The sequence below is a fragment of the Spinacia oleracea genome, chromosome 5, assembly GCF_020520425.1.
Source record: "Spinacia oleracea cultivar Varoflay chromosome 5, BTI_SOV_V1, whole genome shotgun sequence".
In the NCBI taxonomy this organism is placed as follows: domain Eukaryota; kingdom Viridiplantae; phylum Streptophyta; class Magnoliopsida; order Caryophyllales; family Amaranthaceae; genus Spinacia; species Spinacia oleracea.
Window position 1 is genome coordinate 84,898,554 of NC_079491.1, and position 72,089 is coordinate 84,970,642.

General features: G+C 39.4%; 3 protein-coding genes, 1 non-coding gene and 1 pseudogene across 5 annotated transcripts in view; 2 read left to right on the forward strand and 3 right to left on the reverse strand.

Annotated features, from left to right (window-relative positions):
* The first annotated feature begins 25,305 nt into the window (after positions 1-25,305).
* Positions 25,306-27,887, forward strand: LOC110798663 (pumilio homolog 12). Its single transcript, XM_022003854.2, has 6 exons — positions 25,306-25,611; positions 26,007-26,487; positions 26,565-26,727; positions 26,821-27,023; positions 27,095-27,344; positions 27,423-27,887. The coding sequence occupies exons 1-6, from the start codon at positions 25,482-25,484 to the stop codon at positions 27,648-27,650; spliced, it is 1,455 nt and encodes a 484-aa protein (XP_021859546.2). The 5' UTR covers positions 25,306-25,481; the 3' UTR covers positions 27,651-27,887.
* A 170-nt stretch (positions 27,888-28,057) lies between these two features.
* On the forward strand, positions 28,058-28,131 carry TRNAT-AGU (transfer RNA threonine (anticodon AGU)). Its single transcript has one exon. It is a non-coding gene; the product is annotated as a tRNA-Thr (tRNA).
* Positions 28,132-29,459: 1,328 nt separating this feature from the next.
* Positions 29,460-38,491, reverse strand: LOC110798660 (eukaryotic translation initiation factor 4G). Of its 2 annotated transcripts, none has more exons than XM_056828145.1 (10): positions 38,391-38,491; positions 37,793-38,024; positions 37,322-37,455; positions 36,903-37,046; positions 36,712-36,779; positions 36,526-36,582; positions 34,515-35,864; positions 31,435-34,424; positions 30,037-30,231; positions 29,460-29,936 (listed from the first exon to the last, which is right to left on the reverse strand). In XM_056828145.1, exons 2-10 carry the CDS (start codon positions 37,966-37,968, stop codon positions 29,606-29,608), a joined length of 5,445 nt encoding a protein of 1,814 aa, XP_056684123.1. In that variant the 5' UTR covers positions 37,969-38,024; positions 38,391-38,491; the 3' UTR covers positions 29,460-29,605. The 2 variants fall into 2 exon arrangements, with proteins under 2 accessions (XP_056684123.1, XP_056684122.1); XM_056828144.1 differs by having other exon boundaries at positions 36,903-37,049.
* Positions 38,492-54,985: 16,494 nt separating this feature from the next.
* On the reverse strand, positions 54,986-59,731 carry LOC110798672 (pentatricopeptide repeat-containing protein At5g64320, mitochondrial-like; annotated as a pseudogene).
* Positions 59,732-69,706: 9,975 nt separating this feature from the next.
* The window catches only part of LOC130461272 (uncharacterized), a 2,454-nt gene continuing 71 nt past the window's right edge, over positions 69,707-72,089 (reverse strand). Inside the window, exons 1-2 of the mRNA XM_056829278.1 lie at positions 69,988-72,089; positions 69,707-69,903 (exon numbers count right to left, since the gene is read on the reverse strand). The exon at positions 69,988-72,089 is cut by the window's right edge and continues 71 nt beyond it. Coding sequence (XP_056685256.1) covers positions 69,887-69,903; positions 69,988-70,375 — 405 coding nt within the window. The 5' untranslated portion in view covers positions 70,376-72,089 and the 3' untranslated portion in view covers positions 69,707-69,886. The remainder of the gene's footprint in view (positions 69,904-69,987) is intronic.

Consider the following 72,089-nt stretch of genomic DNA (forward strand, 5'->3'; position numbering starts at 1 on the left):
GTTGTAACGTGAATTATATTTTTATTGCTTTCCCCGCCATATAAATCTGCTAACTTTAATATGTTATATTATTAACGCCTAAATCAGATAATACTTGGACAAACCGGTTTAAGGTTAAGCCCCTTTAATCAATCTAAATCATCCTTTGACATCTGTTTAGTAAATATTTGTGCATTAAAATCAATCAAGAGTAGTAATGTAGCATAACGCATGTCCCATCATCGTCACCATTGAACTAGTAAGGACCGCACCGCGTGGGCTAATGTTGGGCACTCCCCGTATTAGTAAACGTCCCCCGAACTTTCAATCTTTGCTCCGCTAGATGTTACGTTGAGGGATCTCCACACCAGGGATCACAAGGGAATCTATGGCCATCGTGAATCACACATGTTTGCACTCCAGGCATGTCACGATAACCAGGTTTTGTCAGTTTTTTTAAACTGAATGGCTACTCCTAAAGACTAGTAAAAGAGGCTAACGCCCACATTTAGTTCCTATTTACTTAATATGCTTGCCACATCCAGAAGAGGGAAAATCGATACCCTCACAGACGTTCTTGGACGTTATTTTGACAATTGAGCATGCTTACACCCATTTTGTGAAGTATTCAATTGCGACAAAGACATATTCGTGCCCTCTAATGCCGGATGGCGTGACTTTAAAGAAAATAATTCCCTTGGTCCAGGTATGCATTTAATGTTAAGTCTAATAAATGCGGTTCAGTATTAATTAACAAGTTAATAATTCAGTGAGATCAAGTGATCTGAATGCCTAGCTAGAGGTCGCTTCAGTTCAAGTGGAATTAATGATATTAATCCACAGCTTACTCTTGACTGAACCCGTAGGGTCACACAAATAGTACGTAAACGGATCAAGTATTTAATGGCATTAAATACTCCATCTATGGATATTCGGAATCGACGGATCTTGGTTTCAGTGGGAGCTGAGATCGCCAAAAGCAAGAAATGAATACTCCGGAAACGATGATATTGCCGGAAACGGAAATATGGATCGTATCGGAAATATAAATATTATCCAAGTCGTAGATGTTGCCGGAAACGGAAACATGGTACGTATCGGAAAATATTATCGGAAATGGAAATATTGCCGGAATCGGAAATATTCCCGGAAACGGAAATATTGTCAGAATCGGAAATATTATCGAAATCGGAAAATCATTCCGGAAACGGAAATATTAAATATTTGTTCGAAACGGAAATTAATTCCGGAATCGGAAATATTAAATATTTTTCGTATCGGAAATGAATTCCGGAATCGGGAATTTAATCAGAAGCGTATCGTACTAATTAGCATCGGACGAGGCTTGCTAGACGAAGGCCCAGCACGAAGTCAGGCCGTCGCCCAGCAAGCCAAGCGCAACAAACCACACGCCAAGCCTCGACCAGGCCCAGCGCAAGGCCAGGCCCAGCCAAGGCTTGGGCGCACGCACGGATCAGGCAGGATGCGAGCAGTGGGCCTCAGCGCTGTGCGCTCGTTGTGGGCCGCAAGGCTTGCGCGCGGGCGTGCGGTGCTTGTGCGCTGCTCGTGTGCGTGTTACACGAATCCTAAAGCTATCGGGATTCGTCATATGATTAAATCCTAATCCTAATAGATAAAGTTTATTTAATAGAGTCCTAGCAGGATTCTAATTAAACTAAATTATTATTCTAATAGAATTATAAGTCCTTTTCCATAACTCTATAAATAGGTGCCTAGGGTCACAAATTTATACACAATATTGAAGTATTCAAAGGTAAGATTTTGAAGCAAAAATCAGCCAAACACTTGCAACCATTTTATCCTAAAATTCCTAGAAACCTTAAGGGCGATTCTAGTTGGTCAAGCTTAAGGCGGATCCGGACGTGCTGTGGACTATCTACGGAGGGACGACACTTGGAGTCCTAAACACTTGTTCTTGTTCGGTTCGGGGGCAGCTAGGGAAGGCACTCTACAAAGTGTATGCATCTAAATCATGCTATATGATTATGTGTAAATAATATTTTTCCTGGCATTAAGGTTTTCCGCATGATTTATGTTTTGTCATATGTATCATAACCTAACATTGGTATCACGAGCCTCTTATTATTTACATAATCTAAATTTCATGACATGGTCAAATTTTACAAATTTGCAAAGAATTAAAAGGGGTGATTAATTTTCGTAATTGTTAACTAATTGCAAATTGCGTTTATTTAATTATATGTACGCAGTTTTTCGGCAGTTTCTTCGTTACTCAACCAAATGGAGTGATTTTTGTGTCAATTCCGCATGTAAAAGGCATTCTAAAATTTTGACAAAAACACTATTTTTCGGCCAAATCCAGAATTCCCAAATTCGAAGCCTAACTATGACTTTTCGGAGGTTTTAGTTTTTCGAACGCAAAAGTTTGTAAATTTAAGATGTTAAATTGAATATTTGCGATTCTTGTTGATAAATCTTGAATTTTTGATTGACCTACTGTATATGTTTAACAACTTTTGAATGCCTAGACTTGTTAATTATACAACCTAATTTGTAATTATGATTAATTTGTTGAAATTCAAATAATTTAGAATTGATTTGATTTTCATAATTAATTAATAATTTAATTAGGTATCCATGATTAAAAACCACCATAAAAATTATTAATTTATGATAAATTTTAAATTTTTATGACCTAGATTTGAATCCATGTTAACCGGAAATTAATTGATTAATAAATTTTGGATTTTTCGCCCTAAAATTATGAACTTAATATGTTTTATTAATTTGTCATTAATTTTGAATTAAAAAAAAAATTAATTTTTTTTTTGAAAAACGCCCATAAATGTTGCACGCACAAAGCAATGGAAGCTACGTGTTACCCTTAAGGGGTGTTGTATAGTGCGGGCACGCGACGACGAGCAAGGGAGCTCGTCGCCCGTGCAGTACGAATGCAGCGAGCAACCAAGTCCTGGTGCGCGCGCGCGAGGCAAGGAGCCTGGGCGTGTGTGTGCTGTGTTGATGGGCGGTGGGCGAAGGGGCGTGGCACAAGGACGAGGCGCACGCGCGGGAGAGCGCAAGCTGGGTCGCCCAGCGAGCACTGCTTCGCGCACCAACGAGCGTTGCCTCGCCACGAGAGTTGTTGTGATGAATGCGGGTGAGCAGGCTGCGCGCAAGCGTGGGGCTTGCTGCGTTTGCGCATAGCTGCTGCCGCATTGTGCCATGGCCGTTCGATCAGTCGTGCACTAGATGGGGCTTGGGCGCAAGCCCAAGTGCCTCGTCATGTTACGATTGAGTCGTTTTGAATTTTAATTTGAATTTTCAGTTCGGAAATAATTTTAATTAATTTTAAAATTAATAATTTAAATTGTTTTCTCGGATTTTAATTTTGAATATTATAATTATTATAAATTTTAATTTATACTAATTATTTTACTAAAATCAAACCTTGAATTAATTTAAATTCGTTTAAATCAACTGAAAAATAAATTAAACTAGATGGATTCGATTATAATTTTATATGAGCTTTAAATTTTAATTAAACTTGTATGTTTCCGGTTAGACAAGAAATACATTTTTATGTTTAAAATTAGTAAAGCATGTAAAGTTATTGGTTTAAGTGGGAGCCTTTAGTTATAAACTCTTGATTAGAATTAATAAGGACTGAATAATTGGTAGATTATTGGTGCCCTTGATTAATTGCTGCAAATATTTATGTGATGCATAACGTGTTTTACTAACCAGCTATGTGGGCCATTCATGATAATGAATGGGTGAATGGTATATATTGTATATGTACTGTTTTGCAGGTTATGAAGTGACTAGTATGGTCCAAATAGGATAGAAAATATGGTCTGCGTACCATTAATTTGAATGTAATTGGTCTAATGCACCAAAGTTTGTTTTTCAATTCAAATATGGTCTGCGTACCATCAAATAGTTGTAATTAGAAAAAATGGCGCCTCCCATGGTGAAATTCAAGATGGAGTTTCCAATTCATTTTCAAGACGGACTTTGAAGTTGAAGCTTCAAGATGAAGTCGGGCCATACTAGATAACATTTATCTTATGCATGCTTTAAGTTATTTATTGCTTTAAATATGTCTTAATTATGCATGAGATTATGGCTTGATTATGTTGCATGATTAAGGATTTTAGTTCACTTAAAATCTAACCAACATAGTAAGACCCTTAAGTTCCAACGTTTAAAAATTGAGTTAAAAGGTGCCATGCCAAAATAACACTTACTTGGATAACCTTTACATCAATCTAGTAATAGTTTTACGCTTAGCGAGGTGTTACTTATTGATCCTAAAGGGGTAAGGTACACAAATAATTGTGAGTACATGTTAGTTTTGGTGAAACTCAATGATATAAGTAAGGAGTCATTTTATGTCGTGGCAAAATTGATAGGTTTACCTAATAAGTTCTTAGACGTACCTATCAACCAAGAGTAGTTTCTAGACTATTAGCAAAAGGCTTTTGCTTACCTAAAATATTTTAGAATTGAGTCAAAATACATAATGTGCTTAATTCTTCCATGATTTTAGGGTCCTGGAATCATTTTATTCACACCTTCCGGAACAATAAATTTGAATAAAATGCCAATGACTTGTTTAAATTGCATGATTGCTTTAATTTTCAAGTTATTACTCATGATAAATGTTTAGACTTTGCATGCTTCAATTCATGTTTTAATTATTGTTTATAATTAAAAATCTTGCACTGCAGTAAATCCTTTTAGAAAGGTAACAGTAAATTTCCTCGATTGGTAGTGAATCTAAGAACGATTCATGGAAATGAGAGAAAATGAGCAATTTAAAATGTACGTTTCTTTTAGCGACTTTTATGGTTGTTTGCGAGTATCAAAGTCGAATGGCGAACCGATTGGATCTTGTGAATTCAAAATACAATGTAGTTTTGAGATCATAAAGCATTGAGTTTAAACGCTCAGCTTTACCAATGGTTAACAACCTAAAATATTTTTTCCATTTAATTCTCGAATGAGTCTAGTCCCTAGACATTCGAATAGATCGATGCTTAGAGAACTTTAGAAGCTTCTGGTAAGATCATCTAGTTGAAACAAAATATTCAACATAAATTAAAATGGTAAAAAACCTTGTTGGTGACATTGGACATTTCTAACAAAGTATAAAAGTCAACACTAAAGAATTCAATTCTTAAGACTATAAGAAAGGGTACAAGAAATAGGAAAACAAGGAACAAATGAAAGGAATTTACGATTCCATTTCTACCTATAAGTTTATGTTTAAAGAGAAGTGACCTAGCAATCAAACTTCCTTGGTATCATATACCGCTTGAGGTTCTTACTTCGGTAATAACTCAAACAATGGAAGCTAGGCTACACTAATGGCCTACAAGTAGGAAATGAAGCATGGAAATGCTACATTAGTTGTAGGGTCATCTAGTTTGTTTTAAGTCCTTTCAAAGGCTGGAACTTAATGGATATTTGTTCCATAATCAGCATACCTAAATTTCTGTCTTCAAACACAAAAAGACTCACATTTAAGAAAAACAATGTTTGTTTGTTTATTTGAATGAAATGGTCATTTACGGGTTGAGTCAATATGCTTGATCAAAACAAACAACTCTTTAACAATAAGAACTTTACTTGGTTCAAATAAATCTCTTGATTTGAGTTCCACTAATCTTTGGCATTGTTTCTTAGACCATGTCAACAAGTTAACATTCATAAGCTCTATTTTGATGGACTTTTGAAAGTTGATTGATTTCTAGATCAATTCAAGACAAGCTAGTCTTACTTGTTGAAAGTAACAAAAAAATATGAACTATTGTTAGAACGCCTTGACAATAGAGTTCAAAGCTAAAGAAAGATTTTATGACTTTATTATTTCACCTAGATTTGAGTGATATAAATTTGAATGTGTTTGGCTAGTTCAAAGATTCAGAAGTATAAAATCCACTTGGCAAGAAATCATAAAGATCTAGGTTAGATCATGACGATGATTACTTTAAGACCAAATATGATCATCAATGATTGTGCGTTGTAATTTCACGATCGAGCTCCATAAAATATGAAATATCTACGTTGGAATGATCGAAGTCAATTAGTACTTGATTCGATCAATAATGAATCATAAAGACTTTTCCTATAATTTCTAAAACAAAATGCTCAATTACCACCAAACTAAACCAAATTCGTCAAATCTATTGAAAAGTAATTTCAGAATATCTTTTCATAATTATATATCTAAAGAGTTGCTAAACTCAGTGGGAGCTCAGTATTTGTTATTCAACAAACTAAGGCCCAAGTATAGATATATGTTTCATTATGATTTATTCAAATGAGACACAAGGGTATTGTTTCTACCACAAAATTTTGAGAACATAATGTTTGTTTGCTCGAAATGATGTCCTTTTGGAGATTCGTTTCCAAAATGACAAGTGGGAGAAAATAGACCTCGAAAGTATTCGAGGCGAACAACAAACATAAACGGACATTCCGGAGGCTTTTCGAAGTTCTTTAGAAAATCCGAACACGTATTATTTAAGGAATTTAGAAGTGGCTTTAAAGAATAGACATCTCTTAGAAGACTTTACAAGTGCTTCAAGGAGAACGGAATATTCAAAGGACTTTCAAGTGGCTATTGATATTCTATTGTTTGATGTTCTATACCCAAGTAGGCATAGAGTTCAAGTCACTGAAATTATGAGATTCTTCTATTAGATATGAAGAAACATGGAGTTCAGATCACTCAAACTATGCGATTCTTCTATTAGATAGCGAAGAAACCTACAACTTGCAGTCAAACTATTATCATGTAGATTAATGAGTTTGTGACTCGTAAGAAAGCTATGACGAAACCTAGATTCCCTAAAATGGTTAGAGGCTATATATAGACTCAAATGTTTTAGATGGTTAAAAGCCATAAAACATTGAAGTTCTGTTGATTTGCAAGAATAGATTAAACACCTATTGGTTGCAAATTGGTTTTAAGGATAAAAACCATCAAACATGGAATTGTGTTCACACACAAAGCTAGATTAGTTGCTAAAGGTTACAAGCAAATTCACGGCGTGGATTGTGTTGAAGCCTCATGCAAAATCGTAATGCTCAAGTCTATAAATCAAGCAATAATTGCATATTGGTACATATGGCAATTGGATGACAAAACTTCTTCCTCAATCAAATGTTGGAAGAAACTATGTACATGGCATGTCATAGGATCCAAATAAATGCTTGAAAAGAAAGCTAGCTTATGAAATCTAAGTACAAATTTAAGCAAGCAATTGGGAATTAGAACTGTATTTTAGTGAATCTAATAAGTATTTTAGCTTCATAAAATGTACATGATTCTTATAGACATATAAGAAGTTTAGTGGGAGTACGTAAAACTTAATTGGTCCTATGTGTATCACACACATATCTCTCTATTGTGAAATAACATTCAAATGCTGATGACTTAGATTTGAAATTATTCTTCAATGATGGACCATGGGGAAACTTAGTACATACTGGGTATTAAGATCTATTTACAAAGATCTTATGATATTGTTTTAGATTAAGTAATGGCATTTACTAAATCAAACACGAAAGACTCCATTGGAGATATTCGACCCATGTGAATAAATCTAAGTAACGAATGTTTGAACTATGTATAAGCATGTACTAAGTTAAACATCAAAGGATCTAAGTGAGATTCTTAACCTATATTATATGTCAAAGAATTTAGCTGGATATAGTATCTACTGAAACTAGAATGAGCTAAAGTTATATGAATAGAATTCAATTGGGAATTATTCTGCAAAAGAATTTATCATGTATGATATAATATGAGGATCGTCAAAAACATATCGTATGACTTTAGGCATGACGAACATATACCAATCTCTATTGATCTAAGTGAAGATCAACTAGATTGAGATCAAGAATACTTATGGTACTTGAAAAGGTACATAGGAATAGTTCTTGATTCAAGGAAATAAATATATGCTAAATATTGATGCTACACGCATAAACACTGGTAAAGGATCAAGCAAGATTCCTTTGGAGTTAACCATTGGCAAGGACGAGCTATAGAGCATCGTGTTTTGAAATGGCAACATGGATCGGAGACCATGAGTTGTTGCGTGGGAAATTAAATATTATTTTCTATGTTCTAAGATACAGCTGGAAAGTCTTCCACATATTTGTGAACTGCTTGGATAAGTAAATCCAAACAAAGCATCACTAGCAACCTAAACAGTTGAAGTAAAAGTAATTATTGCCTAAGAAGCAATAAAATAGGGTTGTTTACATTAAAGAGTTCTTCACTGAACCTGGGTGGATCACATGTCTGCTGACTTGATGGTTCTTCGTTGCAAAATGCGTAGAACCACTATCGAAGTAAGAAAGACTAGATCACATAATAAACAAACTCAAAAGATCTTATCATCCTATCTCGAAGAACATTTGATGAAAAGGATATTAAGATTGGCAAAGCATGATAACTAAACCTATGCAACAAGTGAGAAGCAACACTCACATTGTAGCACTGGAAATCAAGCATAGCTTCGAATTCCATGAATTGTTTAAAAGATAGGTTTGAGGCCCATGGTTGTAAAACATTGGGGTTGAACATTTATCATATATGAAATGTATTTTCATATTCCATTTAATCTTGGTTTAGTATTAAATGATGAGTCCCTTCAATTTGACGATATATTCAAGATAGACTGTCAGGACCAGTCCTGTGACTAAGAAATGTCTATCAAGTGAACTTGAATGTCAAAAGTTGAAAATGGTCCCTGGTCGGAGTTTTCTATAAAGATGGACGCATAGAAAACGTCAGACGACTAGAATGCAAGATGACTAGTAGTTCTGTTTCTTGAACTATGTGGACATGGCAATGTCATAATCATTTGCATAGATACTTACTTTGGGAAGACTAGTATCGGACAGACCTATGAAACTTTACTGTAAGAGATGAAAATCTGTCATAAGCAAATTTCATTAAAATTTTTAGACACTAATCCTCAATACCTGAGTGATTTGAGATTACTTGTTTGAGAACTGCTTACTTTGACGTTGTCAACCGTCGCACCGTAAAAGGAGGCTATAAAGGCAACGCTCAGGTAATCACCTATCAAACGAAATCTAATCTCAAGATCGCAAGATTGGGATTGTCCTCCCATAAATCGGGATGAGATGCTGAAAGTTGTACAAGGCCACTCGGAGAGCTAGAAACTGTAAAATGCATGGCCATGCTCAGATGAATCATAGGCTATGATTATCTGTTTATTTGATCAGTTGAACTCTGAAACCGAGAAACACCTCTGGACATAATAAGGATGAGAACTCTTACCTTATGTTCAAGAGAAAGCATCAAGTGACAAAGGAATTAGGAAATGCACATTTGTCCCTAAGGACAAGTGGGAGACTGAAGGAAATAATGTCCTTGGTCCAAGTATGCATTTAATGTTAAGTCTAATAAATGCGGTTCAGTATTAACTAACATGTTAATAATTCAGTGAGATCAAGTGATTTGAATGCCTAGCTAGAGGCCGCTTCAGTTCAAGTGGAATTAATGATATTAATCCACGACTTAGTCTTGACTGAACCCGTAGGGTCACACAAATAGTATGTAAACGGATCAAATATTTAATGGCATTAAATACTCCATCTATGGATATTCGGAATCGACGGATCTTGGTTTCAGTGGGAGCTGAGATCGTCAAAAGCAAGAAATGAATACTCCGTAAACGATGATATTGCTGGAAACGGAAATATGGATCGTATCGGAAATATAAATATTATCCAAGTCGTAGATGTTGCCGGAAACGGAAACATGGTACGTATCGGAAAATATTATCGGAAATGGAAATATTGCCGAAATAGGAAATATTCCCGAAAACGGAAATATTGTCAGAATCGGAAATATTATCGAAATCGGAAAATCATTCCGGAAACGGAAATATCAAATATTTGTTCAAAACGGAAATTATTTCCGGAATCGGAAATATTAAATATTGTTCGTATCGGAAATGAATTCCGGAATCGGGAATTTAATCAGAAGTGTATCGTACGAATTAGCATCGGACGAGGCTTGCTAGACGAAGGCCCAGCACGAAGCCAGGCCGTCGCCCAGCAAGCCAAGCGCAACAAACCACACGCCAAGCCTCGACCAGGCCCAGCGCAAGGCCAGGCCCAGCCAAGGCTTGGGCGCACGCACGGATCAGGCAGGCTGCGAGCAGTGGGCCTCAGCGTTGTGCGCTCGGCGTGGGCCGCAAGGCTTGTGCGTGGGCTTGCGGTGCTTGTGCGCTGCTCGTGTGCGTGTTACAAGAATCTTAAAGCTATCGGGATTCGTCATATGATTAAATCCTAATCCTAATAGATAAAGTTTATTTAATAGAGAGTCCTAGCAGGATTCTAATTAAACTAAATTAGTATTCTAATAGGATTATAAGTCCTTTTCCATAACTCTATAAATAGGTGCCTAGGGTCACAAATTTATACACAATATTGAAGTATTCAAAGGTAAGATTTTGAAGCAAAAATCAGCCAAACACTTGCAACCATTTTAGCCGAAAATTCCTAGAAACCTTAAGGGCGATTCTAGTTGGTCAAGCTTAAGGCGGATCCGGACGTGCTGTGGACTATCTACGGAGGGACGACACTTGGAGTCCTAAAGACTTGTTCTTGTTCGGTTCGGGCGCAGCTAGGGAAGGCACGCTACAAAGTGTATGCATCTAAATTATGTTATATGATTATGTGTAAATAATATGTTTCCTGGCATTAAGGTTTTCCGCATGATTTATGTTTTGTCATATGTATCATACCTAACAGACTTTACCGATTATATCTATACCCCAAGTACAGAATGGCCAGGGAGAGATAAAGGTGTATAATTCTGAGGGAGGCAGGTCGTTGAGGTTACTGAATATTTGACATTTAGGACAAGTTTTGACAAAGTGGTAACAATCGATCTCCAATGTTGTCCAATAGTACCCCTGAGCGTAATATTTTTCTGGCTAGCATTTTGTCGTTCATATGGGGCCCCCACACACCATTATGGGTTTCTTCCTTTAATCATTTAGCTCGGTTTTTGTGAACACATAGCATTTTAACTTTATTAGGTGCGTATTTGTATAACTCTCCATGGTATAGATCATACCTAGAGGCCAGGAGTTGCAGAAAACGTTTGGCTCGGGGTGATGTGTCAGGTGGAAATTCACTACTTATTTTATAACTAAGTATATCTGTGTACCATGGTTCTTCTTTTGTTGGTCCAGGGTTATCACTATTGGCGTGACTGTAGGATGGCTCCTCCCTCCGTTCAACTCGGAGACTCATTCGGTCTAGTTCATTCGGGATGTTAAGCATGGAAGCCAGCTTGGCTAGTGCATCCGCAAACTGATTATCGTCCCTTCGTAAGTATGTATATTCAAATTTTTCGAATTGCTCAGCTATTTGGTCTAAGTGAGACCGATACATTGAAAGACTAGTGCTTCTAACTTTCCACCTCTTCGATATATGATTTATGATTAAAGATGAATCGGCGAAAAATCGTAGGTATTTAAGTCTGAGGCTTGTTGCAGCTTCTAACCCGACTATGCAGGCTTCGTATTCCTGTGAGGGGGTCGAAAAAGCACGAGGCTAATGCGTGACCTCGTCCCTCGTGGGTGTGACGCTTCTTTTTGTCAAATCTGAAGGAAATAATGCCCTTGGTCCAAGTATGCATTCTATGTTAAGTCTAATAAATGCGGTTCAGTATTAATTAACAAGTTAATAATTCAGTGAGATCAAGTGAACTGAATGCCTAGCTAGAGGCCGCTTCAGTTCAAGTGGAATTAATGATATTAATCCACAGCTTACTCTTGACTGAACCCGTAGGGTCACACAAATAGTACGTAAACGGATCAAGTATTTAATGGCATTAGATACTCCATCTATGGATATTCGGAATCGACGGATCTTGGTTTCAGTGGGAGCTGAGATCGTCACAGGCAAGAAATGAATACTCCGGAAACGATGATATTGCCGGAAACGGAAATATGGATCGTATCGGAAATATAAATATTATCCAAGTCGTAGATGTTGCCGGAAACGGAAACATGGTACGTATCGGAAAATATTATCGGAAATGGAAATATTGCCAGAATCGGAAATATTGCCGGAAACGGAAATATTGTCAGAATCGGAAATATTATCGGAATCGGAAAATAATTCCGGAAACGGAAATATTAAATATTTGTTCGAAACGGAAATTGATTCCGGAATCGGAAATATTAAATATTGTTCGTATCGGAAATGAATTCCGGAACCAGGAATTTAATCGGAAGCGTATCGTACGAATTAGCATCGGACGAGGCCTGCCGGACGAAGGCCCAGCACGAAGTCGGGCCATCGCCCAGCAAGCCAAACGCGCGCCCAGCCAAGGCAGCGCCCAGGCCCACCGCAAGGCAGGCCCAGCGCGCGCCAAGGCCATGGCCTCGCTGCGTGGGCTGCTGCTCGCACGCACACGCATGGGAGGCCCTCGTGGCTGCCGTGTGTGTGTGAGTTTGTGTTCATGCATGATTCCTAAAACTATTAAAATTAGTATATGATTAAATTCCTATTCCTAAAAGGATAAATTAATTAATTAGAGTTCTTGTAGGATTCTAAGTTTAATTAATTCGTATCCTACTAGGATTCCAATTCCCTTTCCATAACTCTATAAATACGTGCCTAGGGTCACATATTTTCAGAGATTAATTCAAGTATTCAAAGTGAGTTTTGAGAGAAAAATTCAGTCATATTTCTTACCTAAGAGTGCCGAAAATTCTAGTACCTTAAGGGCGATTCTAGTTGGTCAATCTTAAGGCGGATCCGGACGTGCTGTGGACTATCTACGGAGGGACGACACTTGGAGTCCTAAAGACTTGTTCTTGTTCGGTTCGGGCGCAGCTAGGGAAGGCACGCAACAAAGAGTATGCATCTAAATTATGCTATATGATTATGTGTAAATAATATGTATTCCTGGCTTAATGGTTGTTTCCGCATGATTTATGTATTGTCATATGTATCATAACCTAACAAAATCAAGTGTAATTGGATTTCCTATGAGTTTACACCCAATTGACTAGTAATATAGGAGTCGCCATTCAGTTTTTAACGACAATGAGAAAAACTGACAAAACCCGGTTATCGTGACATAAAGGGAGTGCAATTATGTTTGACCACGACGGCCGTAGGTTCCCTTGTGATCCCTGGTGGTGGGGATCTCTCAACGTACACCCGCAGGGTAGAGATTGAGGGTTCGGGGGACTGTAACTACCGAGAGGAGTACTCGCTCTTCGATAACTCCAGAGGCAGGATATCCTTATTAGCTCAGCATAAATAATTGAAGGGACATGCGTTAACTATTAAACTAATCTGAGTCGATTTTAACAATATGCAACATATAGTACTAGATCGAACGCGATTATCTGATTTAGATTGTTTTAAGGGACCTAGCATGATAATCCAATTTCCCAAAAATATCATATTTATTAGGCGTGATCGAACAATCAGATTTAGTTAGTTTAACAGTTCATAAAAGGGCGAGGAAAGCAATTAAATCATAGAAAAGGGACACATTACGACGCACCCTTGAAAGGTGCGTCACGGTTCTCAGAAAACTAGCCACTTTGACTTTGCTATTTCTCCTTTTATTTAACGAATATCAAATTATGGGACAGGATACGTTCTGTTCGATTTATGGATCGATTGCGACAGAACGCGTGATCAGTTTTGCAGCGTGAGGCTTAGGCTTAGGGGTTTAGAGTCAATACTCAGAATAATAATTATGTGTTGTGTGTTTTCACGTCGAGCTTAGGGCCCTATTTATAGAAAAGAGTTCGTGGAAAGATAGAATTGTAGAACTCTAATCCACGGGGAATTAGGAAAAAACACGTACCAGGTATTTTCAGCACCCAGGCCTGGGCGCCGAAGATTTCGGCGCCCAGAACCAGGCGTTGAAAATAGGATCTGGGCTGTTTTCTTAGTCAGATTCGGATTCCTAGACTCCGGAGTATTTGAGATTTAATTGAGTCTTTTAGTGCGTATTAATTTTATGATGGAATGCATCTAGGCCTGTTCCGAACTCTAGGCTCGTTAGGATTTTAATTAATACGTAACTCTTACTTTCGAATCATATTAGGAATAGGATTCTCTCGCAATTTCTATCTCATTTAGGATTTATGTTGGAGTGCGACACCTAATTCTGACAGGTTTCTATCTTTATGACTTGCCACTTTTAACAACTACCCATTACGGTAGTTACTATTTTTAGCAGGTTTACATAAATAGCAGGTTTTTATAAATAGCAGGTTTCGGGTGAAATGAAAAGGGGAATTGAGATTCGTTATTTTATAGGAGATGCGTTGTCAAGTGGAGATTTATGTTCTCATCATCGAACCTTCCCTTTCGGGAATGGGGACAAAAGTAGGTGTCTAGAGTTAGCCCCCACTTTGACTGAGTCTTGGAGTAAGACGATGGTCAAAGTATTAGACGGAGTGCGTCACACAAGCCATGGTGACCTGTTTTTGCGAGGGTCTCACGAGCCCCCGAGTGATAACATTTGACTTAAGGGTCATCACTTGAAGTGTCGACATATCCCTCACGTGTCATCGGGATTTGTCAACGGATAGTATAGAAACTTCCTCACTTTGTCATTGGAAGTATCTAAAGAGGCGTAGGAACTCCCTCACTTTGTCATTGGGAGTAGCTACAGATGTTTTCGAAATCAAAGCTATAAAGTGTAATTGGGCCTGGCCAAGCCCAATCACGAGGTAAAAAATGCTTTTAAAGATTCTCATTTTCAGGGTTAGCTAAACGAGAAAACCCCCTTGTTTTTATGGGACGTAAAACAAAGGAAAATCCAGCACATCGTTCTTTTTTGGAAAAAAACGGAGAACCAATCTTTGGAAAAAGGGAAAGCTACTCACATCGTTCTTTTTTGGAAAAACGGAAAACCAGAAAAAGTTATCGTTGCAGCAATTAAGGACCTGCGCGGTTAGTGACGCAGACCCCGCCGGCTAAAGATGGCGAGCCTGTCCGCTAAGGGTGGACACCCCGTCCGATAGAAGTGGACGAATCTATTTTTGAAATTTGAAAATAAGGACCTACGCGGCTTGTGACGTAGACCCCGCCGGCTAAAGATGGCGAGCCTGTCCGCTAAGGGTGGACACCCCGTCCGATAGAAGTGGACGAATCTATTTTTGAAATTTGAAAATAAGGACCTACGCGGCTTGTGACGTAGACCTCGCCGGCTAAAGATGGCGAACCTGTCCGCTAAGGGTGGACACCCCGTCCGATAGAAGTGGACGAATATATTTTGAAATTTGTTTTGTGTTCATTTTTTGAAAATGAGGACCTACGTGGTTTGCTCCGTAGCCCCCGCCGGCTGAAGATGGCGAGCCTGTTTTGAATTTGAAGACTTTATTTTTCGAAAACTAAGGACTTGCGCGGCTAGTGACGCAGACCCCGCCCGCTGAGGGTGGGCGAGCCCTGTCCGCTGAGGGTGGACGTCCCTGAATTCGTTTTTTCGATTTGGGAACTCGCGTGGTTCGTGACGCGATCTTGCCAACTGAAGATGGGCAAGTTCCTATTTCTTTTGTTCTTTGTGATTTCTTTTGAGAATTTCTTTTTATTCATTCTTGTAGGAGCTAATTCTTTCGAGGGATGCTCGGATTTAGTTGTAACCTGAAAGTGGGTTGGCAACGTGCTTAGACGGACCATTGTCTTGTGGTCATCTTCCTTCATGGTTTTGAGCTAGTCCTTACGGCTCAATTTTGCCACTACCTGGGTCCTTGATTGGGGGACCATGTATAAGTATCAACGGCGACCTTTGTCTTGAGGTCGTAAACCGGTTCTTTTTCTTTTGAGATTATCCAAACACGGGACTTTGTACAGCGTAGTCTGGGAATATTGTTTTAACTTTGCATACTTTTTTTGAAATATATATTTTCTTTCGAGCCCCCAAGCATTCGTGCTTGACGGTCATTTCTTGTCAAAGAGGTTCCTACGCATTTTGTAATGTCTTTGATCGTCTTTGGGATCGTGCTCGTAAGTGCGAGCGATCTTTGTAGTGGTGTGCTATTCTTAACAAAGCCGTAAGGTGCGGCTTTCAGTAAAGAAATTGGCAATTTTCGAGTCGAACAGATACCGCAGGGCCCTATAGAAGTAGGGGCCTTTTTGGGTTTGGGATCGTTTTCGGCGCCCACGCCTGGGCGTTAAAGATTTCGGCGCCCAGCGCTGGGCGCTGAAAATGATTTCTGGCGAGGTTTCTTGATGACACAGTTGGCCTCTTGTTCGTTCGTTTTCTTTTTTCTTTTTTTTTAACGCGTTCGTAAATGTTCGATACTTAGAAAGATGATATGTATGTGCGAACGAGCGTTCATAGAATGGTCGTTGTGTGCGGTCCATTAATCAGTTTGTTTGAATCATTTTTTTTTTTAGCAATGACTGATTTTGAATAGCTTGCTTAGAAGTTTGATAGGGTTCAGGCCCATTCACGAGGTGGGTTCAAACATCGTGCCCTTTCGATTGTTCAAACATTTGCTTCCAGATTTTTTTATTTTGCTATGGTTGTTTCGTAGCTTGGAGCCCCCAAGTATGCATGTTGGGATGCTTCCTTTTGGCATACGACTTTTGTAGGTTCTTTCGAGAAAGATACCTTGGGGTTCCGCTCGTGTAGGTGCGAGCTATCCCTTCCGTGGCAGGTAATGTTTTGCTATTTTCAATCCTTAATGTAGAAGTCGTGTGGCTTGCATTTTGAATTTGGGCGATAAGTAGTCTTTGCCTCTTTTACACATGCTCTTGGTCGTGCCCGCATTAGTGCAATATGCCTTACTCTTTATTTTTTTTAGACTTCTACCGTGGGACGGTTGAACTTATGGTGCGACGTAGGCTTGTGTGGCCTAACGGCGTGTCTTAGAACATTCCTCCAGGTGTTGGGATATCACTATTATTTTTTGCATTGGAGTACTTCATCACGCCTCGTTCAGGTGCTCGAACAAGTGTAGCACCTTCTGTGTGGGTTTGCACGGCTTTATTACTTCGTTCGATGCGAGGATTCATAGGTGTTTCTTTCTTATTTTTATATCTGGGCAAAACTTGGCTAGCAGAAATATTCAGCGCCCAGGCTGGGGCGTTGAAGATATCGGCGCCCAGCTCTGGGCGTTGAAAATGATTTCTGGGTATATTTTGACAGTTCTTATCCTTGATTTTTTTTCTTTCGCTTTTGCCTTGGAACGAGGTAGACTGTGTAACGGGCGCTTGTAGGGCGAGCGTTATGTGCAGTAGTTTGATCGGAGTTTTGGTGACTCGCGATTTTCAGTTACCCTTGTTAGTGGGGTGACTTTATATATTCTAAGTAGCGCTTAGAATTTGGGAGGGGTTGTAGCAATTCTAAGGTTCGTTTTACGCGATTAAAGCTTAGGATTGTGCCCCTATGACATATGTATAGTATTAGCGTCGAGAATTTGCGATGAAATCGTCATTTCGAGCATTTTTAGAGTGTTTTTCTCAACCCTCCAACTGTAGCTACGGGATTGACTTGGTGCTATAATGCCTTGCATACGTTTTTGTGCATTCATGGTTACATGGATCGTACTGAATAGTTTGAACCAGACTCGTTTAGTGCGAGGTACGTTCGAGTAGTGATCTGCTACTTCTCTTGTAAATGTCGTATTGTGCGACATTGCCATGGTCAAGGTAGTCACATGTTGAAGTGTGCCTTGACCAAAACCTAGGCGCCTTTCTTTACCCATAATCATATTTAGAAATCTTTTTGACTTACTTGCAACATCGAGATAAACGCATACTTAGCTTAAACCAACGACACTTCATTATGTTCGAAAAAGTCTTTGAAAATTATTTGAAAATTATTTAAAATCCGAATCCTATTGTGTACAGTCCAAGGTGTCCCAAGTAAGTTGACTTATAGAAGGGTTCGTACAGGATTACATGAGTGAATCAAAATACTGTTACGAATTTTAGAATGCTGTCTAAGGATTTGCTGGAAGCCAAGGTGCAGGCGTCAAGATATTACTTGTGCCCGTTTGGCATATGCTTTAGGCTTTTAGGGCCATCTTTTCCAGAATTGCGGGAATATAAACCGTTTTCAAATTGACTTAGATTTACTTGGTGTATGTCCGTACAAAAGGTCAAGGTATATTTAGTTATTTCCCTAGCTCTTTCATTTTAATTTTTAGCCCCCAGTTGCTATTATGTCTTCCCATTAATGATGCTTTTAGATTTTGATTTTAGATGCCCGTGTCATATGTCTGAGTAGGGTGAGCCTTGGTTAAGTGCCAAGTCCTATTGACAATGTCTGATTTTTTTTTTCAAAGGGGATTCGCAAGCATTTGAATTACCATGGACGGGTGCCCTGAGTTCGAAGGAACGATGGGGCGATGCCGTAGAAAAATCCTTTTCTTTGCAAGCTTACTGCCTTTACTACTTGTTGGCGATTATGATTGTGTCTAGTGGTGAAAGAAGGTTTTTAAGTGAGTTAGTTCTCTTTAGGGAGGGTCAAGTCGAGTACTTTAGAGGTCATGGACGCTTGCGCTAGCCCCCATTCAATTGAGGCAAAGCGATCTTTTGAGTCTTGGCTAAGTGCCTAGGAGTGTGAGTGCTCCTTCCGGCAAGGGTACGTGCCCTTATTATTTTTCGATGTGTGCTCGTTAATTTTGGCATCTTGGTGACTTGGATTCTTCCTTTGACTTAAATTTTTTCTTTCGGCTTGGGTTGCAAGTAATTAAATTTCAATAAGGGACTTCTATTTTTTATTCTTGTTTTTCTATAGGCTTTAATATTTTTGCAAATTGGTTGGACCGAATCATGGATTGCCTACGTATCCGCCTTAAATAGATTTAATTTGGAATCAGGTCTTGCGTAGTTCTTAGCCTAGAAAATGGTTTCTTAGAATGCCGAATTCGATAAGTATGTTCTGAGATGGAAACATATTATTTGAAACGGTAGAATAAGTGAAGTTTATTATTATTTTAATCTGTTGCCTTGCCGTAAGCCAAAAATTTGTTTTATATTTTTTTGATTGAGTACATGTATTTCTTTGGTGATACGTATATCTGAATACGTGTTGTACCCCACCAAGTGTTCGTTATTGTTCCGTGTATGTGCGGATACAATGACGAGCACTTCTGGACAAATTTTTAGCAAGCAGAGAGATTCAGCGCCCAGGCTGGGGCGCTAAAGATTTCGGCGCCCAGCTATGGGCGTTGAAAATGACTTCTGGGCTGATCTTTTTTGGTGCGCTAAATGCTTCTTTTTCTTTTTAGACGATCTTTTAAAGGCGCTTTGCAAAGTTTGCTTTTTTATTATTTTTGTACTTTTCATTGGTCTTCTTTTTTATTCGTGACTCAAGACGGCTTGAAAGATGGGTTGAATGAGATAGGATAAGTTGTATAGGTATTGGTCAAGCATAAGGATTACATCTTCTAGGACTCACAATTTGCAGCCTCAAGCTAGTGTCATGAGTTTACATCAACCAAGGCCAATGAGTAGCATGGGGACGGCTCAAGGGTATATCAACAGGATGTATTCAAACAAATTATATGGTCATTATACTAATGGTATGTAAGAGCAGGTTTCGGAAATAATGGGTATGACGCACGTGTCAATGGCCGTGCGTGGTTTGCGGTTGACAACAAGTTCGAGAACAAGAGTCGAGGTAATGGTTTCTTGGGTTATGGCGATGAGAACATGGATGGTTAAATGAGCTGAACAGGGGCCCCAGAGCGAAGGCGTCTAAGAACATAAGGACTGGAAAGGGTAGACATCGTAGAACTTTATGTAGCTTTTGTGGCATGATTTGCATTGGTTGAATCAGTTCTTTTCCTTCGTTCACCTTGGTAAATTCCGCACCTTGGAAGGTACGGGCTAAGTATTTCATGGCTCGCTCTTTTCGCTCTCCCTTTTCTCTTTCTTTTTAAGTATTTCATGGCTTGCTCTTTTCGCTCTCCCTTTTCTCCTTCTTTTTAAGTATTTCATGGCTTTCTCTTTTCGCTCTCCCTTTTCTCTTTCTATTTTTTTCTTTTTGCTTGGGATTTCTCCCCAACATGAATCCTTCAAAAAAATTTATTTGGGCTAAGAGGTAGATGGTTGTGGTCTTTGAGTCACGAGGCGAGACTGAGTGAGCCTCGTTTGGTAGGCCTATAGTGGACCTTTAACTTTAGCAGGCCTAGGGTGGACCTTTAGCTTTAGTAGGCCTAGGGTGGACCTTTAAATTGTCTTACTTTGCAAGCGTATTTAGTCGTGTGCAAATAGCGTAGATTCAAAATGTTGTTTTTACCTTATTGAAATTTAACGAAAGAAATACATCGAAAATAATTTTTTGTTTCTTTTCAGATTCCGGTTTTACGGGATTTAATTGGAAGTTGTGATTTAGACTCGAACTTTCATTAATCTTTCTGATTATAACCCGTGTATGAATACAAGGAGGTGGCCTAGACTCGAAATAATGACGTGGCGTAAGCCTATAATACTTGACCAAGCGACTCTCAGACTTAGGCTAATTGGACCATAACTTCCGTTGGTTGACACTTTAGATTTTAACCCTTGGGTGTTCAATTGTCATGCGCCATTTTGCTTAATGTTAGCAAGGTAGTTAGTTGGGGAGATCGAATTTTTATTTTTGCAAGACTAGAATCATTAGTGCGGCTTCTCTCTTAGTGTGTATTGTTTTACCCCAATGGTAGCCTTATGGTATGCCGATTTGGGTATTTTCATGGTTGGTCATGTTGCATTCATGGAAAATCTTTTAGTCCGTACTTAGTAGTATTTCAAGGAGCGAGTGAATCGAGAGGACTATGATAGTCGTGACCCAATGTGATTATAAGCCTTGAGGCCATTAATTTTTTCTTTGCCAATGGTATTGACACCTTAGGTTCACTTTGGGGGTTGTGCGACTATGGGGGAATGATTTTCAGAATGTGACCGTTTCCATTTTGCAAATACTTGAATTATATAATATGTTCTTTTTATTGGTGAGAGAGAGCATGGAGGCCGTAGACTCTTAGCAAGGGATGACAATTACATATGGGTGCTTATTGATTTAAATGTTAGGAAGGGAGACTCAATATGGTTTAACCTTTTGACTTGCAGAACGACACCAAGAATTAGGACCGATTCTATGGATAAGACAACTAAAACTTAGGATTTAGATTGTACTTTTGGCATAGCCTAGTCTAGACTCGAATTTATTTTTTATTCGAACATTATTTTTCTTTAAAGACTCTATTTGAACATTATTTTTTTGAATACTTTGCCCATGTGACATCCAAGGTTATTTCGATTAGCGTGCTCGGTTTTGGAGCCGAACATTGTCGTCATAGGAGGCCTAACAACGACACAAAGAGTTATTTTATTTTTTTACAAGTCGCTTTTAGAATCGAGTGCCTTTTCATACGCCCTTGCAGCAATTTTTACGAAAGGTTTTTTTTTGCTACGTGTATTTTTTTTACGCGGGCACCGAGGCTGCTGCGCCTGACCAAAAGGCCAGGCAGCAACTTCAGCGCCCATCGGTGGGCGTGAGAAATTTTAGCGCCCAGCCAGGGGCGTTGAAAATGCGTCTCTGGCTGGTTCTCGTTTTCAGTTTTCGTCTACTTTTGTTTATGCGACTTCGATTTTGCGTGCTTGCCTAATAACGTCCTTTACGCGTTGTGCAGCGTTTGTGGGATTCGTTACAGGCCATCCCGAGCGTCGCTTGTTTTTGTGGCGATCGTCCGGGTTTGCGGAACACGTATATCGGTATAAATCTTTGGCAAATTGGTTTATGAATGTTTGGGTAATTTTTAAGGTCGTTGGTTTTTCTAGGATAGTTTATCACACACAATCATATATTTCGCTACACATAACTAACATTCCATCATGAGGCAATAATAATATGTCATGTAGTTTATGATAGGCTTCTATGGGTAGTTATTTGCCCCTGGCTTGGTACCGCTTCTATCGCAGATCCACCACATGCCCCGGTCGGGGTAGTGCTTTCAACAGACGAATTTCGTCCCAAAAGGCCAACCCGCAAGTGCAAGCCAAGGGGGCATGCAGGCGAGAGGGACCTAGTGGGCGAGCGATTGGGTTTGGGACGGGTGTACTACTAGCGAAAGTGCCGAGTGGACAACATTCGAAGCGTATGCACCCCCCGGTTGGCGATGGGTATCCTTAGTCCCAACTCCCGAGATGAAACACCAAGGGAGCCAAGATTCGTTATGCGGTTCTGTCCGTTCACATTAATATGCTGATTTTTAGGTCGTCCCAACTTGATGGGGAAATAAACGCGGGGTAGGATCGTTTCACCCTTCGGCTATTTTGATTACCTACAAGCACGAGTATTTCCTTCACTATCCCCAGTGGAGTCGCCACTGTGAGGGGGTCGAAAAAGCACGAGGCTAATGCGTGACCTCGTCCCTCGTGGGTGTGACGCTTCTTTTTGTCAAATCAAGTGTAATTGGATTTCCTGTGAGTTTACACCCAATTGACTAGTAATATAGGAGTCGCCATTCAGTTTTTAACGACAATGAGAAAAACTGACAAAACCCGGTTATCGTGACATAAAGGGAGTGCAATTATGTTTGACCACGACGGCCGTAGGTTCCCTTGTGATCCCTGGTGGTGGGGATCGCTCAATGTACACCCGCAGGGTAGAGATTGAGGGTTCGGGGGACTGTAACTACCGAGAGGAGTACTCGCTCTTTGATAACTCCAGAGGCAGGATATCCTTACTAGCTCAGTATAAATAATTGAAGGGACATGCGTTAACTATTAAACTAATCTGAGTCGATTTTAACAATATGCAACATATAGTACTAGATCGAACGCGATTATCTGATTTAGATTGTTTTAAGGGACCTAGCATGATAATCCAATTTCCCAAAAATATCATATTTATTAGGCGTGATCGAACAATCAGATTTAGTTAGTTTAACAGTTCATAAAAGGGCGAGGAAAGCAATTAAATCATAGAAAAGGGACACATTACGACGCACCCTTGAGAGGTGCGTCACGGTTCTCAGAAAACTAACCACTTTGACTTTGCTATTTCTCCTTTTATTTAACGAATCTCAAATTATGGGACAGGATACGTTCTGTTCGATTTATGGATCGATTGGACAGATCGCGTGATCAGTTTTGCAGCGTGAGGCTTAGGCTTAGGGGTTTAGAGTCAATACTCAGAATAATAATTATGTGTTGTGTGTTTTCACGTCGAGCTTAGGTCCCTATTTATAGAAAAGAGTTCGTGGAAAGATAGAATTGTAGAACTCTAATCCACGGGGAATTAGGAAAAAACACGTACTAGGTATTTTCAGCGCCCAGGCCTGGGCGCCGAAAGAACCAGGCGTTGAAAATAGGATCTGGGCTGTTTTCTTAGTCAGATTCGGATTCCTAGAATCCGGAGTATTTGAGATTTAATTGAGTCTTTTAGTGCGTATTAATTTTATGGTGGAATGCATCTGGGCCTGTTACGAACTCTAGGCTCGTTAGGATTTTAATTAATACGTAACTCTTACTTTCGAATCATATTAGGAATAGGATTCTCTCGCAATTTCTATCTCATTTAGGATTTATGTTGGAGTGCAACACCTAATTCTGACAGGTTTCTATCTTTATGACTTGCCACTTTTAACAACTACCCATTACGGTAGTTACTATTTTTAGCAGGTTTCCATAAATAGCAGGTTTCTATAAATAGCAGGTTTCGAGTGAAATGAAAAGGGGAATTGAGATTCGTTATTTTATAGGAGATGCGTTGTCAAGTGGAGATTTATGTTCTCATCATCGAACCTTCCCTTTCGGGAATGGGGACAAAAGTAGGTGTCTACAATTCCGCGGCATTTTTAGTTGCCTCGAAGTTGAGTTTGACGAACACTGGAATATCAGCGCCTTCGGGACTGACAAGGATTACTCCGACGCTGCATTTTTTTTCATTGGACGCGCCATCAAAGTACAGTGTCCGATAGTTGTCCTCTACCATTAGAAGTTCCTCATCGGGAGGAGGTATGCTTCTGTGGTGTTTTCGTTAGTGGAATGTTCTACGAGAAAATCGGCTACTGCCCAGTCTTTGAAGGCTTTTTCGGGTAGAAATTTTAGGTCAAATTTATAAAGCATGACCAACCATCGTGATAGGCGACCGTTTAACGCGGGGTTCTCAAATATGAATCTTAGTGGTTCCAGTTGGGATATGATATGGACGGTGTGTGCTAGCAGGTAATGCATGAGTTTCTTAAATAATATAATTTCAATCTCCATTATACAATACTAAAATCCTAATAAATATAGATTTGAAATGTGAAAATTGGTTTAGTTAGAATCTTAAAAATACACTATAAAGTTATCTTCTAAAATCTCCGGTTCAATCTCCAACCAATGACAATATCCATCAAAACCACACAATTAAAGAAACATAATATAGATTGAATTTGGAAAAATTGACCCTTAGGTAAAAATTTAGGGTAAACCAATGGAATAAAAATAATCGCAAATTGATAAAAATTTAGGGTAAACCAATGGAATAAAAATATAAGTAGTATAAGGACCCTTAGGTAAAAATTTAGGGTAAACCAATGGAATAAAAATATAAGTAGTATAAGGACCCTTAGGTAAAAATTATAATTTTTAGATTTAATAAGTTTGGAGGATTATAAAAACTCAAGTTTATAAAGACTAGAATTTATGAAGCATATCAACAAAATATTTACGTAAGCATCATATGAATTCATTTACTTTTATTCTACGTGTTTTACAAGAAGAAAATGAAGAAATGAGGATGGCGACTCACAACGATCCTTTGAATTAGTTGAGAATAATAACTTGTAGGATATAAGGAAAAAAAAAACTTTATTATTACGATAGGGCATCCACAAATTAACATTAACCACATAATCATTTTCGAAGTTTTTATTTGCAAAGACCATCATGATTTTCTAAGAATGTTCCTTATTGCTGTTAATTAGTTTTTTAATTTGGTTTTTATGTTTATCCAAACATTATACGGAGTATTCATGTCCATTGTGATGTTGATTCTCTATAAAAAAATTGTTAGTTATTATACAGAGTATTGATTTAGCAAGATTTTAAATTTAGTTATCTCGTGCATTAGCACGGACACATACGAGTACAACATAATATAAATTAAGCAGTGCAATAATCTAGTTATTTCTGATTTGGAGATTTCTTGCTACTCAAGAGTCAAGAGGGGAGGACCAGAGGATGGGTGTGTTTGGGATGAACTCAAATATAAAGCTAGATTATGAGGAAACCTACACCAATCAAAAGACGAACACCAATTATTATTATTTATTAACCAATTTAATTAAACCATAAATTTGGAAGCAAATACCACTCCAACTCTAATACAGAACTAAAAAAATCTAAGATATTCAGGAAAACCCTATTTTTAGGTAATTTTGAATTTGAATTGGACTAGAAAAGGGAAATCAAACTCGTTGTAAAAAAAAAAGTATATATAAATAGCAGCGGCTGTTCAGAAGAAAGATTATACTATACGTAATACGTTAATGAGTGAGAGAAAATCAAGATTGTTTCAATCGCCAACAATGGATCAAGGATCTTTTCATGGGTTTAATGATTATGCTTCTTACTTAACTTCACTAATGCAGGGACTAAATTTGTCCAACAACTATCAAGGTTCTTTTTTCTTTTTGTTGTAATTTACGTGCTAATTAGGTTTACTAATTTATCTATATTGAATTCTTGTTTGTTTTCCCGTTCGGTCGAATAATAGCAACACTTGTGTAATTTGTATAGTATTTTATTTGGGGTGATTTTGATGTGTTGAAAGTGATCATATCTTAATGAATTAATTGGTTTGATTATTCAATTCTGTAAATTGTGTGGGTGGGTTTATTTCTTAATTAGGGTTAAACTTTGTATTTTTGGTGTACGTTTTTGCTGTTTTTCTTGAAATAATATAATACAAGGATTTTCTTGTTTAATTAGCAAGAATTAAGTATTTAATTTGATCGATATGAATAAATTTGATGCAAAAGTTGAATTCTAATTTTCTGGGGATACTTTGACAGAGGAATATGCTTTGCCCAATCAGTACCAATTGAGTAATGCTGCATCAAATTATACTTTGCCCAATCAGTACCAATTGAGTAATGCTGCATCAAATTATGCTTTGCCCAGTCAGTACCAATTAAGTAATGCTGCATCAAATTATGGTTTGCCCAATCAGTACCAATTAAGTAATGCTGCATCTTCTAGCAGCAGCAGTGAGTTCGAATTACCAACTTGGAATATACAATCTCCTGCTACTCTTTATCCTAGCACAGCAGGCCGAATTACGGATGATTTTGTTATATCAAATCGTATTAATAGGATAACATTACTCGAAGATATCTGTATCGATCCCTATACTGTGATGCTCGATCAAGAACGTTGTTCTGAGTTTCTGAAACTCCTTCAAAACTGTAATAGGACTGTACTCAATCACATTCTGAGAAAGATGGCAGAATTTCCTGATACTCTCCTTATCTTCACCTCTTGTGACAGTCATGGGTAAGTAAATAAGTGTCATATGTTCGCATAAAACTCTTTTGAGTTTAAGGCTGATAATATACTCTTATTTTTGACAGATCCCGGGTGCTTAAGAAGCTAATCAATGCAGCGAGGAAATTACCAAGTGTTAGTTGGTTTCCTAGGATATTTTCTGAAGCAGTTGTGTACCTAATGAACCACAAACAAGCAAGGCATGTCGTTCAAGAGTGTTTTGTGTCATTAGATACGTTTTTGAACGAGGTATAAAACAAAACTTTTGCTAGCTGTTTGTACAAAAACAACAATGTCCTGTGACTGATTACTGATTACTGGTGTATATTTGATGATGATTAGCCTTTATATGAAGAAGTGATGAAGCATTGGTGTGAGCTAGCCATCAATAAGTATGGATGCATCTCGTTACAATATTGTATGGACTACATGGATTCATCCCCAGTGCTGTCTTATGACAGGATGACCTATGAACCCTCTTTAAAGGAACGTCTCCTCATGGATATCTCCTACAAAGCAGCACCATTGGCACTAGATATATATGGGTAAATCAATCGCCAATTCAATAATTTGTTTCCATTTATACATTGTTTTTATAAGTATATTTTGTTTTCAGGAATTATGTTTTGCAACATGTACTAGTGATGAATTATCCAAAATGTAATCAAGTAATTTCAAAGGAGCTCAGGCCTTTGTACGAGCCACTTTGTATACACCAGAGGGGTAGCTTTCTGGTTCAGAAACTTTGCGGTACTCAGTTTAGAACTTGTGTAGCAGAAGAGCTTCTAAAGAGTAACATGCTTGTAAAGATTGCGCAAAATCAGTATGGAAATTATGTGATACAGAACCTACTCAAAGAGATGAAGGTAAAATATGCTAGTAATACTCCTGTAGCATTATTTTTTCCAACTTGATTGTTGAAAGTATAATTTTTTTGGTTGTAGGAACATGATGTTTTGTTATATGAAAAACTGTATAAGAAATTGTTGCGGGACTTTCCTACTTTCGAGGGTAGTCTATTTGGAAAGAATGTCGCCAATTTGATTAAAGATGAGATGAGAGGAGATGAAGCCAGTGGATATGCAGTACAGAAGTGGCAAAAGGAGGTCGTTAGACAACAAGGGGCAGCAAAGTTTGTGGAGAAAAAGAAGAAAAAGGAATTCAGTTGTTGATGAATGATGAGCACAGTAAAGTTTGTAACTTTGTCGTATGCAATTACTTTTATACTTCTATGTACCATTGAATTGTGGGATTAGTCATCAGTGTGTACTACTGTGTAGGGTTCCTTGTTTTTTTTGAATTGTTGGTCAATTGAGCCGAAATCTCATCAATTGTAATGAATTCTTATACTCTTGAGTGGAAATATGATTATGATTTGTGTTCACTCATCCTTTTTCTTTTTGGTAAAATTCGCTAGTCCATTTTCTTTGTGTACTGGAACAGCCTTTATGCTAAATCGTTGTGTTCTGCTTCTGAGTATGTTTATCGGGCCAATCCACAAGTTTCATGACATACAATTGGGAAACAACAGCAAAATGTTAGATTTTTTCATACTTAAATTGTTTTATATCACCAACAAGCTTTCATAGCTCAGTTGGTTAGAGCACCCGTTTAGTAAGCGGGAGGTCTTGAGTTCGACTCTCAATGAAAGCAACTTTTTTTAGATTTGCTGATACTTTCTGCCCTTGACCTAGATGGTTAAATGTACAGAGAACATGCCAAAGATTTGACCTCTTTTTTTTCACCCACAATCTTATTCTTATCTATCCTGGCCAATTATGAAGTGCAGATCAAGTATTATTTTAACCCTTGTTGAATTTTTTATCAAATTATAAATTATTATAATTTATATTGATTATTATACTAATCAGATATTACTATTATATATAGTAATATTAAGAATGTTTACCTAAAAAAGGGGTAAAATACATACCAATATATGCATACTTACAGTTGCAACACAAGTGTCCACTGATAAGTTACAAAATACATGAAAAAGATACAAGTGTATTGATCAAAGTTGATGATGTGTTCAAACTTCAAAGGTCCCTACATTAAGATTACCCCAAAACTTGTGATTGATATGTTAATGTGACCCAAGTAAAATATCAACTTGACTGTATCAGTCTGTCAACATTAATGAGCTTTTGAAGGAGCAACTTGGAGTTGACAGCAATAGCAAGTCAAGGCTTAAAGTAAGCCTCAAATGAGCAAAGTAACGAGTACACTACCACAAATATTAGGTGTATGGCGTGTACCTAGGAACCAAAGGTATAACGTACAACTGTAGAAGCCTCAAATGAGAAAATTATCCTAGTACTACGTATAAGAGTACATACTTATGACTTATCGTATCGTAACATTTAAATGCTCCAAACACTCACTCTTGCCATCCTCTGTTTTTTTTACCATCCCGAAAACAAGATAATCAAATCTCAAAGACTACAACCGCACAAGGTTTGCAAAAACAAGTTCAATAACAAAACCCATCAACTAAAATTCAAATCAAACAATACAATCATTATTGTACCGCGACTACCACCCCAAGCCGTTATTAACTACTAACATACAACCTTACTAATGGTTACTGCAATGTTATCAACTTGAGTACTCCATCTGTTCCTAAATACTTACAACAGTTTTACTGACTCACTTGTCAAGATACTTATTTTACCGTACTTATATGCAATTACATATTAGTAAAAAAAATTTTAAAAAAATGATATTTTAAAATATACATTAAGACGAACCAAAGAACATATTATACCATAACATTTGATTTTTATATTTAGTAAGAAAGTTATGTCAAAGTTAATGTATAAATAGCATAAAAATCAAACTGTTACAAGTATTCAAGAATGGAAGGAGTATGTTTAATCTGTTCGTTAGGCACTAGAAAACTTGCATTCCTAGCAATTCCCAAAAGGCCAACTTTAAAGATGCCCAACAAAAAAACAAAAAAGGCGTAAAAAGGAATAATATTCTGATGTTTAAAAATTGCCACATTCATTTTCTCATTCCGCTCAAAAATACTGTAGTTGAAACAAAATATCCTTTCTCTAAACTGTCATGTTTATGCCTCGAATGATAGCGGTCCAAGAATTCTGTAAGCACATACAATAATCCTCTACATAAACATCTCTAATTTATGGCATCTAATCGGTTCTGGAGGTCGAAAATCATCTAACCGAAGATTAGAGCTAGCTCTAATCTCTTTCAGTACAGATTCCCCTTTCTCGGATTTGATCACATCCAAGACACTCCCGAGAATTTCAGCCGCCAACCCTGATTCTCGTAGACAACCTGGTTCCTCCCCACCTTCATGTATTATCCGACCAATATCTTTCAAGGGTATCACATTTTCTACAACTACCCTCGCAAATATCCGGCCAAGAAATTCGGGCGCTTTCGGGGCATCAGTCACCGTGTCCTCCAAGTTAGTCAATACAGATTTAAACCTGAAAAATAAAACATACAAGTAAAAAAAATGACTCAAAAGGTACATACATAATCATTATACAGGATTTAAATGGAAAATTGCAACAAAGAAACGCCTACCCTTCAACGAGCTGGCCAGGGCTAAATGTGCCTTCCCGAGATCTTGTAAGGTTAACAAGCAATTCTGACAGCAGCCCCCGCTCTAAGTCTCTCCTTTCAAAGGAGTCAGCAACCCAAATAGATATGACTGTAGGGTAAAAACTTGGAGCATTCAAGTCTCTGATGCATAGTGCAACTTCCTTCTCATCTTTCGCACTGAAATCAAATAGTTCCATTATTTTCACATTCCATAAAGCCAAAAGACAACTCATCTTTGCCTCGCGCAATTATATTAATGAAATTGACAATAGATTTCATCCCATAAACACAAGTATAAATCTATCTCTCATTGTTGGGGATATTATGAGCATATTGTGTGTCAAACTATTATGTATTCAACATGCAAAGTTGCCAAAATATTGTGTCAACAAGTTTTGTATTCTAGTCAAAAACTTTGTATTATGTACAAGCGGCAGAATGACTTAACAATTTCTAACTGGTGAAAAAGCTTTCTACTCTAGAGAGAGAATGAATTATCTAGAATACCTCTCCTCACCATGTCACCGGGAGAAGAGTCAAGTGTCATAGGACTCATCAAGTATCGTATTCTAACCGGTAAAAGATTGCTATACTCCGGAGAGGGAGAGAGGTGTGTACACGCAACACACAAAATGTGATACTATAACCTACAATCTAATATCATAATATCTTAAACACCAATAAAACCCCAACAGTTTGACCAGATTACATCAGACATTAACTCCTGATTCTGAAAGAACAATTACATTGATATACTATTATTAATCCACCTCGATGCACTAGGAAGAGCAGAAACAGGAATATTTCAAGAAATGGGTAAGCAGCAGTTCTCTAAAACAGGGAAATGCTATTGAAAATAACAGAAAACTACTTTTCTATTGGATCATTAGATACTGTGTTTTGTATTTATCAAAAAAAAAAAGTTAAAATTTATGCTCGTTGCTTGAGTTGAGAAACCAACCATTTTTTTATTTACTCCGTGATTTTTAAGTAGGACTTATAAGCCCAGTCCACAATGGACCCCAGGGAGGATTCGAGGGGAGGGGGGGTGGGCTAGGAGCAGAAGTAATTCTAGGTCTGTAAGGCGAAAAATCAGATAGTAAATTATTTTGACAGCAGATCAGCTTACAGAGTATCACCCCTTGCTAGAAATCAAACACATTGAGGATTTAAAAATAAATTATATAAAAAAAGAGGGATGAAGTAGTCAAGGTATGCAGGAAAAAATGATTTTGCACTCCAATTGTGACCGTGTGCACAAGGCAAGTGACACAATCAGTTCTTTAAGTGGGAAATTCACTTCGCCCTGATGCCCCATCAAACCATAGAATAATATGTAATGATAAATTTATTAATTTTTAAATGCAAGCAAGCTCTTACCTGTAATATTCCCTTATTGCTGCAATTGACATATCCCGCATGCGATCCTCAGGCCATACTTTTTCCGAAGAGGTATTTTGAGCTGGCGCAACCCGTGCCACAGGTGGTGTTATTGGCCTAGCCCTGGCATCCCTAGCATTGAGCTCCTGGCTACCAGAGTGATCATATGCAACTGGAGCAACAAATATATCCGAAGAATTCCTCGATTCCCGAGGGCTATACACTCCACGATCCGATACATTAGTGTGACCATTCAAACCCCCTACCATTCTTCTTGGGTCCGCATAGGATGGGGTATTGTCAAATAGAGGAGAACTAGACATGGACGGTTGCCCTCTAAATGCCATCCCCCTAGCAAGACCACCTTGGGGTCCCAAAGTAATTGGCTCAGCACTTGATAGCCTTTGAGTCAGAGGCACTGAAGGTGTGCGGTTGTCAAAAATGTTCCTCTCCTCCATGCGGGAATCCTGTCCACCAAACCCACGAAGCTGAGGAGGCATACCTCTGAAACCACCACCCTGCCCAATAGGAGAAGATAGCATAGATCCCCGAGGACCAAAATCCAGAGGTTGGCCCCTTCTCATTCCAGAATTCATGCTTGGGCCACGATTTAAACGAGCTTGTCCCTGCCTTTCTTGAGCAGCATCACGATGCACTTCGTCGATCTTCTTAGGACCATCTACTTTCATTCTCTGTTGCCATTTGTTTTTTCTAAGATCAATAGCATCCCTCAACATGAACCTTACTCTAGAAGATAGCTTCATGTTGTTGGATAACTGACCCATAATGTCGAAGTAAGCATCCATATGCTCCTTGGCTTTGGGATGATCAATCATCACTCCAATTGTGCTCATCAACTTGCACAACGCCTCAATATTTTCTTCATCGGGATTTTGGTATTGACCTAACAACTTCTTTATGCACTCGTGCATTATTCTTTCAGTCAACATTTTCTTCTTGTACAACTCCCCAATCAATCTAATATTGCCCAGCATGCGTCTTCGTGCTTTCAGTCGCATTTCTTCTCTAACCCCTTCAGATTGTTTAGGCTCCTCCTCACCTTCATTATCAGACTTATTAGCTTCTTGCTCCTCTCTTTCTCCTCTCTCGAACTCCTCTTGGCACTTGTTCAGCAACAGCCGTCTGAAGGTGATCTTCTCATTGTCTACACTTAATTCTGGCAACTCAGAGGCAAGGTGCTGGCAGAAGTTCGCATACATTTCACAGAAAGTTGGCTCTGTTAAAGCCTTGTCAAAGATCTGAGAGATAACTCCAGCCAGAGTCACAGTATTATCAATGTTAACTTCTTTAACTTGCTCAAATAGTTTCTCAAAGTTCTGAGGAGTCAATTTGTTTAAAATACCCTTCAATTTTCGCTGTTTAGCCTGCTCTTCATCAGATATTTTACCTATCTCATACTTTTTCTCAGCTTTGTGCATCACCTGGGAAGGACCCTGAGGAGAGGGCATCAAACCTTTGTTGAAGTTTGTAGCTCTTTGCCAACGGTCAGCATCAGCGTTATTTCTCTGCATTCCCTGAAAACCCATGGAATGCATTGGCCCAGACAGGATCCCGCCAGCATGTGGAACAGGTCCTTGTGCCCGCGGATTCCTTAGCACACCATAATTAGGCCCAGGACCACCACGAAATCCCATAATATTGCTTCCATAAGCAAGATCCATTCCTGGATCCCGAACAGAAGGAAAAGGACCAGGCTGTTTATTCCACCTATCAGCTTCCAATGTCACACTCCCACGCCGATCAGGTCGGGCAGCTGCAGCTGCAGCTGGCCTATCTACGATTCTCCCAGGACTAGGATGTTCACGATCACTACGAGAAGCATTTATATTTACAGACATCAAGGCATCAGCTACATCAGAAGTAATTTCAAATCTTTCAGGGAGGTCAGTACACTGAGCGGAAAATGTAAGGAGAAAGTCTCTGGAATACTTTTTAGCTGTAACTCCCTCTTCATCTTGAATTGCGCCTCCACGATCACCCTTAAATGAGGATTCCAACTTTGGTGTCGAAATTTCAGCTGCATCTTCCCAATCATCAAGCTCGGGTTTGCTCTGCTCCTCCTTGTTCTTCCCAGTACTCTCTTCTGATTTAATATCACAAGAGACCTCCTTTGAGTTATCCTCAGAAGTAAGTTCTGCAGCAATACCTGAATCTTTTTTCTCCTCTGGACCCTTGTAAGCATTGTACAAATCAGCGGTTGTCCCAAGAGCATCTGCCTTCCGGAGCATTTCCTTCCGCTTCTTCCCTTTAGTCTTTCCCTTATTTGGTCCTGACGTAGTACCCGATGAAGAACTAGGCCTTGTGTTCTCCATGACTTCCCCTTCATGCCCAGAATGTGTGTCTGAAAGATCTGCAGAGACAGAGGTGGCTTCATTATCTGATATACCAGATTTGGAAACATCATCGCCTTTGCAACTGACAGCATCAGTTGTGACTGACAAACTGTTTAAGTCCGAGGTCGATGAATCATTCTCACACGATGAGCAATTATCAAACACTTTATCAACTTGAACGCAAGAATCTGCAGACTCAGCCATTCTTTGAGAAGATTCGACCACATCCTCCACATCACCAGCATTCTTTAACTGCACATCTTGATCAACATCTTTGGCAATATCTGAGCCCTTTATACTGTTATCTGGCTGTACCTCTTCCAGTTCAAATTCTCCTCTTTCTATGGCATCTACTGATTCTATCACGTCTTTTTCTTGTGCAGGAAGATCACATTTTTTTGCATGCTGATCTTTAGCTGCATTAACTGAAATATTCTGGCTTTCATAACTTTCAGATGAATGAGATGGGCCTTCAGCACCATGGACATCACTTGGTGATGCCTGGCCAGCTTCTGATACAATAACCTTAGAGCCTAATGCAGGTTGAGTGGATTTAGATTCTACGGATTCAGAGGCTATGGCCTCAGAAGAATCAACTAGGTCCTGACATACTCTGGAATCAGACTGAAGATCAACCTACATATAAAAATTAGCCAATAAATCAAAACTGCATCAAAAGTTAAAAGAACTTCTCAAAAAAACTCAACATGAGATAAAGGGTATAACCTGTCGTGATGGATCAGGACGTTCATCCTTGCCCAGATGCTTCTCACTATCTTTGATACACACAGACTTTGTTGGGGTTTCCCTCTTGACAGCATTCACTGGAGGAGATATAGCCGAGTCTCTAGGACTCATGCTGGGAGTAACAGACACTTCTGCTGGACTTGACGTCTCAGCCGCAACGGAAGCTATCGTGGCAGCAGAATGTTTAGGAAGGCCAGTACTAGACTTTGGCTGCATAGTAGAGCTGTCCACGTTCATTTCTAAATCCTTTCTAATGACACTAGACTCCATAGCAGGATTCGACACTTTAGAGAACTCAGATCTTTCAACAGCAGTGGAGTTTATGGCCTTCTCCCCCGCAGATCCACCAGCTGCTTTCACAGTCACAGGGACTGAGGTTGATTGTGCTGAAGTAGCAAAATTATGAACATCCCGAACATGATCCAAATTGGAAGTATCAGGAGTACCATGCACCGGAGCCCCAACCCTGCTCACAGAATAGGTATTAGACGCAGATTGATTCATAAAGGGCATAGCTGGAGGTGCCTGACTAACAGGATAGTTAAACCTGGGCCCCTGAGAGCTAGCATTTAATTGCGCACTTGTCAAAGAAATCGATGTTTGGGCTGGGAAAAAAGGGGGACCAGTTGTATATGAGTTAGAATAGTAGCCCATAGGATGTGTTGCTGTATATGCGGGTATAGGTTGGGACTGTGAGGATCCACTTTGATGCACCCTTGGTGCTGTTGATCCACCATCTCTGTTATCTAGTCTCAGCTCCTCGTGTGTATCCGGATGAGTTATCTTCACTGTCTTACGCGTGCTGCCAAATTTTCCAGCCTGTTGTTGATTATACTGAGCAGACATATTGATTCCCATAGTTCCTAATTGATGAGGAAGCTGTGGTGCAATCTGAGGATTAAAACCCAAGTTCTGGTTATGATGCATCATTCCCTGACTCTGCATAAGTTGGTGTTGGAGACCAGGCACAAAGACCTGTTGGGCAACTTGGGAGGGATTTCCCATCTGTAATGGCATCTGAATTGGCATCTGAAGCGAACTAGTTGGCATGCCTTGAGACTGAATTTGTGGATTAGGTCCTCCAAACTGCATGGAGACAGTTTGCTGAAATGGCAATGGTACAGATATACCCGCTGCAGGAAGGGCAGAAGGTTTCTGTGCTGGTGCTGATGGAGATGCAGATGCCGTATGGACATCTCTTTTTATCTTAATTTTTGTTTCCTGAGGAACAGGATGCTCAGTTGCAGAAACAACCTTGTTTGATAATTCCTGCTTAGGAGCAGCTGGTAATGGAATTGCCGGCACAGCTCTTGTAGCATCACGCCGGACCTGCAACGGAATTCCACAAGTTGGAATCAATAACTACAGGCACTGGAACAGTAAGAAAAATAATATTTCTATTTAAATCAGCAACCAAACCTCTACATCATTTCATAGAGCAGAAGCCCTCTTTAGTGAGTAGCTACTGCTCTTTAATCCTCACACGGATCAAGTGATTTTCAGATGTGGGTTAGCCAAGGTTACCAAATTCAACTCCCCCCCATGACGTATACCACAACATAGAACGCACAAATTGACTTGTGGATACTTTTAGACCAGCTTAACAAAACTAATGAATAACCTCCTCATACCTAATCCAAGTACAAAATGCTACGCTTAGTGAGGCCAACTATGAGTGGAAGCCAACCAATCTGCCTCAAAGGATGATAAAGCAAAATCAGATTGAACAAGTAAACATGAAACATTCACTCTCAACCAACAAGATTTTAGTACTACCCATATTTGAATTTATTAGTCACGTAGTTGGTTCAAATTACCTATCATTATGTCAATTAATCCTGGACCGAAAAAATAATCCATCAGCTAAAGTTACTCTAACAACATATTCACCACTTGTTTTATGTTAGCTGAAGCTTTTAACTTATCTACACTAGACAAGAATGGGGCATCTTCTGCGGTTCACGGTGGAACAACAAAGTAGGAAACAAACCTGATCTCGCTTTTGCTCGTCCAAATTAGGCGGAGCTGAGCTTGTTCGGGCGGGTACCTGCAAAGGAAGCATAAAATAAAGCAGTGAGTAGATGAACCAAAAAAAGTTGGACTACATGCAAAGCATGAGGCATGACAATTGATCGACATGAAAGATGCAGTTTTTGAGGCAATACAGATGACAGACCTGCATTCCATTCATAAAACCCGGACTTATGGATCCAAATTGCAGAGGAAAGCCCTTAGCTGCATCCCCTATTTGAAGGAAGATAAATTTAAAAAGTCAAAAATAAATTCTCAGAACAAATATCACAGAATTCAGGTCATATACCTAGCAACAAAACTAAAATCACAGAGAGACAAAAAACAAGCAAATACCCTTTGCTGGGGTGGAAGGCATGTTAGAGTCAGAACTCATGGTGGATGGCTGTGAAGATGGAGCCTTTGGAAGTGGTCGGCTAGTCTTCTGAGATGATACATCAACTGGCTTCGGGATGACAGCTGGAGTTGGCGCATTGGACACTGCTGAAGCACCAAGAGAGAAACACAATCACTCCACTACACCAAGTTACCCGATGCTAAAATCATCTAATATAAACAAGCACAGGGATTCCCCAATACCTAGTTCTCCCATTTATTAAAAGATAAATCTGGGTACATCTCACTATACTAGGGGACTAATTTCTTTTGTTACTGTCCTTATAAATAACCATATGTTACAGAAAAAGGATAACAATACAAAGAACAATCAAACTGTAGAAAGAAAATTGAACTCCTTTTCAGAAAAAAAAACCCACCATGTAATGTGGACTGTACATGGGCACCATTCTCTACAGAACGCAAACCAGTAGCAGCATTAAAGTCTGATGTATTCACAGGTGCTGCATTTCCTCTTGACTGCCCACCTTGAGCATTGTTAACCTTTTTATAACTGATCATAATTGGAGACAAAAAAAAAGGAAAATCAGTACGATAATATCCTACAATGAATCAGTTCTCAAAGTTAACGAGAAACAAACAATCAATTTATCCCATTCCCTCGTCAATAACCATTCACCTTTTTCATCCCTTTGACCCTTTTGGCATGCATTTTCACAAAAAACTAAAATTAAAAAAAATGTGACTTAATTATTATGCTACGACGAACTCCAAATTCTAATCCATTCATCGGTTCCTAGAAAGTATTACCAAAAATAATAACATGCCCTAACAAATGACACAAACACCAACACTGTACAAAACCCTAATTCAAACATCAATAATTTTACCTCTGACTTGTGGAAACCGGAGGGGCGGTTGTGGTAGTGGGGCCGCTTCCGCCACCTCTTCCACGACCGCCAGGAAAATTCCTCTGCTGACCACCAGAGCCTCTACCAGATCGTCCACCGCCTGGTTTTCTAAATTGTGGCTCGTTCTTGTCAAACCTTGATTGATTGAGGGACATATAGACCCCCAAACCTTCACCAAAATAAATTAAAGTTTACTTCTTTTCGCTGGTTTCTTCGTGTAGATCACCGAATCAAACCAAATTCAAAAAAAAACCACAACAAAAAAATTAGCAAGAATAAAAAAAAATATAAATCAACGCATAAAGCTTTGCAACGAAGAATCAACAAAAACAACAATAAGCCAATAAATAATAAACGCATGACAATCGATTAAAGTTAGAGAAGCAAAATAATGAGCGAAATTAGGGTTAGTAGAAGAAATATGCAATGCAGTTTGAGAGTGAAAGGTACCAGAGTGTGAAGAAGTGAGGAGAGAGAAAAAGGAGAAGGGAAATTAGGGTTTAATTAAAGGAAATTTGGGGGAAAACCATGAAAATAGTGCGATAAAGAAGGGGGAAAACGAAGAAGAAGAGTATACCTGTGACGAGAGAAGAGAAAGAAATTGTTGGGTGTTTGCGAAGAGACTGCCTCTATGTTTGCTCATATACTAAAGTGATTTTTAAGCTTCTACTGTTTTTTCTTTATGGTCTTCTTTTTATTTTTATTTTTATTTTTATTTTTATTTTTATTTTTTTTATTTGGAAAGTGTGAAAGAACAGCGCGTTACCTGTGAGACCAGTCACACCATCAACTTGATGGTGTGACGAGTGCGAAACCAATAGCGTACCTCCCCTAAAACTATTAAAAAAAAAAAAGTAACATAACTAAACTATAGAAGTAACATACCTAAACTAAAAAAGTACCTCCTCTAAAATTATATATATATAAAAAAAAAAGTAACATGTCTAAACTATAGAAGTAACATACCTAAACTAAAAATGTACCTCCCAAAAACTATTCTGTATAAAAAAAAAGTAACATACCTAAACTAAAAAAGTATCTCATCTAAAATTAAAAAAAAAAAAGTAACATTTCTAAACTATAGAAGTAATACATAAACTAAAAAGGTACCTCCCCTAAACTAATCCGTATAAAAAAGTAACATGTCTAGACTATAGAAGTAATACATAAACTAAAAAGGTACCTCCCCTAAAACTAATCCGTATAAAAAAGTAACATGTCTAAACTATAGAAGTAGCATACATACACTAAAAAGGTACCTCCCCTAAAACTACTCCGTATAAAAAAAGTAAGATGTCTAAACTATATATGTAACATACTCCCTCCGTATTTTTTTAAGAGATACACTTGGTCGGGCACGGGTATTAAGAAGAATAATTGAATGAAATAAAATAATAAAGCAAGTGGGGTTGGATAGATATTTTAATAATTAAATATGTGGGGACCATGTCATTTTGGTGGGTGGAGGGTGGGGTGGGTTTATGAAAATATTTGTTTAATAGGATGGTGGTTGATAGGGTATATTAGATGTATTATTTAATTAGATGGTGGGGTTGATAAGTTACTAAAAATGGCAAGTGTATCTCTTAAATAAATACGGCCGGAAAAGGCAAGTGTATCTCTTAAAAAAAATACGGAGGGAGTACCTAAACTAAAAAAAATACCTCCTCTAAAATTATTATAAAAAAAAAAAAAGTAACATGTCTAAACTATAGAAGTAACATATCTAAACTAAGAACGTATCTCCCCTAAAACTACTCCGTATAAATAAAAAGTAACATGTATATATATAAACTATAGAAGTAACATACCTAAACTAAAAAAAGTATTTCCTCTAAAATTATTAAAAAAAAAAGTAACATGTCTAAACTATAGAAGTAACATATCTAAACTAAGAAGGTATATCCCCTAAAACTACTCCGTATAAAAAAGTAACATATATAAACTATAGAAGTAACATACCTAAACTAAAAAAATTACCTCCTCTAAAATTATAAAAATAAGTAACATATCTAAACTGTAGAAATAACATACCTAAATTCGCAAGTGTGAACTGATCTCACCATCAGTTGATGGTGAGGACAGTCTTATATAAGAATTTGTGGCGAAAGAAATTCAACTATTCAAGGAATCAAGGCTATACCCTTAAGGAACCAAAAATAAATAAATATAAGCGTCAATCCGGATTATTATAGATTTCGATAATGTTGTACGGAGTATTTTTTTTGTAATGCAATTCGGTTGTTAAGATAGAAATTTACAATTTTACGAGGTTGTCTTATTGTAAATTCGATAATTGTGTAAAATATCATAATTTCAATGTATAGACGTCTACGAGGTCGATTGGATTAGAATTACGACTTGGTTTAGTAAGTTTGTCATCCATAATCCATTTTAGTGTGATACATAAAAGATATTCTTGTTTGTTACGTGAAAAACTTGTTACTCGTCCTTAGACCTTAGGCTTCAACAGATTAACTCAATAACCATTTTGATGGATCTGGTCGGACATAGTAACCTTTCATAAATCAAACAACATCTATTACAACATGGAGTGTGTTTGGGCTCCCAATTGACTATCAATTGGGCCAATAAGTCCAAAGCCCAAAGGCTCAATATAGCAGCATCAAACCCACAAGCACTACAGTCCAAAAGGCTATTCAGCCACCAATCAAGGCCCAAGGCCCACTTGCAATAAATGACCTAAGGGCAATCATTGCACGAACACTATAAATAAGCCGTCATGGCTCACTTACCAAGGTATGTCCATTTTCACGCCTTAAGACTACTCTTCTAGAGAACTTCTCTCTCTAGAATCCGAGCATCGTTCTTACTTAGGCATCGGAGGGGCTTTCCTCGGAAACACCCCCGAGGCTAGTAACTTGTTTATTGTGCAGGTTGATTTGGACACAACACATTCGAGCTAGCAAGATCTTCAACACACACAAAAAGGGCCTTCATTCGAAGCCCATTGTTTCATCCACTTCAACACCGGAACAATTTGGCGCCATCTGTGGGGAAGAACACTTGAAAGCTCCGAAAAAAACACTTCACTTTCCACGTAAAAAATGAAAATGCCCAACAATAACAACCAGGTGGGAGATGTCCTTGTCCAAACGGATTCGGAATCCGATGGAGGCGAACAGCTGCACTCAGTGGCGAGGTCGCAGCCAACAAGGGCCACCGCCACGACCAGCAGACCACTCCCTTCTCGAGAAGAGCTCGCTGCAGCCATGACCATCATGCAGAACTTCCTCTTCAACGAGAAAGAACAAGCTCAGGCAACAGCGCGGCGAGAAGCGAGGAGAGCTAGGCGACAGGTATTGCTGAACATGCCCTCGACTGACGAGGACAATGTGAGACCCGAGCAAGATCTCTCCACAATGTCAGGAACACACCTAATGACAAGGTGGAGAGAGAGCACGTGGGATACGCAGCAGAGAGCTGCACAGCAGCCAGAGTGGTTCGCAACACCGTCTCCAACACCGCAAGCTCTCCAAAGTGGAGCAAGTGATCACACTCGGATCCGAAGCTCGGTCCATAGCAGACTGCGACCTTCGGTTCATGACAGGCTGGGTAGCCCATGTGGATCCAGTAGACAACCCGAAGGCAGTGGCCAGTCGAGAAGGAGAAGGAGAAGTGACCGAACTCCTAGCCCCCTACACGCCCCCGAGCAGTCCCTTAGAGGGAACTCGAGAAGCGAAGGTATCAGGGCGAGGCTAGGAAAGAGAATCATGACTCCAGCATCTTCCCCATTCTCGGATGATATTGTCATGGAGACATTCCCAAAGTGAGACTACCAGCGGACCTGACATACAGCGGGACTACGGACCCGAGGGATCATGTCATCTCCTATGAACAACAGATGTTTCTGAGTCCCTATTCCGAGGCTTGTTGGTGCAAATACTTCCCAACCACACTGACATGAGTCGCAGGAGAATGGTTCAGATCGCTGCCAAAGGGGTCGATCAAAAATTGGAAGAAGCTGAAGAAAAGGTTTTGTGTACAGTTCGTGAGCAACAATCGCCCATCACGAACCACAACCGAGCTAACTTCTATACAGCAAGAAAGAGACGAGAGCCTGCGAGACTTCATGGCCAGACTCATGAAGGAATCCACCAACATTCCGAACCTGCAGCCAGACGTAGCAATCTTCGCCTTGAAGCACGGGCTACGGGAGGGGAAATTCCGAGACAAACTGACAATGAAAAACCCCTCCAAGATAGCGGACGTGCTCCAAATGGCAGATGCGTTCATCAGAACCGAAGAGTTCAACAAGGCAGCAGCAAGGCTAAGGGGTTCCTCGGATCCGAAAGATAACAGAACAAATCAGAGTAAGCCCGAGGGCAACTCAAGGAAGGGGAAAGAGAAGGTGGGTGCGAGAGAAGCAAGTCCCAAGAGAGATGGGAAGAAGGGCGAATTTCAACCCAAGTACACCAACTACACCCCACTCACCATACCCCGAAGAGAAATCTTCAACCTCCACAAGGACGATGAAAAGTGGAAGCTTCCAGACAAGCTCAGGTCAAACCCCCGCCACCGCAACAAGAACAAATGGTGTGAATTCCACGATGACTTCGGCCACACCACCGAGGAGTGTAACTCGTTGAAGGATAACATCGAAGACCTCATCCGACGAGGCTACCTCAAGGGTTACCTGCTCGACCATAGGGCGGAAAGGGAAGAAAAAGAAAAAGCAAAAACTGGTAAGCTGCAAGAGCAAGCCCAGAAAAGGGTCCACGAGACCGAAGGGCAAAAGAAAAAACCAATCCTCGTGGTGTTCGGAGGACAAAGATCCAACAAGGCCAGCAAGAAGCACTTAAGGGCCCTCTCCCACCGAGTCAACTTCAGCAATGTAGGGGAGAATCAGCCTACCCCCCCGAACATGACTTTCACCGCTGATGATTGCCTCGGGACCCAGTACAAACATGACGACCCGTTGGTGATCGAAATGGATCTCAACAACCACAACGTCCATAGAGTACTAGTCGACGAAGGGAGCGCTGTCAACATCATCTTCAGGAACTGTTTCGAACAGCTCATCCTCGAAGAGGGAGAAGAGTCACTGACCAAGGTCAGTTACCCACTGATCGGATTCAACGGATCCGCAGCTATTCCCCGAGGAAACATCACCCTACCCGTTACAATCGGCCAAGGCCTGGCGGCAAGAAACGTCCGAGAGGAGTTCTTAGTGATGGACTGCGACTCAGTGTACAACGTCATCATGGGACGAACCATGATCCACAAAATACAAGCAGTCCCATCCACATACCATCAGATGATGATGTACGTCTCGGACGCAGGCTTCGCCGAACGGATAAAGGGCGACCAAGAGGTGGCAAGGTCAACTTGCCACATGGCCATCCGAAAGCCGAAGCTAGGAGACAGTCCCGAAGACGAAGATGAGGAGAGTCCTCCCCCAGGTGGAGAAAAGGACGCCAAAAGGAGGAAAGCGGGTCCGAGCAACCTGGTAAAGCCCGCAGAAGTTGACGCTCGACCAGAAACCCTTTCCCCCGAATCAGACCAAGAGATGGAAGACATTCCCCTAGAGGATGAGTCGGACAGAGGAGTCCGAATAGGCAAAGGCCTAAGTTCGGGACTCCGAATAGAGTTGATCCAACTGCTAAGGGATCACAAAGACATCTTCGCATGGTCGGCGGCTGACATGCCAGGGATAGATCCGAAGATAATCTGCCACAAGCTGGATGTCAGTCCCGAGGCTCGGCCAATCAAACAGAAGAAAAGGAACTACTCCTCGGAGAAAAACAAAGCTATCGCCAAAGAGGTGAAGAAATTGCAAGAGGCAGGCTTCATCGAGCCGTGCATGTACCCTAAATGGTTGGCCAATGTGGTCATGGTCAAGAAAGCGAATGGCTCATGGCACATGTGCGTCGATTTCACAGATCTGAATCGAGCCTGCCCAAAAGATTGCTATCCCCTCCCGAGGATAGATCAGCTGGTAGACTCTACCAGTGGCCACGCATTGCTGAGCTTCATGGACGCCTTTTCAGGATACCATCAAGTATTCATGCACCCCGACGATAGGGCGAAGACCGCCTTCATCACGAGCGCGGGAGTGTTCAACTACAGAATGATGCCCTTCGGATTGAAAAATGCCAGAGCCACCTACCAAAGACTAGTTGATCACGTCTTCGCCGATCAAAAGGGAAGGAACGTCGAGGTTTATGTGGACGATTCCATAGTAAAAAGCGTGAAGGAGGAGGATCACATCAAAGACCTGGCCGAAACCTTCGCCAACCTGAGGAAACACAACATGAAACTGAACCCGAAGAAGTGTGTCTTCGGGGTGAAGTCAGGGAAGTTCCTCAGATTCATGGTAAGCGAAAGGGGAATAGACGCGAACCCGGACAAGGTCTAGGCTGTGCTAGATCTACCCGAACCGAAGACAAAAAGAGATGTGCAAAGGCTAACGGGAAGGTTGGCCGCACTGTCAAGATTCATATCGAAAGCTTCGGATAAAGGGGCACCCTTCTTCAAAGCTCTCAAACCCAAAACCCTCCCAGGAGGAGAAGCAGTACCCATCAAAAAGAAAGGCGTCCCGAGGAAGGTGGACCCCGAGCTGACATGGGAACAAGAGCAAAAAGATGCATTTCAGCAACTCAGGGCTCACCTAGCTCAACTGCCGACGCTAGCCAGGCCCGAAGAGGGGGAAGCTCTATACTTATACGTCGTAGTCAGCCCCGGGACCGTAAGCGCAGTACTCCTCCGAGAGGAAGAAAGGAAGCAACAGCCAATCTACTTTACAAGCCGAACCCTGACAGATGCCGAAACTCGGTATCCACTCATTGAGAAAGTAGCCTACGCAGTGGTGGTAGCAGCCCGGAAATTAAGGCCCTACTTTGACTCCCATCAAATAGTGGTGCTAACTGACCAGCCACTGGAGAAAGTGCTAGACAAGATAGAAAGGTCGGGAAGGTTGGCTGCTTGGGCTTTCGAGTTGTCTGAGTTCGGAATCAAGTACCAGCCGAGGACGGCCATCAAAGCACAGGCACTCGCAGACTTCTTGGCCGAATGTTCATATCAAGAGGTGCTAGATGACACCAAGAGAACATGGGAGGTCTACACTGACGGATCTTCCACAGTGAACGGCTCGGGAGCCGGAGTAGTACTGATTCCCCTAGTGGGAAAAAGCATAGAGTACGCCCTAAAGTTCGGTTTCAAAGCAACCAACAATGAGGCCGAATACGAGGCAGCAATCGCAGGAATAGAGCTATGCTTATCTCTTGAAGCCGAACATGTTTGTCTCAAGACTGATTCTCAGCTCGTGGCCAACCAGATCCGAGGGGAGTACGAGGCCAAATGGCTAAGCATGACAGCTTACCTAGCAAAAATCAAATCCTTAACGTCAAAGTTGAGATCCTTCGAAGTCATACTCATTCCCCGAGGTCAAAACGCACAAGCAGATGCGCTGTCCAAACTTGCAAGCTCAACGCTCTCTGACCTAAACAGGTCAGTCCATGTGGAAGTACACCAAGAAAGGAGCATCGACATGCCACCCCCTACAGTTTGCAATGCACGTCTCGAGCCGAGTTGGATGGACGCAGTCATTGCATACAAAGAGAGGGGGGAACTTCCCGAAGACAAGCTGCAAGCAAGGAAACTGAAAAGGTTCAACCGGTGGGTCATCATTGACGACAACGGAGAACTCATGAGAAGGTCATTCTCAGCCCCACTGCTGAAATGTGTAGGCCCAACCGATGCTGATTATATCCTAAGGGAAATCCACCTCGGCATATGTGGAAATCATATTGGAGGCAGGGCACTGGCGCACAAGGCACTAAGGGCCGGATTTTGGTGGCCCACCATGGTTTCCGAAGCAAAGGCGCTGACAAGAAAATGCGAGAAGTGCCAGAAGTTCGCACCTGCAATCCACCAGCCAGCTCAAACCTTGCAAGCAACACTGTACCCCTTACCATTTGCACAATGGGGTTTGGATATCATTGGTCCATTCCCTTCGGCTGTGAATCAGAAGAAGTGGCTGATTGTGGGGGTGGACTACTTCAGTAAGTGGATTGAGGCCGAAGCAGTCTCCTCCATCACGGAGCAGCAGGTCCGCAAGTTCATCTGGCAAAATATCATCACAAGGTTCGGGATACCGAGGCTATTGGTCTTTGACCATGGGAAGCAATTTGACAACACACCACTGCAAAGATGGTGCAAACAGTTCGGTATCCACCTCGCCTACTCAGCAGTATGCCATCCTCAGAGCAACGACCAAGCCGAAGCCGCAAACAAGCTCATCCTCAATGCACTCAAGAAGAGAGTCGAGGACGAAAAAAGCAAATGGCTAGAAGAACTCCCAGGAACACTTTGGTCCCTTCGGACCACCGAGAAGGAAGCCACAGGACAAACGCCCTTCCACTTGGTTTACGGTTCCGAGGCTGTCATCCCTGTAGAGATCGGAACAGAAAGCTTGAGGGTCCAGACATACAACAGGTATGATGGAGTCCATGGTCAAAGCAACAACCAACTTCTTTCAGAATCCTTGGATCTACTATATGAAGCTCGGAACGAGGCCAGAACTCTGAACGGAGCCTATCAGCAAAGAGTCAGCAAGCACTACAACCGAAGAGTCAATGTCAGACCTCTGAAGGTCGGTGACCTAGTGCTCAGAAACGCTGCTGCAGTTCAGAAAAGAAAAATCCACGGGAAACTCTCGGCAACATGGGAAGGACCATACATCATCCACTCTGAAAAGAGGACTGGCACCTTTATGCTTAAACAGTTAGATGGAACAATCTTGAAGAACCATTGGAATGCCGATGTTCTCAAGAAATATTTTGTATGATCTAACTTCCTTCCTTTTGTAATCCAAGTAAGTCGTTTAATGAAAAGAGGAAAGCCACTGGCACCATGTGTTTCATTAAACATATCCTTATGTCTTTTTATTCTATCACTATGCATGCAACTTCGGATCTGATCAATCCGAAGCTAAAATCAACCCGAAGTAGCCATTCCTTGGGTTCCAAAGGCCCAAGAAATAGCTAACTCAAAAACGACCCGCAAGGTACCGTCCAGAACCTCCGGATTCGCGGTACCCAGGGACACTTCGTTCGCAACAAAGTCTCTCGAATACAGTTATAGCAAGTACGTCTCAAATCCACGGATTCCCGAAGCTAATAACTAAGAGGACTTGCGATATCTTGCCCAGGTTTCCGAACCACAAGAACTCGGAAGAACGAAAGTAGACACTGGAAGAGCTCAAAAGTAGACTCAACAGATCCACGGATCTGATGAGCTCAAAAGTAGACTCTATACATGTCTACAAACGACAAAGAGCTCAAAAGAAGACTCTTAACAGATCCACGGATCTGGAGAGCTCAAAAGCAAACTCTAAATGTCAAACTCCAAAAGAGCTCAAAAGAGGACTCAACAGATCCACGGATCTGGTGAGCTCAAAACCAGACTCTGAACAAAGTCAACAAAAGAACGAGTCTCTTAACAGATCCATAGATCTGAGGAGCTCGGAAAGACTAAAAGAGATCCGAGGACGCAAAAAGAATCCAGGGATCCCAAAACAAGTTAAATACTTCGAAAGTGCAAAAGAGATAAAACGAAACAGCGAAGTCATTTTTACTCAACGTTTGGGGAGCAAATACGATTACACCAACTAAAGCTCGGATCAAACCGAGGAATCCTCAAAAATTGAAAGAAAAATGACTTAAAGCTAAAATCGGCAGCCATCAACAGACAAAACGTCGGCCTATCGAAGTACTAAGAAAGCAAAAAATGAAATTATTGAAGTACAACGCAGTGCCGAGGCAAAAGGGGGGAAAATCAAGCGCAAGTTCGGGGGTCCTCAACTGGAACCAACCGACTCTGAGGAAGACGACTGCCCAAGTCCCTAGGGGACGTCACCATCACGTCCCTGAGGAGCGGCTTGCGAAGAAGTACCAACAGTGGTGTCCTCTTCCGAGGCGACCTTCCGAGCCTGCTGTCCCTTAGCAGCTCCTTCGCGCTCCCTGGCCGCATCATCCCTATCAGCCTGGCACTCCTCCTAGTTGTCCTCAGCCTCGAGCCATTTAGGCACATGCTCGGCCCACTTAAAGTCAGGCATGTTCTTGGCAAACATCCTGCGGGCGCCGAGGATACCCTCCCAGTACATATCCTGGCACTGCTCGAGGCTATACATCCGAGCCTTCTGCTGCTCGAGGTCACGAACCTGTTCCTTTAGACGCTTAATGTCATCCTCAAAAACAGGAATCCGGTCAACCTCGGCCTGAAGCTTCATATTGCTCTCCCGAAGGTCGACAATCGTGGTGTCTTTACCTTGGAGCTTGGCCTCCAGGTCAACCTTCTCAGCAGTGTGCCTCTTCTTCTCCGCCTTGTATTTTTCGGCATCCTCTCTCGCGTGGAAAGCAAGAATGCCGACCTCCTTCCCAATCCGAGCCAAGGCATCCCCCCCTTCCTTGGTAAACTCAGCAACCTCCTCCCTTGCCTTCGCAAGTTCGGAAACGACCAAGCTGAAATTTCTATCAATGTTGGGGATGTCCCGAGCATAGATTGCCTCAAACTTTTGGAGCCTCCTCTCATCATGAGACTGGCATGCAGCAGACAGAGAGCTCCAATAGGCAACCTAAGTAAAAAAAATGGGAGGCGAGCTTAGCTAACCAAAGAAGAAAGGGAGCTACGACCAAAACAAAACATGTACACATTACCTCGTTCAGATGGTACTGAGCCATCTTGGTAGGGTGGTTCACCACCTCCCCAGGAACGCGGAACTGAGGGATCCCACGAAGCAAATTCTCATGGGCAGCTTCAGGACCGACCAAAGAGCCCACATGGGACAAAGGATCCTCACCCAGCATGGCAGGACGAGCATAGCGAGCCATGGTCTCCCGAACCTCCAACGGAATCCTCTTCAAAGGAACGTTCGCGCAGGGGTCACCATGGATCAACCCTTCCAGCACGGAGGTAGAAGTTGAGCCCAGGGTCTCACGAACCCTCTTAACTCCACGACCCTCAGAAGCTCCACCTTCAGCGAGCTGGAAAGGCGAAGGTTGCTCAGCACCTTCAGCAGCCGAGGTCAAGTTCTCAGCAGCCTCCGTATCAGAGATCTCCACCACTACCTTCGGTGGAGTCACGGGATCCCCCTCCATGTCGCCAACGGCGAACTCATTCGTTGCGGGGTCATTGGCGGCGAATGTAGGAATATCTGTCTCAGCTTTCTCCACCTCATGGGTGATATCCTCAACGAACACCTCCGTTGGAGTCAAAGGCTTCAACGGAGAGGGAACATCGGCCTCCTGAGCCAAAGGTTGGTCGACAAGCTCGTTTGATACCAGCACCGCGACGCTCTTCAACTTCTGGCCAGGTTTCGGGATAAAGCGGCGCAAGTGCGGCGGAGGCCCCATCTCCTTCTGCTGACGAGCAAGGTAGAGTTTTCCTGCTTCAGCAAGGCTCGGATCCTCAGCAACAACATGCTGAATCCTCTCCTCAGTTAGAAAAGGTCGACGACCCAAGAACTCAAGAACCTCGGGTGAAGGGGTTACCTCGGCCGAAGACGAAGACTTCTTCTTCTTCTTCTTCGGAGACCTCTCCTTAGCAACCGACTTCCCCTTCCGAGAAGTTTCGTCCTCCGAAAACTTCCGCTTCTGCAACCTCCGCGACTCCTGGAAGACGTAGGAAAATAAGAATACAAGTACAAACCTCCAGAAAAAACGAGGAAATAAAGAACACCTACCTCGGGAATAGAGAAAGAGGGAGGAGATGAAGCAGACGAGGTAACCGGTACAGCAACCGTCACTTCAGGACCCTATACAAAAGCAAAATAAGATGAGCCCCACATCAGAAAACGCTTAGCACTTCGCATCCGAACAAGCAGAACAAGGAGGTTACCGGATCAGAAGTAGTTACCAGTTCAGGCAGAACACTCTGTCTGGGAACCGCTTCTCCAAGGTTATCAGCAGACCAAGGATCAGCTCGGATATCGTTGATATGAGCCAAAGCGTGGGCGGAGAACCGATGATTCTCTAGCCTCGGCTGCCGAGGGTTGGAAGACTTAAAATCGTAAGGAGGACAACTTTCAAGAATCCTGCTACCCTCCAATTTATACCCCAACACCTCAGGGTCAATAGCAGCCTCACCGAACGCTGCACAAGGAAAAGTAAATGGGTTAGATACAAACAAAGCTAGAGGCAAGCACCTCAGCCGAAGCGCGATCTCAGCACAAGAAAGCTCACCCCTATCATGAATCCTACTGAGACCGGCAGCAACGAGGAGAGCCTCTTGAGTGATATAGTGGAAATTAGGAAGCCAGTACAAAGGCTCCCTAATCGATTTCGCTCGGAACCACTCAAGCAGAGCAACATGATCCGAATTGCTCGGATCAACAGGGCCAACCCTAGACATCTCCGGATCCACCCTCACACACCACTTCGGCGGTGCATAGTAGTATGGATGCTTCGGAACGACAGGCACCCGCACTAGGAGCCACTGCTTCTTCCAATTATGGACCGAAGAAACGTAAGGAAACGCAGTCAAATACTGCGATTCTCCCTTCCGAAGACGTTTGTTGGTGATGGTCCACCAACCATGTTGAGCATTCTGGTTCCTCCCGAGCTCGTGCATCTCCTTGAAAACTTCTAGCGACGGAGGGTAACCGAGGAAATCACACGTCCATCGGTAGGAGATTATGTGACGCATAGACTTCGGCGTCAGTTGGGCCAAAGAAATGTTGTACTCCTCCAACACGCGAGAAACGAACGGATCCAAGGGAAACCGAAGCCCATAGTCAAAATGGTGGAGGTATACAGCAATAAAACCTGGAGGCGGCCTCATCACCCGAGCATGCCTCTGAAGCGGAAGCTCACACCAGTAACCCAAGGCATACTGAATGCCGTAAAGATCCTCGGCGAGACGATGGTAACGACCACGGCGAGCTTCAACTAACCACTCCCCCTCGACGGCTGTGCCGTCAGGACCAGCGATCTCGCTCGGATCATCGAAGAGAGCCGCAAGTCTACCTTCAGGGTCCGCTTCCTCCCACCACCTCGGGAAGAAAGGGCGAATAGGAAAGCGGCCAGTAACACCAGTTCCGGGACGTGGCCCGGCATGAGCTCCACTCTCCGAGCGCTCTTCAGCCTCGGGAGAAGTTTTCGTTGGTCTATCTTCGGAACCACTAGACGAAGACACCACACCAGATTTCTTTTTCCATCTCCCCCCAGCCATGGCAAAACTCCAAAGAAAATAGAGTGCCGAAGTGCTAAGAACTGAAAGACAAAAGAATAAAACGAGAAACAAATTACCTTGCTCGAAGCGGAAATCGCCGGCGAATCAAAGGGAGCCAAGATCCGAGGCTAATTCTCTACGAATTCACGAAGATCTGATGAAAACTCACAAAGAAATTGGCGGAATTCTGGGAAAAGTTCGAGAATTTTGGAGAATAAAGTTTTGAATGATCGTTTGGGTCGGGTATTTATAAGCCTTGGCTCGAGAAACCGCCCAACTCCCACTTCATCCTAAGCTGTTCGATCAACGCCACTCGCACAACATCCATGCGACACCTGCCCCACTGATGCATGGTTCCAACGCCCCTTTTTGAAAAAAGAGAGCGAAAACTTTCCAACTTCTGATGCAGGAAACCCGCCCATTTGTTCCTAAATGGGCCGGGTCTGGGGGGCATGTTGTTTGGGCTCCCAATTGACTATCAATTGGGCCACTAAGTCCAAAGCCCAAAGGCTCAATATAGCAGCATCAAACCCACAAGCACTACAGTCCAAAAGGCTATTCAGCCACCAATCAAGGCCCAAGGCCCACTTGCAATAAATGACCTAAGGGCAATCATTGCACGAACACTATAAATAAGCCGTCATGGCTCACTTACCAAGGTACGTCCATTTTCACGCCTTAAGACTACTCTTCTAGAGAACTTCTCTCTCTAGAATCCGAGCATCGTTCTTACTTAGGCATCGGAGGGGCTTTCCTCGGAAACACCCCCGAGGCTAGTAACTTGTTTATTGTGCAGGTTGATTTGGACACAACACATTCGAGCTAGCAAGATCTTCAACACACACAAAAAGGGCCTTCATTCGAAGCCCATTGTTTCATCCACTTCAACACCGGAACAGAGTGTATGATAAAGTTTTAATCCATTAAACTTATGTATCTCGCTATGAAGGAAAAGTAGAAGACTTTGTTTATCTTAGTCAAACATATATTCTCTCAGAATAACTTATCACATGGATTTTCCATCCATCACTAGCGACCCACATTTCATGTAAGATGTCAATTGTAAATAAATTTATTTGATAGTTACAAGCTTACAGGTTAATTATTTGGCAAATTTGTCAAAAACAACATTTTATAACCCATTTTTGCGAGAAACAACATTTTTAAAAAAATTGTGAAAAAGGAGCTTAAACTAAAAAAAACTTGCGAGAGACTACATTTTTGTCTTTTCCGGCTTTGACTACTCATTTCCGGCATTGACTTCGCCGGTTTTTGCTAACCTCACCCTTTTCCCCTTATAACATCAACAAGCAAATTTGCCAAAAACAACCTTTTATAACCCATTTTTTGAGTGAAACAACCTTTTTTTTAAAATATGTGAAAAGACCTTAAACTAAAAAACTTGCGAGAGACAACCATTTTGGGTTTTCTGGCGTTGACCACTAATTTCCGGCCTTGGGGTTGACCACTAATTTTCGGAATTAAGGTATTTTTACGTTACTCTACTAAAAATATCAAGGATACTGTTAATTTGATTGGAAAAAGGGTGGTGAAATTAGATGTTTTTTCTTGTATGCGGAGGTTATATGTAAAATACTAAGCAATGTATTGTTGTGTTGCGCGCGAGACAATTAGTTTTAGATTATCTCTAGCATATGAATGAAGTTTATAAAAGTAAGGGTTTCGAAATAAGGAGATATCTAAGTATACAATTAATCAATTGTAATTATTTTTTTAAGATTTTAATCAACTAATTTTATATGAGAGAATATGGAGGGAAATGGGTGTAAATAAGGAAAAACGAAAACATGTGACTTGCACATGGGAAGTCAAGGTCGGAAATTGGTGGTCAACGCCAAAAAATCCAAAATGGTTGTCTCTCGCAAGTTTTTTTTTAGTTTAAGGTCCTTTTTCGCAAAATAATAATTAAAAGGTTGTTTCTCGCAAAAAATGGGTTATAAAATGTTATTTTTGGCAAATTTGTCTTTTGGTTTTAAGAGAAACAAGGTGAGGTTAGCAAAACCGGCGAAGTCAATGCCGAAAATGAGTAGTCAACACCGAAAAAGACAAAAGGGTTGTCTCTCGCAAGTTTTTTTACGTTTAAGGTCCTTTTTCGCAAATTTTATTTTTAAAGGTTGTTTCTCGCAAAAAATAATTTTTAAAATGTTGTTTTTGGAAATTTTGCCTAATTATTAATTTATTAGAATTATGGAAGCATCAAGCGTAATAGACCCTTATTATTTCAAGTCTAGCATGTAAAGGTGGCTAAAAATACCTGTACGAGATACCAGTTCGATAGAATCCTTCATCTTCACTTCTAAAAAATCTTTTACATATGTAATGCACGTATTCATCCAACCTATATCATGTAAGTTAAGATGGTGTCCACCACAACCTTTTGAGAATCTATTTTCTTGGCCTAAAGTGGAGTTATTCTTTCCATACTTGTACATTGTAATTTCTCCATATCAATCACCCCCACCCCCTCTTAAGAAACTATACCATTCATTGTTATTATTCAAATAAAAGTAGTTTTAAATATCCTTTAAAAGTTTAAATATATCTAAGTATGATTAGAAATTTCATCCTAATAATTGGCCATAAGCAAAGGACACACAAAACTTGTACTCTGTACTTACTAATGTTAGTCATCTATCCTCTTCTCCGTTCATGTACGACCGCTCACATGCGAGTTTTACTTAACATACTTTTTCTTTGATGCATATGATTTATGTTTAAAGATTATAGGATCATTTACACGTGAGAAGAAGATTATACTCCCTCCATATCTAAACGTTTTTCCCTTTTGTCATTTTATGCGGTAATTAAGGAGAAAGGAAACAAAGTATCATTGAGGGTTGATAAGAATTTACGGAAATGATAAAGGTCGCAACATGCGACCTTTAAGCCGTGTCACAATGATGACATGACATGCTTACGTGTCATGATTTAAATTGGAAACTAAAATATTTAACTTATATAACTTATTATATATGTTTCAAAAAAAAGTAGGAAAATCTTTATATTCTTATTTGTTTCCTTCTTTATCTCGAATACCTTATTTACATATTTTCATAGTAAAAATATTGTATTAATAGTAAAAATAATCTGATGACGCATAGCACACGTGGCGCCTATGTGTACCAATTAAATTCCGACACGTAAGATTGCGACAACTAAATGTTGTCGCAACTTGCGACCTTTATCATCACCCAAGAATTTATTGTTGTACTGTAAGGTAGCTGTTGTCTTTTCTCATTTTTTTTTCCACAAGAAAACAAAACTACTTTTAGAGTTGTGACTTGTGAAAGCTAATAGAATTTAAGGAATCAAAATGTCAACTTATCAATCCATCAATAGTTAAACTAACCAATGATATTGCATGTTTTTATATTGATAATCCAATAAGATTACAAGGTTAAAAAGAAAAGAAAACAAATGAGAATATTATCTTGGGACACTTAAAAAAGGAAATGGGAAAAACATTTAGGTACGGATGGAGTATTATGTAAGTTTAAAGAATGGTGAAGAGAATGAGATAACGATGCATTTCACCCGCCGAAAACACAAACGAAATGGAACAAGAAAGAGAAAGCCTACCTATCACCATTTAGCACTTGATGACTACTTTAGGAGTTGGACAAGACAAACTCACACTTGAATTTTATACTTATTCTTTTAATTACATTTAGTCAACCTAACAACAAGTACGAGAGTAAGAAGTAACCAAATTCATCATCTTCTCCGAATTGGCCGATAACAACCAATTACCACCATTTGCTTATCCTGCAAAGTAAACATGAATAGAATTCAACATGTTAGTTTCTGAACCTGTAAAACATACTTATAAGTCTACTCTTAGGTTCCAGCTTCATACACTGTTGCATAAAGTGATAAAACCATTGAAGAAAACGACTATCCAATATCCTTCTAGGAGGCTAAGCTAGAAGCTTACAGATATCAGTAATACTCACATCCAGGTAGGAAGCCGCATCCCTCTTTAACTTTCTAATAGCCTCAATTCAACATTCAAAGCCTTCTCTGAAAGTCACGAGTTCAGCTCCAATCATTCTTATTCCCAAAAAAATTGGTTTATTCACTTAGCAAACAACAACTTGGTTATTCAATGCTTGTTCTTACACATCGATTTCAGTATTTCCCCCAATGACCTGCATTTTTTGTTCATTTCGCACACGTCACAGGCAAACAACACTAATTTAGATCACATTAACCTGTATGTGTGTATAACTGTGAAAGCTGACCCAAACTGAGCAATACAGAATACCTGAAATAAAAATAACAAAATTAAAACAACTTTTTTTAACAGATGACTCATTTGAGATCACCAAATTGCACCGTCGCAGACAATGGAGGCAGAAACATTGATTAGATAATGGAGCTGACTTGAGGAGCAATAGCTCCATTATCTAATCAATGTTTCTTTAACTAAAAAAAAAACATAAATGAATAAGCATACTCGATCTTCTATTTTAGTGTTTCCTCAAAACTTTATTTTCACTATATCAAATCAAGTAAGAAACAAAAACAGCCAAGCCTAACTCAGTTCTGAAAAAAGGAAAGGGAGGAAATTAAATTCACACATAGAAGTCTCAACTATGCTTCAAATGTATTCCCATATGCAACAATATCACTGCCGATTAGTCCGCTCAGTGGAAATTATCCAATGATTCACCAAGCTAAACCATGTGTCTAACAAAGTAACAAGGTAGGTTCTATGTTCAGCCAACGGATAAACAGGAGAAAAGAAAAAACTTCCTCACTCCAAGATGACATCAGCTGTGCTATATTTAAATTATTTAATCAAGGGATAATCTCATAAGCCTCAGAGTATCACTTACAAAAGACACTCAGCAAGCTTCAAGATTAACTTAATCATTTTAAGGCATGGACTTATGTAAGTTGCTAAGCTAGGTCGGGTATTCAACCAACTTTTGTACATTCGGTTCGCATGCTGCTTCTTGCGTTCTCCCCTTTTAATCCAAGGAAATGTGAAAAAATAGAGAAAGGAACATTCTCGGGAAAACAAAACTCATAGCTCCATTGCAATTCTCTTTGGAGAAACTTTCCAAGACATGAAGCTTCTTATGGCCTAGCGGCAAAACACAAATCAAGAGACAGACAAAACCAGATCCCTCCATTCGATGCGAACAAAATTCTTTATTAACATAGACCATGTGGTGGAAATAAGAATTGGGGACAAAACCATTGTCCACACCTCTATCTAGAAGCAACAAGGCATCATTTGGCATGCCAAGTTTACAATGCCAGTTAATCAAAGTGTTGTAAGTGATAGGATCAAGGGAAATTCCTTCAACTTGTAATCTCTCATAGAGGTTAACAGCCTCTTGGATGCGCTATATTCTACAGAAACCATTTATTAGAATGTTATAAGTGACTATATCTGGTGTCAAGCCTCTATAAATCACTTCTCTCAAAAAGTCAAGTGCATTTTGTACCTTCCCTGTCCGGCAAAGGCCATTAATTAGTATATTACATGTAATAATGCTAAGCTTATTTCCTTTCCTAATCATTTCTTCAAATAACCGTAGAGCTTTTTCCACAGACCCACCCTGACACATCGCTTTTATCAAGCCATTGTAAGTGATTTCATCAGGAGGTAACCCTCTAAATAACATATCATGTACAAGCTTAATTGCATCTTATGTAGATCCTGTTCCCAAATAAGCATGGATTAATGTGTTGTATGTAACGGAGTTGGCAATAACTCCTTCTAGTAACATATCCCTGAACAACTTCAAAGCCTCTTCCATTTTATTAACCTTGCATAGCCCATATATTAGGGAATTGAATGTATATATGTCAGGTTTTACCTGACATCTCGGCATATATTCTGAAAGCCTCATGGACCTTCCCACCCTTACAGTAGGCACTTATAAAGCTATTGTACCCTACTGTGTTCAGGCCGAGCCCCTTAACAGACATCTGATCCCGAACAAAATTAGCTTCCTCGAGTTTACCTTTTTTATAGAAACCGTTAATTAATATACTGTAAGTAGTGCCATTTAGCTTATATCCTTTACGTTCCATCTCTTCCACAAGTTCACCAGCTGAACCTAGAAATCCCTCTTTGCATAAACCACAGATAAGTATGTTATATGTGTGAGGTTATGATACATATGAACAACATAAATCATGCGGAAAAACCTTAATGCCAGAAATCATATTAATTGCACATAATCATATAATTAGTCTAGGATGTATACACTTTGTAGCGTGCCCTCTCTAGCTACGCCCGAACCGAACAAGAACAAGTCTTTAGGACTCCAAGTGTCGTCCCTCCGTAGAAAGTCCACAGCACGTCCGGATCCGCCTTAAGATTGACCAACTAGAATCGCCCTTAAGGTACTACTTATTTTCGGCTAAATAGGGCAAGTGTTTTGGCTGATTTTTCTGCTTAAAAATACTAGCTTTGAATACTTGAAAACTTGTGTATAAATTTGTGAACCTAGGCACATATTTATAGAGTCATGGAAAAGGATTTAGAATCCTATTAGAGTACCAATTAGTTTAATTAGAATCTCTGTAGAACTCTATTAAATAAATTCTATCTACTAGGATTAGGATTTAATCATAGAACGATTCCAATAGCTTTAGGATTCGTATCGCACACAACCGCACACGAGCACGAGCACCGCACAGCCCGCGCAAGCCTCGCGGCCCACGCGAGCTGCACAGCTCGTAGCCCATGAGCATTGCTCGCAGCCCACGATGCGCGCGCGCCATGCCTTGCTGGGCCTGGCGAGGCTTTGGCAGCGTGTGTTGGGCGCTTAGCTTGCTGGGCGCGGGCCTGTCTTCGTGCTGGGCCTTCGTCTAGTAAGTCTCGTCCGATGCTAATTCGTACGATGCGCTTTCGATTAAATTCCCGATTCCGGAATTCATTTCCGCTACGAACAATATTTAACATTTCCGATTCCGGAATTAATTTCCGTTTCGAACAAATATTTAACATTTCCGTTTCCGGAATTATTTTCCGATTCCGATAATATTTCCGATTCTGACAATATTTCCGTTTCCGGCAATATTTCCGATTCCGGCAATATTTCCATTTTCGATAATATTTTCCGATACGTACCATGTTTCCGTTTCCGGCAACATCTACGACTTGGATAATATTTATATTTCCGATACGATCCATATTTCCGTTTCCGGCAATATCATCGTTTCCGGAGTATCCATAATTTGCCTTTGACGATTTCAGCTCCCACTGGAACCAAGATCCGTCGATTCCGAATATCCATAGATGGAGTATTTAATGCCATTAAATACTTGATCCGTTTACGTACTATTTGTGTGACCCTACGGGTTCAGTCAAGAGTAAGCTGTGGATAAATATCATTAATTCCACTTGAACTGAAGCGGCCTCTGGCTAGGCATTCAGCTCACTTGATCTCACTGAATTATTAACTTGTTAATTAATACTGAACCGCATTTATTAGACTTAACATTAAATGCATACTTGGACCAAGGGCATTATTTCCTTCAATATGTGTATAAATCTGGCTCACATATAGAACCCACCACGTTCTCTTGGACAATGTCCTTGGCTTCATCAAGTTTTCCAGTAACTACATACCCATTTACCAGAGTATTAAACAACACAACATTAGGCTCATGAACTTTTCTCAACAGATCCCTTACTTCACAGACTTGTCCTGCTTTACACAGCCCATTCATCAAAAACCCATAGGTTACAGCATTTGGGGTGAAACCTCGAGCAAGCATCCGATCAACCAACTTGGCTGCCTTATGAATACGGCTAACCTTACAGAGACCATGTATGACATCATTGAATGTTTCAACATCAGGGACACATCCCATCAATATCATCTCTTCCAAAAGGGTCAATCCATCATTTACACGATTAATCTTAGACAAAGCATGAATGAACGTCTGATAAATGACCGAATTCGGAACACAACCATACTTGGTCATGTCCCTAAGAAGAGACCATACATTGTCCACCTTTTTATCCCTACAAAAGGCTTTCATCACAACACCAAAGGTATATGCGGTCGGGGAAAGACCCCTATTCAACATATCATAAAACACATTGGGAGCAACCTCATGACAATTCCCAGCAACCAAAATTTCCAATACAACATTGTAAGATTTAAAGGTAGGCTCAAAACCATAAACATTCCTCATATCCAACAACAACCTAGTGGATTGGCCAGGCAATCCAGCCTTTCCATAACACCTCATAATCAACATAAACAAGGACTCCTTAAAAACAATCCCATCATCTTTCATTTGCAACAACAACCTTTCTATCTCCTTAAATTCTGAAGCAGCACCAAGTTTACAAATAAAAGCATAATACACATCAAAGGAATGGGCATACCCTTTCTGGGTACCGACCCATTCGAAGAGCTCGGTCGAAGTGAACACATCAATTGGAAGCTCAATCAACTTACACAGTCTAAATGGTGTAAGAAAATTGAATGATTTCTGAAGATCTTCAATGTCATAGGGTTTAAGTAACTTCTCCCAATCAGTCTCAAAACTGAAATGCCCATTTTGATTAAAGTGTTCAGCAATTAATTGATTGTTAACTTTATCATGATCATCATCAAAAGAGGAAGAATTTGAATGTGACCCAGATGAACAAAATAGAAAACTGGGTTTTTTAGACAAAGATTGGAGCTTTTGGGTCACATAAGCTCTTAGCTTTGGTCTTCTTATCATAACAACTAAAAAACTACGAAGCACAAAAACGCCAAAAAATCACGACTTACCGTTTCCGAAACGTCCTGGAACGGGGAACCCGGGAAACGCGTTTCGGAACGCGCCGAAACCGTTTCAGAAAAATGGAGACGTGTTTGAAACTGAATTCATCTGGGAAACGAATGGGAAACGAGATTTCAATCTAATATTCACGTTTCCCAAGCAACTTGCTGATTGTATTAAATTTTTTCCGCCAGAAAACTGAAATTAGGTTGAAGAAGATAGGTTGAAGAAGATCTCAGTTACTCTGTATTTCACACTTGCATAGCCTATATTTGAAACCGTGCTACAAATTTGGGCCTGGCCCAAGTAGACAAATGGAAATTAAATCATTAAGGGTGTATTTGGTTCAGTATATTTTGAAATCAGGTATGTGTTTGAAATCATCCAACCCCATACTTGATGTTTGGTTAACTATTTTTATAGGAGTAACATTTAAAATTTGGGGACACACCTCCAAAACCCCTATGATATCGAGTTCTCATACTCAAGGGCGAGGTGGGTATATGGAATTATATTAACTGAAAATAAAATCGACAGTGCAAACTTGATCAAAAAAACACCATGACAGTCTAACTAATGTTACTCCACCACCGTCGCCGCCCAAGCTACTCAAAAAATCAATATCATAAAAATTATACTACAAAGTTACTACCCTGTCGATTCGCCATCAAATCGCCAATGCTACCTACACCTCCATCAACAACCCCGTAAGAACCCAATATGACGAAATTAGAATGCTGAAAAATAATTTAACTAAACATATATTTGAATAAAATACCTGGGTATATTGTTAATCGTCGAAATTTTGGACATTGAAGTCTAGATTTGTAGCTACAATTGTAAAAAAAACAACCACCAAAAATCAAATTTCGTCTAGTGACAGAAGAATGTGATGGTTACTTGGTTAGAGTTGAAGCAAAGCGATCGATTGTGATGGTGGAGATGGTGCCATATATCAAAATATAATGTATGCCTTTTATATTTTATTGAATTTTAGTTTCTTTATTTCCTTACATCTTTAAGTAGAAGGAGGAGGGGAAGGTGTAAAAAACAAAAACATGAGAATAAGGAGTAGGAGAGTATATTATCGGTAGGATTAAATTCTAAATTTATTTTACCAAACAGGTTGAATAAGTTATGATTTTCTATGTATCGTTGATTATAAACCCATGAGTTTAATACTCAAACATATACCTTATACCTGTGGTCGAACCAAACGGGGTCTAACTGAATAGTCAACAAAATATGGATATGACTGTATACATTAAAAATATCATAAATGCCACTAATTAGAACATTGTACACAAAATTTTGACGTTAAATTTGTGTTTACAATGAAAATGGATTTTTATTTATTTTATCTTTTCTCCTTATTTTACCTCGTAATAACATTTTGAAAATTGTTTTTTAAATTTAAAAATTATTCATTAATAATTAATCATATGTTAATCAACAATTTTTTATCATCTAATTAAATATATATTTTTTAATCAATCAATAACTTCAATAACTATATACTAAAATACACATCATGATTGACATGTGTCATCTCTCGATGTGTCTTTGACTTTTTTTATTAATTTAATTTAATTTAATTTTATAACCTCTACCCCATTAAAGAAACTTTTAAAAATTATAAATTTTCTAATTTGTTTCCTTCCATATCATAGAACAATATACGGAGTATATTACAAGTAATATTACGAGTTCATTTATTATGGCAAGAATCGAAAATAATACACTGCACTATTACTATTGATTTTCTAATATTAATATGAAAATTATCAATCACGTAACATGGAAAAAATTGCAAATTATACACTACACTATTACTATTGATTTTCTAATATTGGTTTACATGTTACTAATTACTATCATAAAAATATATGATTTTACAATCTTAACAAATGAATTTTAACTGCAATATAAAAATTTAGAGAAATCATTTAACTCTTATGTTTCTTAAACTTAACTTATTATTAAACATAATTTCTATTCAATTTTCCCGAAAAAGGTGAAAATAAATTAAAAATAACGATGTTCAATTTGTAGTTTACGTACGTAGTATAATTCATGTTTAATTGACCACTTTGAACTAATTGTGTTTTATAAATTCAAAATTTTACTACGTCGTAACAAAATATTAGTTCATTAAAAATATTTCATATTTATAATATTATTTACGAGTAATTATAATACTCCGTAAACAAATTTTAATTTCATATGTGCGTTACACGAGTCCTAAGCTAGCTATTTATATATTTAAGTTGTTTCCTCGTATTTTACAATGTTGAAATTTGAAGTTTCCTCGTATCTCCGTTTCCCCGCTTCCGTTTCCGTTTTTCGTTTCCCGTTTCCATGCAACCTAGCTAAAAAACCCCAAAATATTGGACGACAGAAAAATGAATTGGTTGTAAGAGAGACAAAATTGCATACCTTGAAGATTGATTGAAGGGGGTGAATATGGCTGTTTGAGCGCCAGGCAGCAAAGGGAAAAGAGAGAGCACTGAAATTGAAGTGGTGAAAATTATTCGAGAACTGAATCACAATTGAAAAGTGGCCTCTTGAACAACTAAAACGACACCGGTTTCAGATTTTTTATCTGTTACCCCTTCCTAATATCTCAACGTAGTTGTTCGGCAAAATTAGCGTAGCGGATAGTGGTTAGGGGTTGAGTAGCGGGTAGTGGTTAGAGCTTGAGTAGCGGGTAGCGGTTTGAGTAACGGGTGGTGGTGAATGGTAGCGGGTAACGGTTAGCTGTTAAAGTAGCGGCTAACTGGTATGTGTGTTCGGTAAAAGTAACGGTTGATATTTTAAAATAAAATAAAAGGTAGCATATTTTTTAAAACTTTATTATAAATTTGTCAAAAGCTACCCGCTACCTTAAAAGCTACTAATTTTAACGTTTGAAAAAAGCTACCCAAACGCTACCTCTACCGCTAACCGCTACCTAAACCCTACCTTGCCAAACACTCACAAATTTTACAAGAGTCAAGACGCTACCCGCTACCTCAAACGCTACTGCCGAACACGCCCTAAAAAAATATATTTTTTGATCGGCACGTAGTTTTATGAGAGTGATTTGAATTTATTAAAATAAAATGAAAGTGAGATATTTTGATCAGCATTAATTATTTATTATAGTAAAAAGATGATATTAGTAAGTGTGAGTACCATAAGAAAGAGAGAAATCTATTACTATATACTAAAACAGACACCAGGAATGACACATGTCACTTCCTGGTGTAAAATTTTCCCGCCTAAAATACTTTCCAAAAATATTTATTTATTTATTTTATCTTTATTCTCTACCTTTTTGTAAAATATCTTTGTATGGAAAAAAAAGTTTATAAATTATTGCAATAATAGATATCATGTAATAATAAGGATTTTTTGGTATATACTACCTTAAAAATACACCACTTTTTATTTACTACCTTATGAAAATTTTATTTTAAATTACTACCTTAAAGTTCCATTTTTTTTGTATTCACTACCATTTTACAGTTTTCTCATTTTAAAATTGAGATATCTCTTTCGTTTTTTAATCATTTTAAGTGATTCAAAGCTCATTCTTCTCATTTATATGTAAGGATTCCATAGGGATCTTACCTTTTAACATCTCGTAAAAGTTTAAACAAATTAAATATTATTTTTAAAATTTTAAAATATTTATGAATTATCAAACGAATTTTTTTGAAATGACGTTCTCAATGAAATCCCTATAGAAAAAGGAAAATAATGAACTTCGAATCACTTTAAACGATTAAGAAACGAAAAAGATATCTTAATTTTAAAATGAGAAAACTGTAAAGTGGTAGTAAATAAAAAAATCTGGAAGTTTAAGGTAGTAATTTAAAATAAAAATTTCATAAGGTATTAAATACAAAAGTGGTGTATTTTAAAGGTAGTAAATACCAAAATTTCCTAATAATAATTTTGCTAAATATTTTATGATAATATTTTGTTCAAATCGGTACTATAGTAATGGAAAATATATTCACTCGATATGTCGATCAAATTAGCATATTACACATATATAATATACATATCATGATTAAATTTAAATGAGTATGTTCAAAAAATTTATAATTATGTAGTAGTTTGGGAATATTTTGTTAAATATTTTGTAAAAAATAATTATCATAATCCGTGCGTGCACGGGATCTAATCTAGTATTAATATAATTTGAAGTGGGACCAGAAAATGTCAAAAAAGTAAAGTGTATCTCTTTTTAAAATATGGTCATTTAAGGAAAGTGTATCTCTTTTTAAAATACGGTCATTTAAGGAAAGTGTATCTCTTTTTAAAATACGGATGGAGTACTTATTTACTTATTCAACAATTCTTAAATAGACTTGGTCCACGCTAAATTTATCGTGGACCATGCCTAAAAGAAGAGTTAAGATAAAGATTAGAAGTACTTATTTACTTATTCAACAATTCTTAAATAGACTTGGTCCACGCTAAATTTATCGTGGATCATGCCTAAAAGAAGAGTTAAGATAAAGATTAGAGTCCAACCTTTTTGGTTTTTTCACCTGTAAGGACATACACCTTTTTTTTTTCCACTTTTTGGGACCTCATTCTAACTTTTCGGCCATTTAACTGCCTTTAACTCAGCGGTGGTTAATTTAAAATATAGGTCCTTCAAAATAATTTCTTGTTCGGCAATTTATAAATGGGATCCATTTTTTTTAAAAAATTTGCTTTACAATTTGCACGGACTCTTACATATACTCGTACATGAAGCATCTGCATTGTGCTATTACAATGCCCCTAAATCCATGCAGATGCTCGTAATTATGATTGTAAAAAGGTACTCCCTCCGTGTAAGGTTATGATACATATAAATGAATATAAATCATGCGGAAAAACCATAAAGTCAGGAATCCAAATTAATTGCCACATAACAATTAACATAATTTAGGACACATACACTTTGTAGCGTGCCCTCCCTAGCTGCGTCCGAACCGAACAAGAACAAGTCTAGGACTCCAAATGTCGTCCCTCCGTAGATAGTCCACAGCACAATCGGATCCGCCTTAGATTTAATTAACTAGAATTGCACCTAAGGTTCTATGAATATGTTCGAATATATTATGGCAAATATTATACTTAGTTTTAATCCTTAAAACTAGATGTATGATTGAAAATTATGTTGTTATAAATTTGTGAATGCCATCACATATTTATAGAGTAGGAATATGGAATTGGAAGTCTACTAGGACTCAAGAATTCTAACTCTATTAGAATTAGAGTTTCCTTAAAACTAGTAATTCAGAAAATTAATCTAATCCTAATCGCTTAAGGATTCGATGCATGCACAAACTCCAACACGCACACGAGCACGACCCACAAGCGAGCAGGCCATGCCCGCGCGCGCGCGAGAAGCCCATCGCAGGCTTCGCAGCCCACACGAGCTCGCTGCCTTGCTCGCAGCCCGCGTGCTGTGTCGCAACCCACGTTGCTCGCAGCCTTGGCGCACTAGGCCTGGTGTGCCTTTGGCTTGCTGTGTTGCGCGCTGGGCTTGCTGGACGTGGGCCTGGCTTCGTGCTGGGCCTTCGTCTAGCAAGCTCGTCCGATGCTTATTTCGTACGACGCGCTTCCGATTAATTTTTCGATTCCGCAATTCATTTCCGATACGAACAATATTTAACATTTCCGATTCCGGAGTTAATTTCCGTTTCGAACAAATATTTAATATTTCTGATTCCGGAATTATTTTCCGATTTCGATAATATTTCCGATACTGACAATATTTTCGTTTCCGGCAATATTTCCGATTCCGGCAATATTTCCATTTCCGATAATATTTTCCGATACGTACCATGTTTCCCTTTCCGGCAAAATCTACGACTTGGATAATATTTATATTTCCGATACGATCCATATTTCCGTTTCCGGCAATATCATCGTTTCCGGAGTATCCATAATTTGCCTTTGACGATTTCAGCTCCCACTGGAACCGAGATCCGTCGATTCCGAATATTCATAAATGGAGTATTTAAATCCTATAAATACTTGATCCGTTCACGTACTATTTGTGTGACCCTACGGGTTCAGTCAAGAGTAAGCTGTGGATTAATATTATTAATTCCACTTGAACTGAAGCGGCCTCTAGCTAGGCATACAGTTCACTTGATGTCACTGAATTATTAACTTGTATAATTAATTCTGAACCGCATGTATTAGACTTAGCATTGAATTCATACTTGGACCTAGGGAATTATTTCCTTCAGTCTCCCACTTGTCCTTAGGGACAAGTGTGCATTTCCTAATTCCTTTGTCGCTTGATGCTTGCTCTTAAACATAAGGTAAGAGTTGTCATCCTTATTATGTCCAGAGGTGTTTCTCGGTTTCAGAGTTCAACTGATAAAATAAACCGATAATCATAGCCTATGATTCATCTGAGCACGGCCATGCATTTTACAGTTTCTAGCTCTCCGAGTGGCCTTGTACAACTTTCAGCATCTCATCCCGATTTATGGGAGGACAATCCCAATCTTGCGATCTTGAGATTAGACTTCGTTTGATAGGTGATTACCCGAGCGTTGCCTTTATAGCCTCCTTTTACGGTGCGACGGTTGACAACGTCAAAGTAACCAGTTCTCAAACAAGTAATCTCAAATCACTCAGGTATTGAGGATTAGTGTCTAATAATTTTAATGAAATTTACTTATGACAGATTTTCATCTCTTACAGTAAAGTTTCATAGGTATGTCCGATACTAATATTCCCAAAGTAAGTATCTATGCAAATGATTGCGACATTGCCTTGTCCACATAGTTCAAGAAACAGAACTACTAGTCATCTTGCATTCTAGTCGTCTAACATTTTCTATGCGTCCATCTTTATAGAAAACTCCGACCAAGGACCATTTTTAACTTTTGACATTCAAGTTCACTTGATAGACATTTCTTAGTCATAGGACTGGTCCTGACAGTCTATCTTGAATATATCGTCAAATTGAAGGGACTCATCATTTAATAAACCACAAATTAAATGGAAAAAATGAATTCTATTCATTAATATGAATGGTTAACCAATAATGTTTTACAAAGTATTAAACTCTAAAACTTTAAAACATTAAATAAGGACATCAAAGCCATTCTCCAATATGTTTGATTCCCATAGTTGCAGTGTGCGAATTGTGCTTCGCCTTCGGCAGAGGTTTAGTTAATGGATTTGAGATGTTGTCGTCAGTTCCAATCTTGCTTAGCTTGACTTCTTTTCTTTCAACGAACTCTCATAGAAGGTGAAATCTACGAAGTACATGCTTGACTCTCTGGTGGTGTCTAGGATCATTTGCCTGTGCAATAGCTCCATTATTATCACAATACAGAGCTATTGGTCCTTTAATGGAGGGGACTACACCAAGTTCACCTATGAACTTCCTTAGCCAAATAGCTTCCTTTGCTGCTTCATGTGCAACAATGTACTCCGCTTCAGTTGTAGAATCCGCAATGGTGCTTTGCTTAGCACTTTTCCAGCTTACTGCACCTCCGTTGAGGCAGAAGACAAAACCCAGACTATGATCTGAAATCATCTTTTTCGGTTTGGAAACTTGAGTCCGTATAGCTTTTAACAATTAATTCATCATCTCCACCATAGACTAGGAAATAATCTTTGTGACTTTTCAGGTACTTCAGAATATTCTTGGCAGCAGTCCAATGTGCCTCTCCTAGGTCTGACTGGTATCTTCTCGTAGCACTGAGTGCGTACGCAACATCCGGGAGTGTACATATCATAGCATACATTATTGAACCAATCAATGATGCATATGGAATCCCACTCATTCGTCTATGCTCATCTAGTGTTTTTGGGCACTGAGTCTTGCTTAGAGTCATTCCATGAGACATGGGTAGGTAGCCTCGTTTGGAGTATGCCATATTGAACCTTTCAAGCACCTTAATGATATAAGTGCTTTGACTGAGTCCAATCATCTTCTTAGATCTATCTCTGTAAATCTTGATGCCCAGTATGTACTGTGCTTCTCCTAGATCCTTCATCGAAAAACATTTCCCAAGCCAAATCTTGACAGAGTTCAACATAGGTATGTCATTTCCGATAAGTAATATGTCGTCGTCATATAATACTAGAAAATCAATTTTGCACCCACTGACCTTCTTGTATACACAAGATTCGTCTGCGTTCTTGATGAAACCAAAGTCACTGACTGCTTCATCAAAACGTATATTCCAGCTCCTTGATGCTTGCTTCAATCCCTAGATTGATTTCTTAAGCTTGCATACCTTTTTAGCATTCTTTGGATCCTCAAAACCCTCAGGCTATGTCATAAACACAGTTTCTGTTAAAACACCGTTTAAGAAAGCGGTTTTGACATCCATCTGCCATATTTCGTAATCGTAATATGCAGCGATTGCTAACATTATCCGAATAGACTTTAGATTGCAACTGGTGAAAAGGTTTCATCGTAATCCACACCGTGGACTTGCCTGTAACCTTTTGCAACCAATCTAGCTTTGAAAACTTCTAGTTTCCCATCCTTGTCCTTTTTCAGTTTGAAAACCCATTTGCTTCTTATGGCTTGGTAGCCATCTGGCAAATCGACCAAATCCCAAACTTGATTTTCAGACTTGGAGTCTAATTCAGATTGCATGGCTTCTTGCCATTGCTTGGAGCTAGGGCTCGTCAAAGCTTGCTTTTAAGTCGCAGGTTCATCACTTTTAAGTAATAGAACTTCATAGCTCTCGTTCGTCAAAATACCTAAGTACCTTTCCGGTTGAGATCTATATCTCTGCGATCTACGCGGGGTTACATTTCTAGATGGTCCTTGATTCTCACCAGATACTTCTAAAGATCTCTGAGTTTCATCCTGAATGTCATCTTGAGCATTCTCTAAAGTTTGTTGTTCGACTCGAATTTCTTCGAGGTCTAATTTTCTCCCACTTGTCATTTTGGAAATGTGATCTCTTTCCAAAAAGATACCATCTCGAGCAACAAACACCTTGTTCTCAGATGTATTGTAGAAGTAATACCCATTTGTTTCCTTTGGGTAGCCCACAAGGATACATTTGTCAGATTTTGGTTGAAGTTTGTCTGAAATTAATCGTTTGACGTATACTTCACAACCCCAAATCTTAAAAGACACTTTTTAGGCTTTCCAAACCATAACTCATATGGAGTCTTTTCAACAGCTTTAGACGGAGCTCTATTTATAATGCAGCTATGTTTAGTGCATGTCCCCAAAATTCTATTGGAAGTTCGGCCTGACCCATCATTGATCTAACCATGTCTAGCAAGGTTCTATTCCTCCGTTCTGACACACCGTTCCATTGAGGTGTTCCAGGAGGAGTCAATTCTGATAGAATTTCACATTCTTTCAGATGGTCATCAAATTCATAGCTCAGATATTCACCGCCTCTATCAGACCGCATTGCCTTAATCTTCTTGCCTAATTGATTCTCTACTTCACTCTGAAATTCCTTGAATTTCTCAAAGGATTCAGACTTATGCTTCATTAAGTAGACATAACCATATCTACTGAAGTCATCAGTGAAAGTGATAAAGTAGCTGAAACCACCTCTAGCATTTGTACTCATTGGTCCACATACATATGTATGGATTAAACCCAATAGTTCATTTTCTCTTTCTCCAACTTTAGAGAAAGGTTGCTTTGTCATTTTGCCAAGTAAACATGATTCTCACTTACCATAATCCTCTAAGTCAAATGGTTCTAGAATTCCTTCCTTTTGAAGTCTTTCTATGCGTTTCAAGTTAATATGGCCTAATCGACAATGCCACAGATAGGTGAGATCTGAATCATTCTTTTTGGCCTTTTTGGTATTTATGTTATAAACTTGTTTGTCGTGATCTAGTAAATAAAGTCCATTGACTAATCTAGCAGATCCATAAAATATCTCTTTAAAATAAAACGAGAAACTATTGTCTTTTATTAAAAAGGAAAATCCCTTAGCATCTAAGCAAGAAACAGAAATGATGTTTTTAGTAAGACTTGGAACATGGAAACAATCTTCCAGTTCTAAAACTAGCCCAGAGGGCAACGACAAATAATAAGTTCCTACAGCTAATGCAGCAATCCGTGCTCCATTTCCCACTCGTAGGTCGACTTCACCCTTGCTTAACCTTCTACTTCTTCCTAGTCCCTGCGAATTGGAACATAAGTGTGAGCCACAACCAGTATCTAATACCCAAGAAGTTGAATTAGCAAGTATACAGTCAATAACTACCTGAAGATGGAACGAATGTTCCGTTTTTCTGATCTTCCTTAAGCTTCAAGCAATCTCTCTTCCAATGCCCCTTTTTCTTGCAGTAGAAGCATTCAGATTCATAAGTGGGTTGGCTCACCTTCTTCTTTTCATTCTTGGTGCCGCCAGATTGCTTAGTCGGGATGGCCTTCTTGCCACCTTTCTTAGCATTCCTCTTCTTGCCAGATTTCTTGAACTTGCCCCCACGCACCATAAGCACATCTTGCTTATCACTTTTGAGCGTCTTTTCAGCGGCCTTCAGCATACCGTGAAGCTCATTGAGCGTTTTGTCCAGACTATTCATACTGTAGTTCAGCTTGAACTGATCATACCTGCTATGAAGAGAATGGAGGATGGTGTCTACAACCATTTCCTGAGAAAATTATTGATCCAGCCGACTCATATTCTCAATGAGTCCAATCATTTTGAGAACATGTGGACTTACGGGCTCGCCTTTCTTAAGCTTGGTCTCAAGAATTTGCCTATGAGTCTCGAATCTTTCGACTCGAGCCAGATCTTGGAACATGTTCTTTAACTCATGATGATTGTGAAAGCATCTGAGTTGATGAACGTTTTCTATAGATCTGCACTCATGGTTGCAAGCATTAGACATTTCACATCCTTGTTGGCATCAGTCCAACGATTGAGGGCTGCCTGAGTGACCCCGTCGCCTGCGGCTTCGGGCATCGCCTCGTCCAGGACATACTCCTTTTCTTCCTGCATAAGAACTATTTGCAAGTTCCTTTGCCAGTCAACGAAGTTTTTCCCGTTCAACTTCTCCTTTTCGAGAATTGATCGGATGTTGAATGAATTGTTGTTTGCCATAGTTAAAACTACAATCGAAAAAGCATAAACAAATAAATAACCATTAACAGTTTCTTTTAATAAATTCAAATTCTAGCAAACATGCATAATTTATCATTTATTAAGCATTTTATTCAAGTTATGTGTTCCGACAGGTGTGAATAAAATGATTCAAAGATCCTTAAATCATTGAAGAATTAAGCACATTATGTATTTAGACTCAATTCTAAAATATTTTAGGTAAGCAAAGCCTTTGCTAATAGTCTAGAAACTACTCTTGGTTGATAGGTACGTCTAAGAACTTATTAGGTAAACCTATCTCATTTGTCACGACATAAAAGGACTCCTTACTTATATCGTTGAGTTTCACCAAAACTAACATGTACTCACAATTATTTGTGTACCTTACCCCTTTAGGATCAATAAGTAACACCTCGCTTAGGCGGAAAACTATTACTAAGATTGATGTAAAGGTTTATCCAAGTAAGTGTTATTTTGGCATGACACCTTTTAACTCAATTTTAAAGTTTGGAACTTAAGGCTCTTACTATGTTGGTTAGATTTTAAGTGAACTAAAATCCTTAATCATGCAACATAATCAAGCCATAATCTCATGCATAATTAAGACATATTTAAAGCAATAAATAACTAAAATATGCATAAGATATAAATGTGATCTAGTATGGCCCGACCTCATCTTGAAGCTTCAACTTCAAAGTCCGTCTTGAAAATGGATTGGAAACTTCGTCTTGAATTTCACCATGGGAGGCGCCATTTTCTTCAAATAGGATAAGCTATAATTAAAGTAATTACAACTATTTGATGGTACGCAGACCATATTTAAAGCAATAAAATTTGGTACTTTAGACCAATATTACATTCAAATTAATGGTACGCAGACCATATTTACTATCCTATTTGGGCCATAATAGTCACTTTCAATAACCTGCAAAACAGTACATATACAATATTTACCATTCACCCATTCATTTATCAATGAATGGCCCACATAGCTGGTTAGTAGAACATATTATGCATCACATAAATATTTGCAGCAATTAATCAAGGCTTCTAATGATCTACCAATTATTCAATCCTTATTAATTTTAATCAAATTGTTTTAACCTTAAAGGAATGTAGACATAATCAAGAGTTTATGACTAAAAACTCCCACTTAAACCAATAAATTTACATGTTTTACTAATTTTAAACATATAATTGTTTCCTAGTCTAACCGGAAACATACAAATTTAATTAAAATTTAAAGCACACATAAATTA

Excerpts from the sequence above, each read along its gene's own strand:
- LOC110798663 (XM_022003854.2), top strand. The coding sequence starts at position 25,482 with ATGAGTGAGAGAAAATCAAGATTGTTTCAATCGCCAACAATGGATCAA. Across the intron at positions 25,612-26,006 it reads TTTGTCCAACAACTATCAAG|AGGAATATGCTTTGCCCAAT; the intron begins GTTCTTTTTTCT and ends ATACTTTGACAG. Across the intron at positions 27,024-27,094 it reads TTGGCACTAGATATATATGG|GAATTATGTTTTGCAACATG; the intron begins GTAAATCAATCG and ends TTTTGTTTTCAG.
- LOC110798660 (XM_056828144.1), bottom strand. The coding sequence starts at position 37,968 with ATGTCCCTCAATCAATCAAGGTTTGACAAGAACGAGCCACAATTTAGA. Across the intron at positions 37,050-37,321 it reads TGTACAGTCCACATTACATG|CAGTGTCCAATGCGCCAACT; the intron begins GTGGGTTTTTTT and ends TTGGTGCTTCAG. Across the intron at positions 36,780-36,902 it reads GCCTTCCACCCCAGCAAAGG|GGGATGCAGCTAAGGGCTTT; the intron begins GTATTTGCTTGT and ends TCCTTCAAATAG.